General features: G+C 41.7%; 4 protein-coding genes and 2 long non-coding RNA genes across 7 annotated transcripts in view; all 6 read right to left on the bottom strand.

Moving 5' to 3' along the window:
- Nucleotides 1–28,246: 28,246 nt before the first annotated feature.
- LOC134196528 (uncharacterized) lies at nt 28,247–29,434 on the bottom strand. Its single transcript, XR_009972537.1, has 3 exons — nt 29,355–29,434; nt 29,035–29,292; nt 28,247–28,980 (listed from the first exon to the last, which is right to left on the bottom strand). It is a non-coding gene; the product is annotated as an uncharacterized LOC134196528 (long non-coding RNA).
- Nucleotides 29,435–29,454: 20 nt separating this feature from the next.
- LOC134196529 (uncharacterized) lies at nt 29,455–30,444 on the bottom strand. Its single transcript, XR_009972538.1, has 4 exons — nt 30,249–30,444; nt 29,704–30,121; nt 29,590–29,647; nt 29,455–29,535 (listed from the first exon to the last, which is right to left on the bottom strand). It is a non-coding gene; the product is annotated as an uncharacterized LOC134196529 (long non-coding RNA).
- Nucleotides 30,445–31,038: 594 nt separating this feature from the next.
- Nucleotides 31,039–38,583, bottom strand: LOC134196480 (complement C3-like). 2 transcript variants are annotated; one of them, XM_062665622.1, is made up of 29 exons: nt 38,444–38,583; nt 38,181–38,390; nt 37,902–38,054; nt 37,778–37,849; nt 37,629–37,719; nt 37,526–37,570; nt 37,247–37,450; nt 37,069–37,189; nt 36,771–36,999; nt 36,502–36,714; nt 36,394–36,445; nt 35,337–35,384; nt 35,108–35,272; nt 34,918–35,049; nt 34,658–34,852; nt 34,363–34,595; nt 34,190–34,282; nt 33,925–34,126; nt 33,663–33,865; nt 33,433–33,597; nt 33,315–33,374; nt 33,121–33,254; nt 32,497–32,611; nt 32,361–32,441; nt 32,194–32,299; nt 32,026–32,130; nt 31,884–31,952; nt 31,747–31,817; nt 31,039–31,686 (listed from the first exon to the last, which is right to left on the bottom strand). In XM_062665622.1, the coding sequence occupies exons 2-29, from the start codon at nt 38,247–38,249 to the stop codon at nt 31,285–31,287; spliced, it is 3,828 nt and encodes a 1,275-aa protein (XP_062521606.1). In that variant the 5' UTR covers nt 38,250–38,390; nt 38,444–38,583; the 3' UTR covers nt 31,039–31,284. The 2 variants fall into 2 exon arrangements, 1 of the variants encoding a protein (XP_062521606.1); XR_009972531.1 differs by lacking the exons at nt 31,039–31,686; nt 31,747–31,817; nt 31,884–31,952; nt 32,026–32,130 and having other exon boundaries at nt 32,230–32,299; nt 32,361–32,432; nt 32,490–32,611.
- Nucleotides 38,584–48,293: 9,710 nt separating this feature from the next.
- Nucleotides 48,294–53,752, bottom strand: LOC134196879 (uncharacterized). Its single transcript, XM_062666098.1, has 5 exons — nt 53,243–53,752; nt 52,647–52,951; nt 51,912–52,572; nt 50,546–50,610; nt 48,294–48,453 (listed from the first exon to the last, which is right to left on the bottom strand). Exons 1-5 carry the CDS (start codon nt 53,750–53,752, stop codon nt 48,294–48,296), a joined length of 1,701 nt encoding a protein of 566 aa, XP_062522082.1.
- Nucleotides 53,753–57,354: 3,602 nt separating this feature from the next.
- On the bottom strand, nt 57,355–60,572 carry LOC134196881 (transmembrane protease serine 6-like). The gene is made up of 5 exons (XM_062666099.1): nt 60,443–60,572; nt 60,160–60,375; nt 59,063–59,269; nt 58,807–58,998; nt 57,355–58,374 (listed from the first exon to the last, which is right to left on the bottom strand). The coding sequence occupies exons 1-5, from the start codon at nt 60,570–60,572 to the stop codon at nt 57,494–57,496; spliced, it is 1,626 nt and encodes a 541-aa protein (XP_062522083.1). The 3' UTR covers nt 57,355–57,493.
- Nucleotides 60,573–67,711: 7,139 nt separating this feature from the next.
- LOC134196882 (complement C3-like) overlaps nt 67,712–71,180 on the bottom strand; it is a 3,642-nt gene continuing 173 nt past the window's right edge. Inside the window, exons 2-13 of the mRNA XM_062666100.1 lie at nt 71,101–71,180; nt 70,977–71,048; nt 70,828–70,918; nt 70,450–70,650; nt 70,272–70,392; nt 69,974–70,202; nt 69,705–69,917; nt 69,597–69,648; nt 68,358–68,405; nt 68,127–68,294; nt 67,934–68,065; nt 67,712–67,866 (exon numbers count right to left, since the gene is read on the bottom strand). The exon at nt 71,101–71,180 is cut by the window's right edge and continues 73 nt beyond it. Of these exons, the coding sequence (XP_062522084.1) occupies nt 67,712–67,866; nt 67,934–68,065; nt 68,127–68,294; nt 68,358–68,405; nt 69,597–69,648; nt 69,705–69,917; nt 69,974–70,202; nt 70,272–70,392; nt 70,450–70,650; nt 70,828–70,918; nt 70,977–71,048; nt 71,101–71,180 (1,562 nt within the window). The remainder of the gene's footprint in view (nt 67,867–67,933; nt 68,066–68,126; nt 68,295–68,357; nt 68,406–69,596; nt 69,649–69,704; nt 69,918–69,973; nt 70,203–70,271; nt 70,393–70,449; nt 70,651–70,827; nt 70,919–70,976; nt 71,049–71,100) is intronic.

The following is a 71,180-nucleotide window of genomic DNA, read 5'->3' on the forward strand; positions in this document are numbered from 1 at the left end:
TGTCCATCCTGGACTCTGCTAAGACTACTTGTCTAACTTTATCACTACTCTCTCAAACGACTACGCGGTCTTACGTCTGTTGCCGAGGTTTTGGGAGACAGCTTGTTACGTCTAGGCGACATCTAACAAAGTTCGATGGGTAAACAGTAAAGCAAGAGCAGTCACGGTCCGCTGAATGCAAATGAGGGACTTCCACATGCGTATGCGTTGATTTCACCGGCTAGAAAAATTAATTCTGACATGAGTGATTTGTTGAAATTCCTGATAATATAAAGAATACCAACGAACATTTAACTTTAAGAGATCATTATGAGCAACATGATTCATGGTCCATGTGGTGGCACTAAAATGTTCTCGGTGCATGAGAAATGGTCGCTGCACCAAAGGATATACCCGAAGCAATATCTTCGACATACACAGTGACAAGGTACGGCTTGTCTCTCTATCATCATCGACGACACGCAGATCGAGGAAACATGGGAGTAAAAGATTCAAAGACAAGAAGTTCTTCTCGACAGTAGATGGGTGGTTCCCTTTTCTCCGTATCTTCGTCACACGTTTGGTTGCCACATCAACGTTGAACTGTGTAGCAGTATCAAAGCTATCGCAAATCAATAATTTGTATGATTAACCTTTTACCCGGGCAATGTAGCTGAGTATCTTATTGTTGCCTGCTGCTACTAGCATTTTTTAGTTTGAATTATTGATCGGTGTATGTGTTGATAGCTATAGTATTCCTGAGATTATAGCCATATATGGCGACCTTTGCGGTCTACTGTACGGTCGCGCCGTTCCTTTCGGTACAATTCCCATACCAGTAAAGAGCCTAGCAATGCAATAGCCGAGTCAGATAACCGCCGCGTAGACAACGCCAGTACGCATGCGTACGACAACCAATTAAACCCTGCCGCGGATTCAAAAGGGGCAAGTGTGAGTTCATGCCCCAACACGGAGCATGCAAGTCTTCCCGCAGCTGCAGCAAATGTGAAGAGGGGCGGCGGTCACTACATGCGACCGTCCTCAGATCAAGTGACTTGGGATTACTGCCGCCACCTGTAGTTAAGAATAAACTAAATATTGCACTATTTCGGAAGGAACTAGAACATCACCCAAACCAAGTTTGGTCTGAGAAATTAGTAATAAGTTTAGAATTGGGTTTCAAAATTGGTTATCATGGTCAATGTGTTAATGTAATGAGCACCAATTTGCAAAATTTCACGCCGGATGCACATAGATCCGGCCATCGAATCGGATGCGACTGCGTCGATGCGGCGACGAGAATGGGAGTCGTGTGCGAAACGGACACCTCGACTGATCACCGCCGTCGATATAAATCGACCGGCACGAACGCGGAGCTCAGATCACTTGGCCGTAAATCGCCTAGCGCTGAAGAAGGTCATGTAGTGCGACCGAAACGCGTCCGCTGTATACTGGTGCGTAGGCGAGCGATCTTTTCTCTTTTCTTGTGAGACCGTGATACGTCTGAACACGATCCCGCTGCACTCCATCTGCACTCTATCTGTCTTCTCATCTATTAATGTCGAACGACGCCGTCCAAATGGAGCAAAGGAGATCGGGACGTCAGCTCCCGCAGCGCCCTCTCTCATACGGTAACAACAACAACAAAAACAAGCCACCGAAGGGCGAACAGGCGCAACTAAGACTACCAAAGTCCACATCGGCCGCGGAACTCGGGGCGAGGGCCGTCCGGAAGGAGTGCCAGTCCTCCCGACCAAGGCCGGCGACTCTGCGCGGGGTGGCTGGCGGCGGCAGCGACACATCGTTGTAGAAAGAGACGAAGAGGAGAACGACGACTCCATCTTGGATCAAGATGACGACGGCGCGACACACGTGGCGACCCGATCGTCACCTCCGCTCCCGCCACCACTCCGTCCGTCAACGTTTCCGTCTTTTCCGCCCCTTCCTCAACTCCCCGAACCACCCGCACAGACGCAAGAGCAAATGGAGACAAACGAGGGCGGACGGGAACAAAGAACCGCCGAAAACGACCAGGGCGCCGGACCTCCCGACAAATGGACAACAACGATCCGGACGCGCTGATCGCACGGTTATTGTCCCGAAGACACATTGAGGCCAATTTTGAGGCGATAGCATCGGTGGACGCCATGCTTGCGAAACGGCGTCATATCAGGTACACTATTGAAAACCTAACCCATCACAGGGATTTCTTACAGAAAGCCAAGAATGAGAACGTGACGCCTGGGTACGCGAGACTATGGATAGATGCAGTGAGCAACTGGCTAAACAATGTTTGAAAGATTAAACCCATACATTTGATCAATAATTAATCTTTGCAGTAATTTATTGAACTTCAATAGCAGCAGTACAAGTGCACATTGTTACAGGACAATCACCAATAATACAAGGAAGATTCTATAATAATATCTGTGACGTAGCCGAGTTAGAGAGAAAAGTCACATATTTGTATGCATTGTTTAGCTTTTTTATTGCTTTGCATTTATCGTAGGATCCTAGTGTCAAAGTGTCCGACTGGGCTTTCATTAAGTCAGTGGTTACGACCTACGTTTTCCCAGATAATTGAAAAAAACATAGTTGAGAAACGACGGGCTAAAAAGGTGGTTTGTTCACAATTATATGATTGTATGACTCAAAAATCTTCTTTACTTTGTTAGATGCATGGTCTTGTTGCACTGTGCATAAATAAGATAGCATGTGGGACATCTAGAAGCAGTTCAAGCCAAAAGCTCGTTCCAGGAAACGGTCGTCGACTTGATCGACGCACACTACCAAAAAACCAGACGCTTGCGACGTACTTTGGCTACCAAATCATATTGTACCTTTGGTGAAGCAAGCATCACACAGATTGCCACACAGCTGGAAATCTTCAGCACCTATTATACTTCAAAGGACTCTATTTGTAAGAAAACTAACTCTTCAGGACATTCTTAGCTTTCTAAGGACACTCTCAGACAGCCAAAGGTCATTTCTAAAAGAAGTTTGTGCCATAGCTCGGCTGATCCTCGCCATGCCAGCAACCAATGCAACAAGTGAAAGGGCGTTTTCCACCATGAGAAGACTGAAAACATATTTACGAAGTAGATGTGGACAGGCAAGGTTGATCCACCTCATGTTGCTGAGCATTTATCGCGATAGTTTAGACAGACTTGAACTTTCTGAAATCGCAAGAGCCTTTGTGAAAGGCAATGAACATCGTTTACGTGTTTTTGGTGATTTCATTTAGCTGTTCAAGATTGGTTTAATAGAAAGCAGACGGTATTGTAAATTCTGCCTTTAAGTCACGTGATTTAGTCAGACTGTATTGTAAATGTTGCCTTTTAAGTCACGTCACTTTGGCCACGCCTTTTAGCGCGCGCTATGCCGGACCAATGCAATTTTGCTTCCGCTGGGCCTATACACAATGTACATCTTGCGAGCAATAACTGCTACCTACCGTCGTCTACCGAGGCTCTGTAAGATAATTTTTGTTTCAATATCATTTTCAAAAATTGATATCACTAATCGCGCACCCCATCTTGGGGCTCTGGATCCGATGGGGTCAAACGTATCAATTAGACCTCGGACCAGATGCAAACCCTCACTATGTTCATATAGAACGACCATCTCGACGTCAGAACGATTTTTGCCAGACTTAGAGGTGTTGGCTTTTGGCCACACTATGGCGCGCATAATCCGGGTTGTCGCAACCCTCTAGAAAGGGCTCTGCTGTAGACGTAAGTACATGCACACGCTAAACAAGTGTAACTTTCCAGGAATTCTATGCGATAAATGAAAATGACTAGACGTTTCAACACCCACTATGCCTGGACTTCGTAGTACGAATATGGAATACCGTAACCACGCGACTATCCATTTGCACTCAAAACAATACCCTAGAAAAGACTAGAGAACGAGATGTCCTAGAAAACGGTTGGACGCCCAAAGATGCTAGACTACTTACAAATACAGAAAACACTGACAAATGATTTCATATTACCCCACCACTAGACACCCAAACTAAAACTACAAGGCCCCAGTTAGCCCTTTCGATCAACAACAACACTATCAATGCTAAAACTTTTAAGGTCAGACGATGTCTAGCCTAATAAAGCAGCCTAATACGCAAAGAACTATCGTACCATGGACGTCGCCATTTCAACAGTTTCGTAAACCCGGATTATCGTAACCTCCCGGATGTGTATATCAGAGGCTCTAGTGACATGTCTATAGACAGTAGTTTACGGCAATTTAACAACATTTACTCTCACATTTCAGTCACATTTACTTAATAGTATAGTAATGAGTGATTGCTTTTCTCACTGCTAGTAGATATCTACAGTACATGGTGTCTACATTAACTAAACAATTTAGCAGCAACAAGATAATTTGTATAATCTAGAAACGATGCTATACAAATATTTAATGTAATTGTTTTGTCGAACATCCTGCTTTATAACTAGCAAAGAAGTTGATCATCGACGTATAGTATAGCCTGGGAAAATTTTGGAGGTTCAAAAATTAATATAAATTTGTTCAAAATTTGTATTAATTTAAAATTAATATTAACTTGTTAAACTCGCACGCTACTGTCTATAATAAAGTACATGGCCTCACACAGAACATATCAATATAGCGTCATCTAGCCAGGACAGGTAGACATAGTCCGTTCCTACTCATTGTTACTACTACTCATAGTAAAATATTACGCTAGTTGTGATCTGGTTGACTACATGCCGCATGCATGATATTAAAATAATTGTTTTCCAACTTCAGCTGCTTTCAAGTCAGGGACGTAGCGTGGCATGGGTTAGACCGGGCTATAGCCCATCATTTGTAGGCGTCGTCTTAAAATTGTGGACTGTAAATACGTATAATGGACTGGAAATACGCGTTAATCTAATATCAAAATATTTACGTGTGAGTAACACGTCCATGTAAAATGAATTGGAATCTAGTGAATTTGCATGTATAAATAGAATTAATTGATCAAACCTAACAGTGACCACCGGCGTAGCGTGGTTCTCAAGTTTTTTGGGGAAATAAATAAACTGCATACTACCCCATTTTACTTTGCAAAGCCACGCCCAATTTTCCACTTTATTTTTCTTGCTCACAGTTTTGTGGACATGTAAGTGTACTATAGAGTATCGATTTCAGGTTACAAATAGATCAACTGCGGGACTGCGTGCCGTCTGTGTGCGTAAAGGAGTGGAAACACCGTGCCCAAAAAGATTTTCAAGACTAGCTGCGATCATCAAATTAGATGGCATCTCGATGACAATAGAATCTAAAATACTATTTCAGTGCGAAACGGCGTTAACCAATTTTAGCATTTTGCGTAGAAGCATAGGTCTCTAGCTAGTTAACCTGAGCACAAAGTGGAGAAAGTACGGAGTGCATGCAAGTCGTTTACATTAGGTACTGTAGCGGAGTCGCTGGAGATTTCATTCTCCAGTCAATCGGGTTGTCAATCTTAAGAATAATAGGCTTCTGCCTTTTTGATGCGGTCTTCTTTGACTCTGCCATTACCGGATATCGTAGCAAACGTCTTGGAAGTGATGGGCATGCGCACTTCACGTGTCCATAACTTCTCGACACAGGGCCGGATCCCGAGGGAGTTCAGGGGGTTTCAACCCCTCTTTTCCAATAGGCGTGGTTCAATAATTTCATATAATTTCATTAGAAAGAGAAAATTAGTAATGCTATAAATAACTGCTAACGGTGAACCCCCTCTTTCAAAAAATGCCTGGATCCGGCGCTGTGATTTCACAAATTCACCAACTTCCGGAAAATGAACAATGGGTAACGTCTAGCAACATAGTGCAAATGGTTGCCTCTAATACAGCGATTTCCCAGGATTCCAAATTGACCCACACCTTAGTCAACGACTGGGAATTAGTTACCAGCTAGGTGCGTTGGAAGAGACAGCGACGATAAAGAACAGGGTTTTGACCACATAAGCTTGCATGTAGAATTGCCCTATGTGCAGCAGCAAGTGGGAGTCAGTGACAGTGGTCTTTTTGCCATCACATTTGCAGTGCATCTAGCACATGGAGAAGACGTAGCACCCGTGAAATTTGAGCAGCAACAAATGAGAGGACATCTTGCTAGATGTACGTTTTAGAAGAAAGTCATTGACACCATTTCCACTAGAGACTAACATATCTACTAAACAGCGTCCATCTAGACGCAGAAGTACTACAATTGAGTTATGCAAAATGTGCCTAATGCCTGCGACATATGACAACTCGAGTGTCTGCCCACACCACAGCAACGTTTTGGAGCCAGATAATTCAGAAGAGGAACGACATGGTAGTAGTAGCGGTACAAATTCCTTTTTATAAGAAACAGTCACTAGCACTGATAATTGTTTTTAATATTTGTATTTGTAACAGGAACTAAATTAATTCTATTTTCTATTACAATGTGTTGATAACATTGAACTTCCTATCTAGCTTCAAGGCTGTTGGAAGCGGGGCGGCTCAGGCCGTCCCACTTTTTGGAGAATGGTATTTCGCCAAATCGCTTATTGACATTCACTTCCGGTTAAGGGTATGGATGATTAAATAGGTAATTTATTGCAACTTTGTCATTCTACATTCAGATATCAAACAAGGTTATACAGTGTATTAGAGCTCTCGATTAGGATACACGGCCGGGGGTTAGCCTCGGAGTCCTAAACTAGTTGAAGGTTTAAAATAGACCCGGATGTTCGCCTTCGTGTACGTGACACGCTGATATTGCATTCGACTGCATCAGTGGAATCGTCTATTATTCTTGACAGGTATTTTATTGAGTTCCCCACCGCTCTACAGTCTGTAAAAGTCTAGGCGAGTGCGACCATCAGATGTCTTCGTGGTGTTGACACTCCAGACAACTGCCACTGCCGGTTGGCGACAAGGCGCATCAGCCTTTGAACTTTCACTTTCCCCAGCGTGGGTTTGGAAAGGAATCAGCGGTGAAGCGTTCCTTTCAGAGGCAACGGTTTCAAAAATGGGCATGTCTGCAATACGATGAAGACCGAGACCTTGCCTTCTGTTTCACATGTGTTGTTGCCTATAAGAACAATCATCTACATTCTGTTCGTTGCCTGGAGAAAACGTTTATTTCAACTGGATTTTCAAACTGGAAAGATGCTGTTTCCAGTTTGCCAAGAATGAAGGCAGCCAGTGTCATAAAGATTCTGTGCTGAAGACGGTCGCACTTCCTGCTACGAGATGCTGGTGAAATGCTGTCATCACAGCTCTCAAGGGACAGGTTGCAACGACGAAAGTGCCTGCTGAAGCTTCTATCAAATGCTCGCTTCCTTGCAAGACAAGGCCTTGCTTTTTGTGGTGACAAGGACGAGTCAGATACTAATTTCATAAGACTGATTCATCTACGTTCTGAAGACATTGCAATGCTTGTAGACTGGATAAAGCAAAAAGCAGACAAATATACTTGTGGTGACATGCAGAACGAGATGGTGAAAGTGATGGCTTTGCGTGTTCTGCGAGAGATTGCTGCATCAATCCAGAGTGCACCGTTCTTCTTCACAGTAATGGTTGATGAAACAACAAATGTTTCTAACAAGGAGCAGGTTGTAGTGTGTCTTATGTGGGTTAGTGAAACGTTCAAATTTTATAAAGAGTTGTTGGATTATATGATGTAACATCGACTAGAGCTGAGACCATCTACACTGCTATCAGTGATGTGCTTTTGCGGATGAATCTTTCTGTTTCAAAGGTGCGTGGCCAGTGCTATGATGGGGCTGCTACCATGTCTGGTGTGAAATCTGGTGTGGTGGCACGTTTGTGTGTAGCTGAGCCCAGAGCTGTTTATACCCACTGTTATTGTCATTCGTTAAACTTGGCCTGTTCTGATACTATCAAGAGGTGCAAACTAATGCAGGATGCGTTAGATACCACACATGAGACCACAAAACATTTCGGTACTTAAAAAGACTGAGCGAATTCTTGACGAAGTGAGACATCTGGCAGCGAAACTCCAGACTCGTGACCAGGATATCTTTGTTGCGTAGGAATGGTTCACTCAGTACGTAACTGAAAGAATGAAGGCAACAAAGCAGGATATACACAACCTCTTTGACATCTGGTATCAAGACATTCTGCGACTCGCAGACAGGATTGGATCTGTTGAATTTGTTCCAAAAAACGAACTTACAGCAAAACCGGAGCAATACACCTACTACAGTATTTCTCGCCCAATTATCCGGTAGGGGCAACCAATTATCCGACTCAGTCAATCAATTATCCGGTTGGGGCAACCAATTATCCGACTCGGCCAATCAATTATCCGTTGGGGCAACCAATTATCCGATGTTGCTCTGGCAAGCTGTACACTTTCGCGAATGAAACTCTCACCTTGCATCGCTGGTTAGTTGTTCAGTGCTTTGGGTCTCAGTCAACTCTCTCTGATGCAGATTGATAGCATCGTGGGAAACGCTATGACAATTAAGCTACTACACATGTGAATATGAGGATCCAGCTGCAGCGCGCCGTAACTGAACAGCTCTGCTGTCTTTCTTTTCGCATCAGTCTCATTGACTTGAGAGAAAAGACCACTGCACCACAGACACTCTCAGCTTCGCGCCCTCATCCAATTCTGAGTGAAAGAAATTCACAATCGCCTAGCGATCGACCTGGAGAGTTTAGAGCTACCTAGACTGTAGACGTAACATGTACTTTATCAACGTGTGTTTGAGTAGCGTGGTTGTTAATTCTGCTGAGTTCTACAGTACATATTCTCTCTAATTTTGCTTGCATGTGCAGCTTTACGATGAGTACATGTTAGTTAGAAAGCGCGTTGAGGCCTAGAGCACCTGCTAAGTCCTTTAGTGCGTCAGAACACAAATCTAGCAGACGTTGCCGTCTTGCTGTGACAAGAGTCTGACCCTCGCTGCAACAACTGCAACTGCGCCTTGTCTCTGTGTGGTCATCCGCGCTGGTGGGCGATAATTAATTACCAGACAATTGCTGATGGTTTTTCCTCCGCGATTAATTAATAGCAAAAACAAGAATTACCCTGTTTACTGGTGCAGCAGCACGGCGACAACATCCGCCAGTACGCGCTATTATTCCTCTACCAGCGCTTCCATATATCTACACTGCTCATAATTAAAACCACGAGTCGGATAATTGGTTGCCCCAATCGGATAATTGATTGGCTGTGTCGGATAATTGGTTGCCCCAACCGGATAATTGGGCGGGAAATACTGTAGTATAGTCGGAGCCCGATTGAGCACTACAAACGATCCGTTGCGATACTCCTCCTAGACTTCCTGCATGCTTCTTCAGATGCGCGAACGATCTAATGGTGAGCAAGATAATGTCCGAGCATTGCCGTGTCTAGTTCTTACCTTTCTGGTTCGTTCCGACGTTGACCGGGGGTCATCCCATGAATGGAAAGCCGATCTTCCATTCCCGAAGTCTCTAGGAGATGAAGTGAGAAGGCAGCAGTCAGAATGGCAAAGCAGATACCAGGAAATTCAAGAAGCAAGGAAAAGAGAGCAAGAGTGCAAGAAGGCCATACCCAACAAATACTTAACCTTCTCCTGGCCTTGGGAGCCTGTCACTCTCGGTTGTACCCGAATGTTCATCGTCTGCTATTGGTAACGTGTACACTGCCTATCATAAGTGCACAAGCAGAGAGGTCATTTTTCTACTGAGGAGACTGAAGACTTAAGCAAGGTCTACCTAGCAGAGGAGCGTCTTGCAGACCTATCAATTATCGCCATGCATTACAAAGACCGGGTACCAGCAGACAAAGTTTGTGCAAAATCATCCAAGGAGATTGTTCATACAGTCTTTGGTTGAAAGAGACACAGTTGCACCGTAGTTTACTTACCATTCATTTAGCAGTAGTCTATGCATGATGCAGTTAGATTATGTTAGACAGTTTTGATGATTTAGGGAGTTTATAACATGACACACTGCTAGAGATATGTTGCCATAGTTGTTGCTATTTACTTTAGCTAAGCTGTAAGAAGCCTGGGCCATTTGCACCTCTAAAGATACAAATGTGTTGACTGAAGTAGGCGTGGTCTATCAAAATTTGCAACCCCCTCTTTTCAAAAGTCCTGGATCCGCGCCTGCATATCGTGTTCAGCGGTATCGCATATTGATGTGTTGGCCGGCATACGAAATAACGATACTACGGTGCGTTCTAAAACTAAAGATAGCTGAGGTACTTCTGGGTAGGTATGGACGCACCTATACACTCATGAATTTGACACTATTGGAAAACCCATCACGTGTTGGTTCCGCCTACCGTAGCAGCACACGTCTGCACGCAATAATATCATTTAATTGTAATGAGCTCCTATGGGCGTTTCTAGACGTGGCATAGCTGCCCCCAAATGCCAAAACAAGATACTAATGAGGAAAAAACTAACATGCACTTGCAAATGTAGACTAGGTATCGAGTCTACCAAAAATTTCAATTCAAATTACGTGCTCAGGAATAAACAAGAGGTTTTATTTATGCGTACTTGGCGTAGGAAGCAGGGGTAGGGGTAGGGGGCCTGAAGCCCCTCGCTCAGTGTAGAAATTAAAATTTTCTGTACCGGTGCCTTTTCCAAATCTGTTTACGGTCAGGGACTCACATGATGACATCCACGGTATACATGCAGCCCCCCGCTCGTAAACATCTTCCTTGGGCTGATACAGGAGCCCCTTTGCCGAGAGCACCCGGATAATTATCTACCCGAATAATTTCTCGCACACCAGACCATGTCATGCGGTGGCTGCATTCACCTGGGTAGGTCATCACCTCTCCCTCACTGAGTCAGCTCTCCCGGTTGTCAGAAAACACTGACAAATGGTTTCCTAGTACCACACCACTAGACTGGGGACCCCAGACTAAACTACAACGCCCCGGTTAGCCCCTTCGATCAACAACAACACTATCAATGCTAAAAATTTTAAGTTCAGACGATGTCTAGCCTGATAAAACAGCCTAATACGCGAAGCACTATCGTACCACGGACGTCGCCATTTCAACAGTTTCGTAAACCCGGATTATCGTAACTTCCCGGATGTGTACATCAAAGGCTCTCGTGACATGTGTAGTATATGCATTAGTTTACGGCAATTTAACAACATTTACCTTTAAATTTCAGTCACATTTGCTTGATAGTAATGAGTGATTGGTTTTCTCACTGCTAGTAGATATCTACGGTAAATGGTGTCTACATAATTAATTAAACTATTTAGCAGCAACAAGATAATTTGCGTAATCTAGAAACGATGCTATACAAATATTTAATGTAATTGTTTTGTCGAACATGCTGCTTTATTCAAAATTTGTATTAATTTGTTAAAATTAATATTAACTTGTTAAACTCGCACGCTACTGCCTATACTAAAGTATACGACCTCACCCAGAACATATCAATATAGCGTCATTTAGGACAGCTGAACATAGTCCGTTCCTAATCATTGTTACTACTACTCATAGTAAAATATTACGCTAGTTGTGATCTGGTTGACAACATGCCGCATGCACGATATCAAAATAATTGTTTTCCGACTACAGCTGTTTTCAAGTCAGGAGTGTAGCGTGGCATGAGTTAGACCGGGCTATAGCCCATCATTTGTAGACGTGGTCTTAAAAATTGTGGACTGTAAATACGTATAATGGACTGGAAATGCGCGTTAATCTAATATCAAAATATTTACGTGTGAGTAACATGTCCATGTAAAATGAATTGGAATCTAGTAAATTTGCATGTATAAATAGAATTAATTGATCAAACTTACCAGTGACCACCGGCGTAGCGTCGTCCTCAAGTTTAGGGTGCGAATAAATTAAACTGCATACCACGTCCATTTTACTTTGCAAAGCCACGCCCAATTTCCAATTTCTATTTTTCTTGCTCACAGTTTTGTGGACATGTAAGTGTACTATAGAGCATCGATTTTAGGTTACAAATAAATCAACTGCGGGACTGCGTGCCGTTTGTGTGCGTAAAGGAGTGGAAACACCGTGCCCAAAAAAGGTTTCAAGGCTAGCTGCGATCATCAAATTAGATGGCATCTCGATGACAATAAAATCTAGAATACTAATTCAGTGCAAAACGGCGTTAACCAATTTTAGCATTTCGCGTAGGAGCAATAGGTCTCTAGCTAGTTAACCTGAGCACAAAGTGAAGAAAGTACGGAGTGCATGCAAGTCGTTTACATTAGGTACTGTAGCGGAGTCGCTGGAGATTTTCATTCTCCAGTCAATCGGGTTGTCAACCTTAAAAATTAATATAGGCTTCTGCCTTTTTGATGCGGTCTTGTTTGACTCTGCCATTGCTGGATATCGTAGCAAACGTCTTAGAAGTGATAGGCATGCACACTTCACGTGTTCATGACTTCTCTGGTCATATCATACTAAATTGATGATGTGTATTATCAAAGATATCTATAGTCAACGTTGTCGTCAACATACTGCTCTAAGATTAAGTGGACTGTTTAGTAACTTATAGTTCTGCTTGAACCGGAGTGACACGCCCAAATGTTTGGGGGCAATAGCCTCCCCAACCTCCCTGACGCTACGTTGGTGCAGTGACGCTTATAACAACTGCGTTTAATTTCTGTATGATATATGAAGTACGTATATATTGCGTGTAGCCAGACCCCTTCCCGCCGCGTCATACTTCCGGGCAAAATCGGTGGAAAGGGGTCTGGCTTCGCGACACTACACGAGTGTACGATCTACCTTTCTAGGTTTCCTATGGTTTTATTCTGGTCAACGCCAAGTGGATTCTGGCAATCGTAGTTAGCAGGTTACCGAGAAGGCCCGATTTCGAGCTAGAATCCTAAAACAAGATCAAAACCTGGCCAGTCATGACACTAGAGCAACGACCGAAGGGAATCAAACGGTGCACGTTCTACAACAGGCCTAGAGAATCTGTCACAGACAGAAAATGTAAGAAGGAGACAGTATACTTTCGACTTTCACCAACGAATGTTTAGAATCTTTTTTGACGGTTTGTTACTAGGCAGAAGAAGTCTTTAACGGAAAAGCTTCTGAAACCAGAAATCTGTTTGTCACTCATTTGTTTGAGTTTTTCTCGTACTTGAAATCTTTTTTTCTTTGCAGTCTCATGCAATCTATGACGTTGGAGATAAGGTGTAGTTAACTTAACTTAATTAATTAATGAATCAATTAACCATATACGCTTCTGCTATTTGAAGCATCATTCATCATACGTTAATTAATAGCAAGACAAGAACTAAAGAAGATATGATAAGAATTGAGGTAACCGCTGGAAAGGACAAAAGAAGAAATTGCAGTCGCCTCAGAAGTCATGCATGGCTGAACAAATGTAGCTATCTAGATGGCTTGTATACAGTCAGGCAACAAGTGGTTGTGGCTGTGCAAGTTTTGTGGACCATTTTTATCTTCGACGGCACCCGTGAAAGGTATTGTTTCGCTATTTCAAAGTCTTAAAACGCATAACGCTAATCCCAGTACTAAAGTAGCAATAGGCAACCGCAGGAGACTATGCTCACAGCAATCCTGAAAGAACATTGAACACCAAATTATATATCGCATCAATCTAAACCATGCCTAGGAATAAAGCTAATGGCTACGCCCAATTTTAAATGCGGACCCCTTCCTAAAAATTTCTTGATCCGCTCCTAGCTACGCTTACAACTATTTGTATAGTGACAGATAAGGTGCACAAAATCTAAAGAAGTTTCATCATGCTTGGATAGCTCTTGGAACAACTTGCCAGGGTATTGATCGGACAGACACTTACGTACATAATAGTAGACGTACAGAAAGTGTAATAGTGATATGCAATGTGCTCCACTGAAACACCGGTTACTTACGATGCGAAAACACCTAAAGAGAAGCTCAATGAGCGTATGTACAGAAATGAGCCAGCTGTCAAGAACTATTGATCATTTGTCCATCTTTACGAGTGGGATGTTCCAAATCAAAAATTTCTGGAGGTATCAACCAAAAGATGTACTGTACTATTTGTCGCTAGATATTGACTACAAGTAAGCTATCATTTGCCATGGATTCAGCAAGAAGTATCCATTTTCTTTACACATTGGAATCGCCTTGAATACATCGAGATTTGAAAAGCGATAATCTTCTGGTAAGCAAAGACAGGATTGTTAACCCAACCGACTATACAATCACAAACTGGAAGTCGTTCCAGCCTTACTAAGTTAGACTTGAAGTATATTTAGGCTACTCGCTAATCACGTGACATTTGCAGAGTCACTTTTCTTAGGGGGTAATAACTAAAACAATGAGACAATGGAAGGATGGAGTTTATAGTTCCACTGCGTTGTGTTAATCGTGTCGAGATTACGGTCAGTACCATAAACAGAATAGACGCATACGGTATCGTATGATTGGCGTGCTCTATGGCTTTAGCCAGTGCGAGGGGACGGGGTTATAGCTCGAGACAAAACTGAGGGCTTTAACCCCGATCTGAGCTTGTGCCGGTAACAGCCATATAGCACGCTAATCGTACGATAAATTATTTATACCATGGCCACGTGACGTTCAGAAGTATAAGTGAGAGTGAGTTAGCAACCGAAAGTGCTCATTGCACACTTGCCATGCAATACACCACCTCAATACGCGCTCGTGACTGGTCGCACGTCACATGACCGTGGTATACTAAACTCTAAATTATATTCTTCAATAAAAGAACTAGACAGACAGCAAACGTCGATCTATCATTACGTAATAGAATGCGTGACCGTATCAAAACAAGGAAAGTAAAATCATTGCGTAACAATACACATAAAGGGTTTCTCCACTATTCAATATCCTTTACGAGTTTCAAGCTGTCGAAATCGGCAGTTGATCCAACTGCTCTTGCTGAAGGTCGTATAAAAAGGCTTCTAGAGAAAGGTTCTTCGCAACGTTACCAGCACAGTAAGTTTTCTTTAACAATATATGTTTTACGGTAAACGTACAAAAGCCTATCTGCATGGTTATGCCCCCAGTGCTCTTTAGCTATAATTTTGTACAGTCTACTCCAGAGAGAGAGAGAGAGAGAGAGAGAGAGAGAGAGAGAGAGAGAGAGAGAGAGAGAGAGAGAGAGAGAGAGAGAGAGAGAGGAGTGGAAAAAGAAAAGATCTAGTACAGTAGCGACTTCACTTTCGAAGATGCGACCACAGTGAACACTCGAAAATCAAATAAAGGTTATAGACTAACAGAATTATCGACTTTCAATTATTATGAAGATTTCAGTTTTGACGATTCTTCTTTCAGTAGTCAAATAATCCCCGTGAATCGATTTCCACAACACGCATCTTTTGCTTGTTTAATCATCGAAATCGTGTTTGTATACCTTGTAACTTAAGCTAGCGATATTTTTCTCCGCCTATTTCGTCACGTGTACAATCGAGCTGAGGTTTGCCTCAAAACGGGTCGTCTGAATTGCATACGTTGTGTTGACTGCGGTTTCTGAATGTATGAAGCCAAATACAAACGAAGACGGAGGAGGTCGCACTCGATTTCCGCTCGTCGAGACGTGTGAGTAAAGAGTGAAAATGATCATGGCCATTGTCATATTCTTCGCATCCGTCTCCTGAAGCCATGTATAGGTATATATGAAAGCCGAAACCAAATAGTCGTCATGGACAAAATATGTAAAGTCCCCGTTAGGTAGCTGCATGAAACGTTCAATTACTTAGGTCAGGTATCTCTTTGTTGGACCGAATGGGCACCTAATTTGTAGCTCAGAACATGGTTGCTGTTTTCTAATTTTATATGGTTGGCAGTACGTAGAGGACATTTATTATAAGAAAAATATTTGTGACACGAGTAGACGCGAGTTTAGACAGCGAACTGCGTGTGAGCAAACTGATATGCCTTCTATACGACGGGCTGAGTATGCGCAAACAAAATAGTATCAGGAAAAATAAATAGAAGCAAATATGAACAAGGTAGTGCCCACAAACGAACTGGGAGCTGTTACTCAGTTTGTTATTCTATACTTTGACTGCTCAGTTAATGCACACCTAGGCCACGGTGCATGCTTTCATTGTTATGTCATGTGTATATAGTTGGTCCCCGCCTTAACTGGTCCAGGGACCGGTTGTGGCTGCCCCGATTGATCTCCTGTACCAGTTTTGGTTGCCATGCATATTTGGTCCAGTATTACCGTAAGTGGTACCAGACCCTAACCCTAACCCGTAACCTTATAACCCTAACTCCTAACTTTAACCTTATAAGCCTAACCCTATCCCTACTCAGCGGCTCAGTTATTGCGAGACGGGTACAGAAAATTTTTTAGTGTTTTATTGTATGAGATAGTAAAACTGCGTATACTCTCTAAATTGTTTTTGTTAGACAAACCGCTGTTGACTACACACAAAAATCGAGCATCCAAAAACAAATATTCTAAACGAAGTAGGAAAATGGACGTCAAAACCATTATCTATATTTAGATTTCTTTGAATTGAAGATAATGGATACGACTTTCGTGATTGGCTTTCTCTTTCAATTTTGGATGTGGATGAATGCTCAAGAGTTAAGACACGTGACTACCAAGAGATCCAATCGATTGGATGTCAAATTATCTGAAGAGAAAGTGAGTGATCTGACGCCGTCTAGCGACGCTGGAAAATCAAATCCATTTAACAGCAAACAAGTGGCTATAAACAAATGGGGTCGATACAGTAATTGGAAGTGCAATGGGCCGCAGCTTGAACACTACGGAGTGGCCGCATTTACAGGATTTTACAAAGGACGACAAAAGAGTTATTTATTGCTGTTCGGAGGGGTTTTCAATTTGCAGTCAGGCGGCGTGTCGATTCGCAATGAGACATGGACATATAGCCCGGATATAAACTCTTGGCGACTCTTAGACGATTTAGATAAACACCCAACTCGTCTTGAAATGCCACTTTTAGTGACAATTTGTAGTCAAAACGTTATCATGATTAACAGCATAAAATGGCCATATATGAAAAGCGGTTGGTTGTTTTTGGGATCGGTGTTCAAATGGAAGAAGGTCACTGTTCGAGGCCAAATGTCGACGTGGTTTCAAAACAGACTCGTCAGTATCAAAGACAATAACAGTTCTTGCTCTTGCCAAGAAGCTATTTTTCACTTTCCTTGCTCTTATTCTAACGTTGACATTTCACTCGTTGATAAACTTGTATGCATTGAGGAAGCAAATATTTACAGCTGGCGCCAAATAAAAATAAAAACCTCAGCTTCTGTAGTTACAAATACTTGTATGCCTGTCGTAACGTCGTCTTCCAAGGAAACGGTATTTACCGTAATTGAGAATTGCCTTTGGCATTTCTCCGTTTACAATCTGACGTGGGTGTCAACGACAATTTGTACACAACAGAAAGACTCGTTTCGTGTCACAGAGTTTTTCTTCGCTGCTGCAGTCTTTATGGAAACGACCATGAGTTACGTACTTTTCAGCTCAAGCGACAAAAGAGTGCTCATCTTCAACCTTTTGTCAGGGACTGCGGCTTCGGAGTCGGTGGTTGGTAACGTTCCGTTGTCAGGGTACAGTTACCTGTCCAGGCCTCCTCGCGCAATAGACATCGCAGTATCAATTGACCGTTCAATCCTTGTCTACACGCCTGGACGTACAAATTATTGCGGCTTACGCAAATGGATACTTGAAAATCCCGCAAATTCAAGTGTATGGGTGTGGAAGCAAGTCATTACAACGGATAAAAGCAGAGCACCACCTCCTGCCGGATTTGCCTTTGACATAAATTACGCGATTTATAACAACAAGCTTTACGTCTTGCAGAACTTAGATGACTATCATATGCCGTACTTGTCGTCAAATGAAAACACTGATCACATTTGGTCTCTCGACTTGCTTTCAATGAGATGGGAAGTATTAGTAAAGTCCGATGAGAAAATATCGGATTACACTAACAAACTGGCCAACACGTGGTTTTACGAAAATTTATGGTGCGTGTCTGACGACGTCATGAATCTGTGGCAGTACAACACAAACATTACTTACTCTTGGAGCAAAATGATAGCACATAACTCTCCACGACCTGTCCGAACAAGCTACAGTTTTGTTGCAGCGAATCATACTCACTTAATTGTGTTCGGGGGAAGAACAAACCAAAAGAGTACAATATTTAACGATCTGTGGCTTTTTTCAAGCAGAGAGCAAAATTGGAAAAATTTAGAATCATCTAACACACCATCGCCACGATACGATCACGCATCAGTAGTCGCTGACTCCGTCATGTACGTATACGGTGGAAGTAACAACACGAGCATACACAAACCACAAACATGCTTTGAAGAATTATGGAAATATCACATTAGCACCAACAAATGGATGCTCGTTGATGCAGTAAATTCAAGTCCTAATCTAACTGTAATTAAATCTTGTAAAGCATACGCTGCAAGCAGCAAAGGACAGATATGGATCAGCGTCGGTTGCATCAATGACATGAATGAATGCAGACCTGAATATCCATATATTCAAATCTGGACTTACATCATTCATTTAAATATGTGGCAACGTGTGGGCATTTACCAATGGGGAGTAGATATTGCTGCATGGAGTCTAGAGCGAGAAGTTTTACCGATTTTGTTTTGGAACGAGCATCTCATAATGTTGGGAAAATCGGAATTGGCACTGTTCTACATGAAAGTCGGTTGTCCGGCCGGATTTGCGTCCGTCGACATCTCCAAACAAGCGTGTAACATTTGTGATGTAGGATTGTACGCCGAAGAAGGCGCCACGACGTGCCGTCCCTGTCCTGGCAACACGACAACAAAAAGTCGAGGGTCGATTGGTATCTCCGAGTGCTTCAAGTGTCAGGAGAGTTATTGTCATTACGGCCGTTGTTACGTTACCACGTTCAACTCGACTCCTGCTTCAAATTGTCAATGCGACATTGGTTATACGGGATCTCGTTGTCAATATCCCACTTACTATTACGTGGGATTTGGCATCGCATTGGTATTACTAGTAACTGTCACAGGAATGATGGCAATCGTTTATATATGGAGAAAAAGAAAGAAGAGTGAAAGAGCATTGAGGAGAGAGATCGAGAAGCTGAACGGAGTGTGGCAGATCAGTAAAGACGAGATCGAATTATTAGAAGAAATAGGAAAAGGCGCGTCTGGAAGTGTGTGGTTAGCTCGATATCGTGACATCACGGTGGCAATAAAAATGACGCTAGCACCCGATGATGTTAAGATGTGCTTGGACTTTACCCGCGAAATCAACTTCATGCAGACAATGCGACATCGTAACATCGTGCTCTTTCTTGGAGCAGGGAAAGCAGGTGTAAACGCACAACCGTTTTTAGTGGTCGAGTACATGAGCAAAGGAACTCTTCGTCAAGTACTGGACGATACAGAAATTGAACTAACGTCAACACGCAAAATACAGTTTGCTAGCGATGTTGCTCATGGAATGAGGTTCTTACACAACTTGGATCCACCTAGAATTCATAGGGATCTGAAGAGTGAAAATCTCCTAGTCAGCGAGAGCTGGATCGTAAAGGTGGCAGATTTTGGACTTGGTAGGTTCGCTTGCTTTCACGAACAAAATCGACGATCACGAGTAAAGAGGAGTCGTTCAAATATACATGACGATGATAAAAGGAGACCTCTTTTATCTGCATCGAACGAAATGTCGTTGGATGGTATTGGTACGGCAAGATGGTGCGCTCCTGAGTTATCACGACGCCAGAAATACGACGGATCAGTAGATGTCTACAGGTTAGTATATCTGAAAACAATTTTTTTTTGAAAATATACATATAAATTGTTACTGTTTTGATTAGTTATGGTATTGTTCTTTGGGAGATATGGACTCGTGCATTTCCCTTCCATAAATACAGGTTTCCTTCCGCCGTTGCGTCGGCCGTTGAAAGAGGCGAGCGACCTGAAATGCCAGCGAATTGTCCGAAGCAGTTTGGAGACCTTATGCGCAGTTGCTGGCACGAGAACCCACGTTTGAGGCCATCGTTTAATCAAGTTGTACGATCTCTCGAGAATATCTCCGAAACATTGTTTTCACAAACGAATGTGCAGTAGAAAGAATCCGAAGACTCAAACAATCGAACGAATTACGATTTAGCAGTGAACTCATAAAATCTAGAAAATGCTTTACAGACAGATGCATGGTACGTAACACGGGTGGGGTAGTAGTATGATAAAACGGGAAAGGTCTGTGTTTGGTAAATGTATTAATTTATGTACTGTCTTTTAATTCGTAAACAAATTGAATGCTAAAATTGCTGCAAAACGATTTTGACACAACTGCTATGTGGCTACACGAGAATATATATCACGTAATGAAAATGATAATGTGCAATGCTACACTTGTAAAAGTACTGTACTGATATTATCACACAAGTGCCAATAGAGCCAATATTTGCATAACATTAGGCAAACGAAATTGGAATCAACAACTCATACTGCACATGTCACGTCTCTAAATAGGGAGTTTGGGAGGGGCTGCGACACTATACATACATACATGCATACATATATACATGTATATCTATATCTATATCTATATCTATCTATCTATCTATCTATCTATCTATCTATCTATCTATATATATATATATATATATATATATATATATATATATATATGTGTGTGTGTGTGTGTGTGTGTGTGTGTGTGTGTGTGTGTGTGTGTGTGTGTGTGTGTGTGTGTGTGTGTGTGTGTGTGTGTGTGTGTGCACGTTCAGGAATGCAATTGCGGTGTCAGAGATAAGCACAAAGCGTTGTCAGTGTCGATCAAAAGTACAAAAGATGAAGTCTGCAAGCTGATCAAGTCTATTGAAGATTGGGTCAACACCAGGCCAACCCGTTCAGTGAACGAGAATATAACGCTAAAGTACATTTGGCGTCTGGTGTTACGGATACTGAAGTTCTGGAGCAAGGTTTGTTGAGCGCCTATGATGTTGGAGACGCAGCTATTTTCAAATCCTTTTACGAGGAACGATTGGAGAAGTCAGAAAGTACCGTTTCACCTAGTCTAATTGGAAAGGCTAATAATAAGTTGCAAACGTTTGCTAGTCTAGGCTTTCCTCAGTTCCGTTCAAAGTAGGCAGACCAAGCGTTGTTTTCACGTCTTTATGTCATATAATGACGCAAATGAGAGCAATTGACATGCTTAAACTGCCGAGTTACTGACTTGGGCCAATTTCTTGGTCTCTATACAACCGCTTCTAGCTAATCGAACAATTGCTACTGTAAAAGCGAAGCTGTTGACTCATAAGGAAGGAGATACACATCTTGTAGAATATGTATCAGAGGTATCAGCTTGGATTATTGACGATATGGCGTTACTTCAAGAACTCTCTGGTCTACCCAGCTGTAGCACTTTCGTTCATCTGCCCAACCTCGTGTTTTATCAAACAACGCTTGCTTTCAAGTCTGCATGGAAGCAATCGCGTGATTTTTTGTAGATCACATCGCCTGATGGGCTCTAAGACAACAGATACATACCGTGTGAAGTCTCAGATATTTCATGTCAGACTGATCGAAAGAACGCACGGTACAGAAATCGCAGTAAGAACAGATATAAGGCATGCAACTTCCACTATTTAGCGAAAATCTGACGGCATCTAGAATAAACATCAAGTTTACGTTTTCCAAATTTTGAAGCAAGTATGTTGAAGAGCTATATAAAATGATGTTTACTTTTGACTTAACTTTATGTCTATAGCTAGCGATTGGTGGTCCGTCTGGAGAATAATTCTACTTCATAGATAAATCTCATAAACTTTCTGACCTCACAGACAACCGCTAAGCACTCCTTTTTGATGGTAGAAAATTTTCTCTCGGTCACTAAGTTTCTTACTTGCGTATCCTACCGGAAATGGTTTTCCTTCGTGGTTCTGCATCAATATCGTTCTCACCCCTACATCTGACGCGTCCACTCGAAGCAAGAAACGCTTAGCATGTTTAGGCAACTTGAGTATGGGTCGGCCAGATAGTGCCGTCTTCAACGCCAAATATTCCCTCTCCTGGGCTTCCTTCCATTCCAGTTTGTTTAGCAATCCCTTCTTTGTCAAGTCGGTCAGAGTAACTGCTATGGCCGCATATTAGTTGGGTAAATATTGGCAATAAAACCCTGTCAGTCCTAGAAATTTGCGCAATTCTTTCTTCGTGCCGAGCCTATCAGCTTTCCTAATTTTTAGAACGTTTTTCTCTCTCGGGGTGAATGAGGCCGCGCTCAATCTCATGGCCGATAAACGACAGCGTACGCGCTCCAACGACACCATTAGAGGGCCTAACTGTCAGATGAATTTGGGCGATCCTCCTCAGAGCTCCTCTGAGAGTGGTAACGTGTTTTCCCCACGTAGGTGTGTGAAGGACGATGTCATTCATGTAGTATTTTGCATACTCCAGTCTCTCCGGTAACTTTCTCAATCCTCTCACCAAAGTAGGTGCGGAGTTCACCAATCCGAGCGGCATTCTAAAGAATTCACAGGTACCGTTATTTACCACAAACGCGGTTTAGCTTATATCTTCCGTCTTCACGGGAAACTGTTGGTAGGCTTTAGACAAGTCTATCTTTGTAAAGTATCGGTCTCGGACAAGATCTTGAACTACATCCACCAAAGGTGTCATGGGATCCGGGTCGCATATGGTCAAACAATTGAGTTTTCTATAATGCACACAAAGCCGGTTTGTTCCGTCCGGTTTTCGAACTAAAACCACTGGTGATGGGCATGACGACTTCAATGCCCGAATGATATTCATTTTCACCATGTCTCTAATATCGTTTTCTAGTTCAGGCTTCATATGAAAGGTATCACGTACGGCTTAGACTTCACCGGATGATTAGACGTTAGTTGAATTCGATATACGGCCAAGTCGGTCGAGTCTGGAAGATCGGTGAAAACGTTTCTAAACAAATGGATTAATGCTTGAGCTTCTCTTCCTTCTTCGTACGTCAACTCTTCACTTATTTTTACGTTCCCTGCGGTCTCTTTGGGTCGACAGGTTCATAGCTCGAACAGGCTGTCCCCATCTACGAGTCGTCTGATCTCATTCATCAGCTTCCAATATTGTCGCACTTGCTATCTCTAGGAGCGATCCTCCCGTACTTCTTTCAAACATCTTGCCGTCGGTGTCACTCCTCGAGCGGTACCTTTTTAGTAAATTCGCATAGTAAATCTTTTTCTATCTCCGTACTTCTACTTCATAATTATTGATTGCGACGATCTTGGTTACTCGAAATGGACCCCGTAAATGCATTAACAGCTTGTTATTGTCTATTGGTAATAGCACTAGCACTTCGTACGCCACGGAAAACCGTCTCTCCTTTGATCTTTTGTCGAAGTATCGTTTTTATCGTCTTTGAGATCTCTCTAATTCCTCGCGAGCCACTTTCATGACCTCCTCTAGTGTGTCTATAAGTTCGAACACATATTGATAGCTAGTCCTCGCCTCTGTCTCACCCTCCTCCTCTGTCCATATTGATCTTAGAATCCTCATCGGTCCTCTCACGGTCCTCGTTCGAGGGGAACAAATCCCGTAGAATGTTGAGGGACTTCACGGTACGCAAATAAGAGGGCATTGATATAGCGGTCCCACTTACGTGGTTTCTCGCTACATAGTCTCTTTAGCATAGATTTTAGCGTGGCGTTGAGTCGTTTCACTAACCCGTTACGTTTAGGGTGATATGGGCTAGTATTTAGCTGTCGGATGCTGAGTAGACGTGATACTTCTTTCATGCGCTCTGAAGTGAACTGAGGTCCCCTATCGGGGAGTAACTCTTCTGGAACCCAAACGTGGCTTTAAATATTAGGAGGGCCACCGCCACGTCTTCTGAGATAATTTTCTTTAGCGTGACCTTCAAAATCTGCTTGACATACAAACAATCACTTGACATATCTGCTCTTCCGTATCTGCTTCGGGGTGCTTACAGTCGATCCCACACGCCGTTTCTAAGTTCGAACGTCACTCTTTGGCATTCCTTCGTTTGCGTTCTGGTTTCGCCTCGGTACCTCCACAGTGACATGTCTTCCGATTGCAAATGCAATAGTCGCGTTCGGTCGACATCCATCCATTCCTTCTGAGTGCTCGTCACTAACAAGTTGCTCCGGTCGGTCCTTTTTGAAGCTGCCCTGGTTAACGCACCGGCCTCCCACTGATTCACTCTCGGGTCGTTGAGATCTTTAGCATCGGGAACATTTTTGATAATGAGATCGTATATCGCGTCGCGCGGGCACAGAGCCTCCACGTCTCATGTGAGGTATGGGGTATTGAACCATAATTTGCCAATGGGATTTTCCTGACAGTACAATCCTCTAACTTCATCAATCTAACTTTTTCATGTACTGATCTGGTTTGACGAGCTCTTGCTTCACCCGTATGCCATGCCATTGCATCCCGTGTCTCTCAAGGTTTGTACAACTCTGTCATCCACTTTACTTTCTTCTACTGGCATCTCTCCATCGATCTGAAATGCTCGGCTGCTGCAGGCGTTCTTCATATACGATATGTACGGTACCTCGGTGCCGTCAGCGAGGACTAGAAACCCGTGTTTGGCGCTGCATCGCGTCCCAAATAAAAATCCGCTCGTTTTAGTGCAGGCGTCATTCGGTAATCGACCGGTTGAGTTTCTGTTCTCCGACTCGAGCTCATCTTGTGATCTTGCGCCGCCCCCGCTCGATAAGGAGTCTTCTGGCTTCTCTCCCACATAGAAGTACCTACGGGACTCCAAAAATTCTTGGCTTCGTGTCCATGTGTTCTGGCATTTGAAACACCGTCTCGTCCTCCGAAGCCTGCAGTCTACTGCCCTGCGACTGGGCTTGTTACTAATTTAACAACGGAATAAAGGTTTTCCTTGTTGTAATGCTCTCTCTCTCTCACTGAAGCCGCACAGGTATCATCAATTTTCGTAGTTAGTTGTTGATGTATCAAAGCATTTGACACCGTGCCAAATTTCCATTGGTGCGCTGTCAGGTAGCGATCAGCCGCCTTCGCGAGGTCCTCTGGCTCGCTATCTCTCTTCTTTTAGATGTACCGCTGGGTCCTTTGGACACACTTCCAAAACTGTTCTTCTAAGAACATCTTTACAACTTCCTCGGCTGACTCGGGGTCACACTTGAAACATTATCCATTTCTTCAAATAGTTCTTCAAGCGATGGATAAAAACTGATCCGGCTTTTCTGCTGGCTTTAGTCTGGTCTTTCTAAACTTGAGCCGGTATCCGTCTTCTGTTAGATCGCATCTCTTTAAGAGAGCTTCCTTCAATTGCTTGTAGTCCACGGTTGCCTCTTCCGATAACCAGGAGTCTAGGGCCTTCCCGGACAACAACACTCAAAGCGCCAGCCCAACGTTCTTCCTCTCACCCATTCGTTTGTCTGTCCGGTGTGTGTGTGTGTGTGTGTGTGTGTGTGTGTGTGTGTGTGTGTGTGTGTGTGTGTGTGTGTGTGTGTGTGTGTGTGTGTGTGTGTGTGTGTGTGTGTGTGTGTGTGTGTGTGTGTTGATCTATGTGTCTGTCTGTCTGTCTGTCTGTCTGTCTGTCTGTCTGTCTGTCTGTCGATCTGTCTGTAATTTTAATGCCTCCACATTTGTGTAGTATTGGAGAAAAAGACTTCTACAATTCTACAAAGATGCAATGCCAAAGTTATCCTCAGAAACTTTCAAAACTGTTACCTAATCATGGTGATTTAGATAGATTATTTGACTTTGACATTCAAGGCCAAGTTAATCTCTGACTTTTTGTTTGCAAGGACTGGTTTGCTTTCCCAAATTCCTAGCATATGTACAAGTAGAGTATCTATGAGAATAAAGTGTCTGTCTGTCTGTCTGTCTGTCTGTCTGTCTGTCAATCTGCCGGTCTGTCTATTTGTTGTGCGTGTGTGTGTGTGTGTGTGTGTGTGTGTGTGTGTGTGTGAAATTTTCTTCGTCAAATTGCTGTTGGTGCACTTAAGTCTGTGGGTAAATGTATCCAGACAAGAGATGTTCCTGCGCCAGTATGCCTATCTGTGGGAAGGACAGCAACTGCAGAGCAAGTGCTACAACAAGGTCGTAATTCCTTGTTTCCTGCTGACAACGAGGAATTCTTCCTTGGCAATGCCAAAGGCCAGAAGATATCTGGTCTAATTGAAGGTATTCCTTGGGCACTTGAGGAATACCTTCACAAGCTCGGTATTGCCCCATCAAAGTGCAAGTTCTATGTTGTGAAGGTTCAATTTATTAATCAGCTACATGGTAGGAGTTTGTTTTATCTGTTAATTAATCATTGGAACCTAGGTTATGAAGGGCAAGACTGAAGAAGGAAGTGATCTTGGTATGATGTAGTTACCCGTGTTGAATACTATCTATCAACATGTATGATTACTACATAGGTCGAAATCAGCACCTGCACTCAGCAGAAATCACAACTACTAAGGCAGCCGACACAGCTACCGCAGTTCAAAGTGAAAGAGGCAAGTTTTCAATATGATAATGTGAAACTTTTTAATTAGAGTAGCATAAGGATGCTATGCACTGTAAAGAGTAGTCTTCCAAGTTCATTGCAAATGTGAGCAAATATGACAGTCTCAATGTTTGATGATGCAGGAATTTTACAGGATTGCAACGAGGTACATACTGATCAGTTGTCTTTGGTTCTATAGCCCCAGAAATAGCAAATTTAATGTTGCTGAAGCTGTCCGAATGTATTGGAAGAGGTGGCTTTGGAACTACCCCCCTTGCAACATATCCATGGACGTACACCTGTTGCAGTAAAAAAAATCAATATTACAGGTGAAGAGGAGAAGGCAACTGCATTACGGGAGATTACAGCACTATTGTAAGCTCAGTCAATTGTGTCTAGACTTTTTACACACTTTTTACATTGTGAGAACAAATTTTGTCACACAGGCATCTCCGTCATCCCGACATCGTGATGCTAATGGGATACCATGTAAGTGAGCACAACGTTCTGCTTATTATGAACTATATCCAGTCTGGGAGTCTGCATGATATACTCCATGTAAAAGTGCACTGGACATGTATTTTCTTGTAAACTTAACTTACTGTTTTGTCTAACATCTGCATTTAGAAAACACCACTACTTGTCGATGGCAAGTTAAGCATCATCGAGCAATGCTGCTACGGATTGCAGTTCATGCATTCATAGAAATCTCCATTTGTCCATAGAGATTTAAAGCCTGCAAACATTCTGGTCACAGAATTTTAATTTTGTGTTTAATAATTAGAAATATAAAGTCGAAACAATGCGATTTTGTATAGGTTGACCTTCCATCTTTGCATACCTATCTGTGTGACATGGGCCTGACACAGGTACGGGACGGCAGTTCTCAGCTCTGTAAGGCGACAACAGCAGGAACACCTATGTATATTGCCTAAGAGTTATTTACAAGAGAGTTTTGGGCCCCCACTGATGTGTGGGCCTTTGGAATCATCTTGGTAGAAATTATGACAGAAAAATACAGCTGGGGGAAAATGCTCAACATGATGGATATGTTTGCCACTTTACAACAAAAGAAACTGCCATCATCCATGTACATGTTGGATGCGCCTTTACAAGATGTGGCAAAAAAACCTGCCTACAGTATGAACAAAAGAGGCCCTCAATGACTGAGGTAATAAAACTCCTCTACAAGGCTCAGGATGCAATTAAAAAGCTTACAAATAATATATAATGTACTGATGTACAATCGTCATGAATATTCTATGTCAATTCTGTAGACTAGACTAATGTATGAGATTGTGCATCTTTCTATTGATTTTTATGCATCAGTTCACAAAATCGACAACCACACTGATTCTTGTATAAATTACAATCATATCATAAGACCAGACAATGTCTAAGTGTCACACACACACACACACACACACACACGCGCACACACACGCACACACGCACGCACACACACATGCAGGCACGCACACTATACTTCAATTGCCTGCAATAAGTTCAAGTACAGTTCCTTAGCTGCAAATGCAGAGGAAGGCTTTTGCCACTCATGTTCTTCCATCACATGCTCTGCCAAAGCAGAAAATTCCGGTAAGACAGGATCAGGCTTCCTTGTAACATAGGCCTCTGCAGCCTCCAGGGCTTCAATGGAAACAGTAAACATGTGTCTATTTACTCCTACATTAATAAACATTAAAATAAGTTTACAAGTACACATTCAGTCACATTACTAGCAATGACAACTTACCTTCAGCTTCAGGTGCAAAGTACAAAATGTCAAGAATCCCAACTGGTGCTTCAGCACACTGCGATGGTCTTGTTCGATGAGCATTCCATTCTTGTGCTATCCCATCAAGTTCTCTTTGAAGTACTGACATAAATCAGTATCTCAGGCAATCAAGCTGCATGGTGTTGGTCTGTGGTCTGCTGATACCGGCCAATTGCCATTTTGTCAGCCAATGACCGATGGCATTGGCCATTTCAAATCAATGATAAATTGGTTATATTGATCACTGTTTTAAATAACAGTTACTGTTTGCCATTTTGCAAAAAGCAACAAATAGACAAACAAACAGGCAGACAGGAGGATATACCGTTACAATGATACAAGACTCGTTTTCTCACAAAGCTTATAAAGTCTAAAGGAGATGTCTTGTACTATCCCTGTTAGTAGTCATGTGCAATGGCAAATCAAACAAGGGATAGAATGCAGTTAATCTATCATTCAGAGACCACTACCAAACAAAAAAACCTTTACAATCACATCTACAAAACACACACACACACACACACACACACACACACACACACACACACACACAAAACAAGCAAAAAGACACAGATACAAAGTAAACAAACATACATACATAAGTACATTACACAATCTCACATACATACATTCCTACCTGCAACTTCAGAGGAAGATTGGGTCTATAGAAAGGTGGAGTCAGATCACAATCAACCTTGATTGGGTTGTCTGTAAACACTGCAGATCTGTCCGACTTTGCAAACTTGATTCCACTAGTGTTTTCTACCACCTCAACAAATATGCACAACCGCTTCCCGTGAGGAAATTCTAAATAACCGCTATTGGGAAAGCTCAATTTCTTCACTCCTTTATCCTGGAATACACATCTAATACACATATGCACAGTAACCAAACGCACCAGTTTTACCGATGAAGAAAGAACGAATTTCGCCTCTTTAAACACAGTAGCGTTAATAGAAGTCTCATTGTATATCTCCAAGTCGATATCCAACGTACCCTGAACCCTCTTGCCATAAGTGTACCTGTAGATAACAATAAGATCAGCAAAACGTTGAAAAATCAATAAAATGAGTAGATCAACTTGCAGCCACTTCAACAGTAATGGTAGGGTTTGTGACTTTGACGTAGTCGGGAGGTTTGATATTCACGTCAAACCGAGGCAGCACTACAACGAAGGTTGCAGATACAATTGAGGTATGATAACAAATAGATATTATTGCAGCTTACCGTAGTTCTTCACCTCAAAATACGTCTCGGATATAACGCTACCCTGCTCAGTAAACGTCTAGCTATAGGTGTGATATGATTAGTTAGCAACGCCTACTTACATCACAGGTACGCTTGGCAATAATTGGCCAGTCACCTTGCACAGGAGAAGGCCCCAGCTTGAAATCTTTACGTTTGATCGCTAAACAACTCCATAGCGTTAACACAAGATAAAGCCACAGGCAAACGGAATTACCTCCGTCAGAAGAACATGATGGTATGGGCAATCGATCAACAATAATGTTTTGTGGGTTCTAAAAACTCAAAAAAAGTTAGGACTAAGAAAAAGTAAACTGCATTTTAAGATTACCCTGATATCTAAATTGACATTACAAACGCACTAAAAGAGAAAAAATATGATTATTTTCTCAATCTTGCTCTTATCAAAGTCAAGTGTTATTCACTTCTTTGTCGCCTCCGCAGCACGGACGAAAATTGCATCCAAGAACGGCAACTCGAATGTGAACTGGAAAGAGACAAACAGTAACCCTCGAAGAAAACGACATCTCACGTTGCCTTACCTTCATCGTATTCCACGTAGACGGGTTTGTCTGTTTGTACGAACACAAGCGAAGGGCTTGCTTTGACTGCGACTCTTGTGACCTTACTGAACGAGGTGGATCCACTTCCCACTGCTCTTATACTCACGTAACGCTCGGCATTAGGGTCATCTAGTTTGGCAAACTTCTGACAAGGTAGGGTAAGACTGAAAGCCACGGGTGAGTTACCTGGAAGAAATAACAGTCAATCAACACACCAAAATCACATCCGTAAATTGGTCAATAGGTCGACGGATTACGTGCTGCATTGCAATATCACAAAAGGTCTAATGCACACAAATTTACTTTCGCGGACATTGATTGAATTTGTTTGCGTAATGACTTGTCCGGAATCGTTTACTACTTGCAGGTATGCTGAAATACTGCCACCATTCAAGTTGAATGCCAAGACCAACACTGTCTCTGGTTGACAGCACTGCAGATGTCGCGGTACAGCAACCAAATACTTAGGGCTACAGCACAAACAGATAGTTTAGATACAAGTACAACGCTATACTTAAAGATCGCGGACGAAAGGTGGTAGTGAGCACCGGTGCATGCATGCATGGTGCCATGGTACCATAGCTTGGCTTCTTGAAAAACGACGATTCGTTTGTTTTGCTAAAAAAAAGTAACGTATGCTTGTTAGTCTTTCTCAGTTTGACGACTGTTTGACCATATTAAGGTTTTTGCTATGAATATGACATCTCGGCTTTTCCGTCATAATGCGCAGAATTGCTACGTCACCCATTGTTGGTGTCCCAAAAAACTGTTGATTGGCTCAAAAAATTCCCGGGAGCGATTCACTGCAATGAGCTATTGTTACGTTATCTATTTCTCGCGTCCGAAAAAGTCTGCTGATTGGCTCGACAAACTCCCCAAGCGTGACACACGCCTACAAACATAAAAGCATAGGTACATAACGACATACTGACAAACAAACCGGAAGTAAATTCAGCCCGCTTAGAGTGAGCTTCTCGCGAAGCAGTCCACCACTTAATGTAGTGTCATTCCTTTACGCTCGTAGCTTAATAATTATTGTTGACAAAATTATAGTATTGATGCTCTTTAGATTCCCAACTATTAATCTAAGGTATTTGCTAGGACACTATATCACCTTCTTTTACTTCTAATTTGTCACCTCTGGAACCCTTGTTGTTTCAAGATGATAGCCAGAGGATGCATATGCAAAGACAGAATAACACGAATACGTCATCTACACTACAACGTCACAAACAGTTGCAACACCAGCTGTCTCTACTGTGTTCCAATAACACAAACGAAGAAGTCATAATGTCATATTGGCACACGATATCTGGCCGTAAACAAAACAGAAACGACACCTTCGCATACTAATTCGAACAAATGTCTCTGGATTGGCATATAGAGCCATCGCGCAATTTCTTGACGTACTTTTTAAAGACCGCCAAGTGGTTGCACGCTTTGAATTCATCCTTGCACTTTCCCATTCTTTTCTTTTTGCAATTGCGCATCTTTTTCTTGGTTTTCTGCTTCTTACACGGTTTTACAACGCATTTTTGCTTCACCTTCTTCTTGCAATCGAAAGCACTGCACGTATCTTTCGGGCATGGCTCAATGGCTGTGTTGTGATCGAGAACATATTTGGTTCCATCTCTGCCTTGAATGTGATAGCAGTTGCCAGTAACAAGTTTGATGTCAGTGGTGCAAATCGAAGGTAACCACAACCTAAGATTTGATCCGTTCTTCTGCCTATGTGCGCCTGGTTTGATCTCCTATATGTGAACTACTTCAGGAATAATACGATAACTCATTAATTAAAAATGACATCCTACGTCAACAACAGTCACATCGAGTTTGTGCCACCCATTTTCATAGGTGTTGTCATTGATTCGCACATTGTACACTATAATACAAGGATCACACGTTTAACAAACTTTTAAATTCTAACAGTAATTCTAATTAAGCTGACCATAGTCATGATAAACGCAAGCATTGCAGAGCCTATTGTGAATCTCCTTTTCTAATTTTGGACAACGTCCTAAAATTGAAGTTATTTTGGAGAGAAGGTAGTAATGAAAGTGGCGAAACTACCATTATACTTAGTACAGTACCTGCTCCACATACACACGCAGGCTGCCCTTTGTTCGAACTGTCACAAATCAAACCCACCTCCGGACTTCCTCCTCCAAGCGTGTAAAACCTAGTGCATTGCACGTCTACAGAAGAGCGTACAGTCAACATGAATCGCAAGCTTACACTTATTGGCCTCAGCAACCCACCTGGCTCGTAGTAATCGAACACACGCACACTGACGGGTAGAGAATGGACAATCTCAAACTTGCGGTAAGTTTTGAAAACGACGCACGTTCGTTTGGTGTCACACAGCTACAATTGAAAACGCAATTATTACTCTAATGTAACTGTGCGTGTAAATGTCAATATTCACTTTGTCAAAGTAAAACACGACCTTCCTCCCTGAGACCTCGTATTTTAATAACCCAAGTAAGCTACCGCCATCCTGTAATATCTAAAGATTATACTAACATTTCTAAAAATATAAAAAAATTAAACGGACTTCTTACGGTACTGAGGCAGCGCCAATCCGAGAAACCGGTCTCGAGGCTTTCACACGCTTCGTATCCAGTCGGCAATTCAAGTTCTACTACAGCCATTGTGGTGCATCCAGAGCCCAAATATCTAGAAGATTAAAACACATGATGAGAACATTTCAATAGTCCTGTATTTCTGATGGAGTGCATGCAAACTCTTTTGCAGTAAACCTTACACAGATTGATAGAAAATTAGTAGGTAACTTTGCTTTTATTAACACGTATTGTGTAAAACGTGTGAATTTATTGCATTTAATGACATTACTTCATATCTTACAAGTCGTTCATTAGATTTTCAGACCGAATTGATGCTAACAGTTATTAAACCTAAAACAATATCACACCAAAAGATTCGTAAAGCATTCCTACTCAGAGTTTTTGCATTATCATCGAGACAGTGCGTTTTTCAATAGTTTCTTAAGTTCCGAGCAAGAATCTGTTATAGAGGAATCCTAATTTTGGAGAACAAACATTGACAAATAGGTTTCTTTAAGTTAAAAAATCATTAAAATAAAAATAAATCTAAAAACACGTTTTCTGTACAACATTTTATTGGCTTTGATTGCGTATGTGTTTGAGGTTTGTTATAAGGCTGACCTAACACAGAAAGCAATTTGAGCTCCGACTGGTGGCTCAGATAAGGAGATCATTGTCATCTCAGTAGCATTAACAGCAATGTCAAACGCGCATTGTTCGACGGAAGTCCCGGGAACGTTGTAGTCGTAATGAACCTGTCGAATACAAAGGGTTGCACAAAAATGTCACTGTCTCAGAGTTCTCTTTTCAATTACCACAGCCCGTCCTAGCCCGCTTCCGCAAGTATCTACTCTAATGAGTTCATTGACGGGAACCTGTAAAAGCAACATTTAAATCTAATTTTTAAAATAATTAAATATTAAGAAAACAAACCGGAACGCGGTACATAACGTCTGCAGTTTGTGGAGTAATTCGAAATGCCTTGATAAGGGAATAATTCGTTAGACGAACACTTACACATAAATTGGGAGCATGAAGAACAGTGACACGGCATCTGGCTGCGAATTGAGCCAAGGCTGTCAAAGCAACCACAGTGTCCTATACAAACACAAACGAGTCTATGGCAAAATATAGCTATCCATGCATATTCGTGAATTCTCTACTTGTGTTGAGACAAAGGCTCCTCGTGAGTTTCTAGCAGTATTGAGCCACTTGGCTGTAGTTCGAGCGCATTTGCAGTCACCCACGCAAAGACATGCTTGTAAAACGTAAGCCGTCATTTCTACCGAAATAGCAGATGGTTTTCTATACCAATAGGCATTCCCCAATCGGCTGTCTGCTTCCCAGTGCATAGAACCGTCAGTGTCTACGAAGATAACACCAACATCAAATGCCACAAAATAGAAGACCATACGAATTTTGTACCAATCACTGCTTTGTCAAACAGATTTTTCTTCAATTTTTCGATGATTGTGTAATCGCATACTCCCTGTGGTTTGCACACCGCGCAGCCGCAAACACAAGCTTTGATCAAAGCTTTGTACACAATCGCCTGCGCGTATGGTCGGTTAACTCGACTTGCAGCCACCTCCTTCTGCATGTAACTCACTGCTGGACAAACTAGATTCTAAAAACATGATTATGTCAATCTTTAAAGAATTTCTACTACATGCTGATTTGTGACGCCTACTACAAGAGTTGGCTTCTCTTCGTTGCGACAGCACTCCAATAGACTCATTGTTGTGTAAGCAGTCATCGACACACCAGCCTCTTGAACTCCACCCTACATGTCAATTAAAATAGGGTATGCATTCAGCCTATTGTCTGTTAGCTTGTTAGTGTGTGTGTGTGTTATTAGCTTACTATCATCTCTCTATGAATTACGTTCTGCCTTTCAACAAACGTGCCGTTTTTACGTCTCGTTCCGAGAAAGTTGATGAGACTGCTGATGACCGCGTCGTCGACTATAACAAATTCTCTTGCACAACACATTGTGCGAAGTACGAACGAACTGAGCCACGTCGATGGTGTGTGATTCAGCCACACAGCAAATGCTCCGGAATCTATCACGCGAAACTTTAACTGATAATTATAACCTAACATAGAAAAACGATGCTAGAAATTAAAGTTTAGTTTGGCATTTAATAACGTTAACTACCATTTTGAAGTAGCGGAAGGTGTTTTCTTACAGCTCCTGGATTGGTAGCATTTAGGAATGTGACGATAGCGCAGTTAGGACCAAATGTTAACATGCTATACTCTCCACCTCCACCGGGTAATCTCAGCATACTCTCTACGCTGTCGATTTTGTCAACCTTTCCTTCCATATTCTCGCCCACGGTAAAATATTTTCCTACAAAGAAATTTTGTTGAAAAAATATACAAAATTGCTAGACTGATTAAAACATTGCTGCATACCGCTGACTCCTATCCAGGCCGTGACCGATCCTTCAATGTAGTTTTCAGGAAGTCGTACTGGAAAGAAATTGGTTTGACTCTTGCTGTAAGGACGTCCTCCGCATCGACACAACCCCATACAGTAGTGACTTTCTAACCAAAATATATGTTTTTACAATCAGCGATAGAAAATTTCATTATTTGACTTTACCGTTTTTGCCAGGACACCGTTCACATGTTCCTCGTGCGCGAAACGCCGAAGCGAAATTACCAATTTGCTCAGTGCAACAGCTTTCCTTTGTAAATAGCCCGTCGAGAGGCTCACTGCATTCTCCATTTAAGAGTACGTATTTAAAGCACTGGCCAATTCTCAGATCTGCAAGTAGAATCTATTGAGGTTACAACTAGAATTTTGACAACTCTTTGGTATCGCTGTCTACCCGGAAGTGGAAGAAGAGTGCAGCTCTTTGATTCGTCCATGTTGACTCCTGGTAATTAATGACAGATTGCAAACTTTATTAAAATTACAGACTCATTCTATACGCCTTTGCATAGAGATTGAATAAAAACTTTATAGCATTTATACAATCTACGCAAAAAATTGATGCCGTGCAACTAAGTAGTTTGGGATAAATCAAATGCAAATTGGCTATCATTGAAAGACAGCTAACCCAAGGAACACTACTCTAAAGTGAAAAACAGAAAATGTAGATATCATTTATGAAAACTCTGTTTTGTAAAACCAATACAAAATAATGGTACAACAACAGAAATGGTCTAATTTTAGACACATTTTTGTTATATCGATAAACGAAGAAAATGCCTCTTAAAATACTTCGATGACTGTTAGTCGGCCCGTATATAAAGTACTGTTCTAAAAATTTTACTTGTCTGCTACGACTAAAAACTGTAACTTGAAGAAAAATGCAACAGGTAGCACTGGCAGTGACGGCAGTATTACTATTAGTACGTCTACTGCCATACAACGACTACGGCCGCTACCACCACAGGTACCACCACCATCGGTACCACCACCATCGGTACCACCACCATCGGTACCACCACTAACATTGCCACCACTAACGGTATCACCACTAACGGTACCACCACTAACCGTACCACCACCACCACCGGTACAACCACCACACCCTCAACAACAACAACCAGAACAACAACAACACAAACCATCACCTCCACCGACGACAACAAAGGTAAACACCATCACCAACACCAACACAATGACAACTACCATCAAAAAGCACAACAAGACAAAAAGCAACTACAAATACCGCTACTACAACAAAAAACAAAAAACAAAACAACACAACTAAAACAATATGAAACAATAGCCAAACATGCGTAACTAAGAAAGCCTAAAACAACAATAAGTAACCCAAAGAACAAGTAAACCATAATAATAAACTACAAATTGTTACCATTTTTATTCAAACAATGTCCAGAAAATGAATTCTTACAAATGCGGTAAAACATACTTACCAAGAGGATCCAACTCTACAGCAACATCCGACTCTCTAGTAACTCCCTCCGGCTGCAAGATTCAAACTAATTGACCGCAATGCAGTAACATAAATTGGTTGTCATTACCACAACAGTGATGTTCTGAACTATCTGATCACTAATAAGGTCCGTACTCATCCTGACCGTTAGCAACGTTGTTCCAACTACCAATGGAATAACAGGAATAAGAACGGTTTTCGAGTCATGAGCTTCAATGCGAAAACGTATCCAGTCCGTCTCTTCACCCGTTCCCGCAGTAGTGCAAAGATCATCACGTACATCAACGACTTTTATCCCTGCCTGTACAAAAACACTATTAAATCAAAAAGCTTATGTTCATATCGCTCGTTTCTTACATTAGTCGAATGTTGGTGGTAATTGAACGCAGTGCAAGCCACGGACACTTGTTCTTGCCGCTTTAGCGAAAACGGCAGATGACACTCAACAAGAACGCTCTGAAAGACGTTAATCGAGATCGGCTCTGACACGCAAAATCCCGATTCACAGCACTGCGCCAATCCGTAGACATACCATTCTGTATTCGAGTCAGGAACTCGAACAGTCATGTCAATTGTTTTCAAATTCCTGAAACATTTAGGGTCAGTTATTTAACTAAAACGTAAAGAGTTAATCAAATTTCGAAATGCGGAAAACCTGTTGGTAAGGACTATGTCTTGTAACCAAACGTGTGGAAAATACGTTCTCCTTTTTAAGAAGCTCGGGTCCTGCTTGTCAAAGTTATCAACGCCGCTTTGAGAACTCGATCTCGCTCTGTCTGTCATTAAATAATTCTCACTAAACGGTGACATCAAGTTATAATCATATCAAATACCTCCCATACAACATTGGTAGATATAAGTGGCAACGTGCTCCGTTTTGTACTCTGCCTCGTTTCTTCTATCCATCTCTGACAAAAGGTCATCAAAGCTGCTGAATTTTCCTTTAACAAGCTCTCTGTACTCGTCGAAACAGTACCCGGCAACATTGCTGAAAAGTCTTTTTGCTCGCATTTTTATCTCATTACACAATCTTTCCACTGTAACAATATACAAGAACAAAAAGTGATAAACAAAAGTTTGCACAGTGACGATTTAGTGTCATCATGTAATACCAAGTTCAGATCCTCGCTTCTTTCTTCCGGTACCGCAGCTGTCATCTTTACATCCATTGTAAGCAACATGACTGTATAAGACTTGCAATTAGGTACAACTTACCAGAATTAATACAAGAAATACGGCATGAAGATGTACAGCAGCTACAGCGAGGATTAATGGAGGCGTCAGACATTCCAGCCAAACCAACAACCTGAAAACACACAATATGTCAAACTAGACTTGACATACGACAGTCGTCAGTATCTCACATCAAACATTCCATCTGAACTTGCAACAGTGTAACCACAAGAATAGGAACAATTATCCAAAGCAGCAAACATCTGTAAACAACATTTTAAGGCGCATCAAATGAATACGTACTTTATATCTAACCTTGTCGCGTGACAGTCTGTTTTCATTATTGAGAATATACAATCCTCTGTCTACAGCCAACAATGCGACGTCAGAATTTGGGCAAGCAACGCTGACACCAATTGTAGCTTCATTGCCCGGTTGAACAAGCGTAGTTTTCAGTTCCAATGATATCTAAAAATCTAGCAGTTAGCTGTGCCTAAAGTACACATTTGTAATCTTTACTAAAGTTTCAGTAATGGGTTTCAACCAAAGTGTATATGTTAGCCGACATGGCCGCCAATAAACAATGGAAATCACCTCGTTGGCGCATTTTTCAGCTGTTTTTAGACAAACGACGTCAGACACGAGCTCGTTGCAAGTATCCATATAATAGGCAAGGACGCAGAAACGATTGGCTAACTGAGGAGTGATCTGAACTTGAAATAACGTTAGTGGACCCGTTTTACTCCTTATAGACTGAGATGATTGAATGCTTCCTCTTGCAATGACAACAGTCGTAATAGTTAACTAATGGAAATTCAATGCTATCATGAAAAACATCAATAAACACGCAGCTATACCTGTCTGTTGTCTGAATTTGCTTTGATTAACTCAAAATCTGCTCTGCTTCCCACCTAAGCAATTATGAGATTATTATAATTGAAGTAATTGTCGAAACCATAAATAAAATATTAACATATAACGAGAGAAATTGTTAGATACTATTAAAAGAGGAATAGCAAACTCTTAGTTTGTCTCCAATCCTTGCTCTGACAGTAATATGCCCTCCACACGATGAGCAAAACTGTTTGAAAACACACACTTTCCCTAAAGCTTGACCACTTACACCAATCTGGCATATAAAAGTATCAAAAATTGCGTGTCTGGTTATCGATAAAGAAACAACTAACCTTAATTTCCATGTCACCGCTAATGCTTCCCACGTCGATAAAAATATCAGCGATGCCTCTGTCTTCTTCTTTTATGCTATGAAGATAGTCTCGACCATTTGCATCAGTTGCAGTAATCTGAGCTTGAGGAACTGTTCGACCGTTGGGATATCTTGCTTGCACCTAAACACGTCAAACTAACCAAGTTTCTAAATATTCATAATGGCAATATTTTAAAAACTAAACCAGTTTACTAGAAGTAATAATAAAAAATAGCAAGGATAGAAGAGTGGTGATGCAGTAGAGAAAAATTGTAGGCATAACGTACGGTCACAACAATAGCAAACTAAACAAGGGATAGCATGCAGTTACTCTATTACTCAGAGAAATATACCAAACAATAAGACCTTTACAATCACATCTACAAAACACAAAATGGACAAATGGAAAAATGTTAGGCCCTCCACGTCTTTCGACGTCGACATTGAGGTCATTTGCGGAGATAGCTCTCCTGCCTCTAGAGACAAGGCCTCCATGCGATACGTGGAGTCTTGGGGCCAGCACTACAATCCACCTGGAGCTTGGCCAGAGTCATCCAGGAGCACTGACAATGGCGCAGCTCTGGGACTGGACACCAAGGCCCACACGTACCCGTCTGCAGCATGATGTTACTGCCAAGTCAGCGGTCTTGTCCTCCCCAGTCAATGACCTGGGACTCATTTATACTTCTGAGTCGAGAGAGGCAAGTGTGGGTAAGTTTCTTGCTCAAGGAAACTGCGACAGCGTCGCCTCCACCAGGATCGAGCCTTCAACCTCATCACGGAATACAAGATCCCGGATGTTATCTCCAACGCTCTACCATCTGCTCCACCGCGCCCCACAACACACACACACACACACACACACACACACACACACACACACACACACACACACACACACACGCACGCACGCACGCACACGCACGCACGCACGCACACGCACACAAAACAAACTCACACACGCAGATACAAAGTAAATAAACATACATACATAAATAAATTACACAATCTCACATACCTACATTCTTACCTGCAACTTCAGAGGAAGATTGGGTCTATAGAAAGGTGGAGTCAGATCACAATCAACCTTGATTGGGTTGTCTGTAAACACTGCAGATCTGTCCGACTTTGCAAACTTGATTCCACTAGCTTTTTCTACCACCTCAACAAATATGCACAACCGCTTCCCGTGAGGAAATTCTAAATAACCGCTATTGGGAAAGCTCAATTTCTTCACTCCCTTATCCTGGAACGCACATCTACTACACATATGCACAGTAACCAAACGCATCAATTTTACCGATGAAGAAAGAACGAATTTCGCCTTTTTAAACACAGTAGCGTTAATAGAAGTCTCATTGCATATCCCCAAGTCGATATCCAACGTACCCTGAACTCCCTTGCCGTAAGTATACCTATAGATAACAATATGATCAGCAAAACATTGAAAAATCAATAGAATGTGTAGATCAACTTTGCAGCCACTTCGACAGTAATGGTAGGGCTTGTGACTCTGACGTAGCCGGGAGGTTTGATATTTACGTCAAACCGAGGCAGCACTACAACGTAGATTACAGACACAAATTCAGTTATCATAACAAATAGATATTATTGCAGCTTACCGTAGTTCCTCACCTCAAAATACGTCTCGGATATGACGCTACCCTGCTCAGTAAACGTCTAGCTATAGGTGTGATATGATTAGTTAGCAACGCCTACTTACATCACAGGTACGCTTGGCAATAATTGTCCAGTCACCTTGCACAGGAGAAGGCCCCAGCTTGAAATCTTTACGTTTGATCGCTAAACAACTCCATAGCGTTAACAGAAGATAAATACACCGTCAAGTAAAATTACCTCCGTCAGAAGAACATGATGGTATGGGCAATCGATCAACAATAATGTTTTGTGGGTTCTGAAAACTCAAAAACACGTTAAGACTAAGAAAAAGTAAATGGCATTTTAAATTTACCCTGATATCTAAATTGACATCACAAACGCACTAAAAGAGAATCAAACATGATAATTTTTCTCAATCTTGTTCTTATCAAAGTCAAGTGTTATTCACTTCTTTGTCGCCTCCGCAGCACGGACGAAAATTGCATCCAAGAACGGCAACTCGAATGTGGACTGGAAAGAGACCAACAGTAACCCTCGAAGACAACCACATCTCACGTTGCCTTACCTTTGTCGTACTCCACGTAGACGGGTTTGTCTGTTTGCACGAACACGAGCGAAGGGCTTGCTTTGACTGCGACTCTTGTGACCTTACTGAACGAGGTGGATCCACTTCCCACTGCTCTTATACTCACGTAACGCTCAGCATTAGGGTCATCTAGTTTGGCCAACTTCTGACAAGGTAGGGTGAGATTGAAAGCCACGGGTGAGTTACCTGGAAGAAATAACAGTCAATCAACACACCAAAATCACATCCGTAAATTGGTCAATAGAACTACAGATTACGTGCTGCATTGCAATATCACAAAAGGTCTAATACACACAAATTTACTTTCACGGACATTGATTGAATTTGTTTGCGTAATGACTTGTCCGGAATCGTTTACTACTTGCAGGTATGCTGAAATACTGCCACCATTCAAGTTGAATGTCGAGACCAACACTGTCTCTGGTTGACAGCACTGCAGATGTCGCGGTACAGCAACCAAGTACTTAGGGCTACAGCACAAACAGATAGTTTACATACAATTGCGACGCTATACTTTATTTTCTTGTAACGAAATTCGGACGCCACTTAGGCCTACAGTAAGGTAGAAGGCAATTACCTGCTGTGAACTGAGGAAAACAGACTCAGAGAGGAACATACAAAGAAAAGAAAGGGCAAGTATTTACTATACCCCATACTAAACCTCCCTCTTGAATGAAACGCAGCAGGTGAGTGATTTTGTAGGAGGTGCCTATCGAAAAGGGTTGGACCGTAAATGTAGCAACACCTGTATGCTAGACAACACCTAGATTGTTTTCGCTTCTGCTGACAACGTCAAGTTGTAACTAAATTTTGACATGTTTCTAAAACATTTTATGTTTAAAAATTTACTGAAATTGATTTATATCTTATTTTTAATGATATTTGGCGAGCAAAGGTTGTAATAGAAGACCACGCCTACTACTGAACGCCTACTTGATCACAACTGCATTCACATCCAGACTTCGTAATCGGCATTCTCAATTGCCTTTTATGAAGAAATCAGAAAATAAAACGTTTAACTAAGTGGTAATATCAGAGCAAGCTGATTCTGTTGCGTGAAGGCAGTCCCACCTTTGCTTCAGCTTCACATAGATATCCACTGACCTCTAGTCACGTCGGATTCAGGTGACCGATGATCATCGAAAGCAATTTAGAGTTCATTAACACCGTCATGCCGTACACGCCACACGAACCATACGTCTATCTTTCCTGAATTCAGCTCATATCTTGTTCTTTAAGTTTCTTCTAATGTCGAAAAAGGTGATCGAGAGACCATGCAGAAGCATTCGTGAGGGTGGGGTCAACCGAAGCGGAGGGAAATGGTTGGATGACACGCCTTCTAATGCTACACAAAATATCAATTTACAGGTGTAAAATGAGTGTTATGCAGATAAACCTCCATTGCAGTAGCGAATACAAGAGATTTCGCGCAGCAACTTGTGCGACTTTTTCTACGGTTTAGTTTTGAAAAGTGAAGCACAGCTTGTATACGATACCTTCAAGACTTCTATCTCTTTGTGCGACTTCTTTAGAAATTTTCAGTATCTAGCTGACACTAAATCATGTGGGGCCCTACTAACGACTGAGAAAACCTTGTGATTTCTGATCTGAACGATTAATAAGTAACGATTTTTAACAAAGAATTGCACTCTACGATGTCGCTTTCAGGCAGAATCTAAATTTGTTGTTTAGCGGAAAGTTTAGAGTTGCTATTTTGTAAATGTTGCCAAGCACATAGCATTGTAAGATCTGCAATAATTAAAATTTTACAGAAGTTGTCAGAATTACCTTGTACACATATAATACCAAGTTCAAGAATTCAGAAAGACAATCGCTAATCACTAGACTGCCTCCATTTTAGGTACTCTTCTTGGCATGCTCAGTTAAACAAATTCAAATGTTATTCACATATTCTTGAATTTGAATCTAAAACTGTAAATTATATAAGTAATGCTACTTCAAAATTACATTACATGAGTAATGCTTCTTCAATATTCACAACAACAGAACCAAATTATGAAATCCCTACTTTAGGTACTTCTTTCTTATAGTTTGCTGTAAGTCTGAACTAAAACAGCAACGCGGGTACTGAATCGATCGATCTTTTAATATGTGTCAAAGATCGATCTTCGATATTTCGAATTTGGTAGGTGGAGGATTAGAATGCGGTCTGAGCGTGGCGTGTCAGCTTTTCCATCATTCGTTCGGTAAGACTACTGTCTACATCTCGAAAGAATTTGAAGGTCACTATTGAACAGTTCTACGTCGTTTAGTCACTCGTTCACATTGACCATCCAGCTCGTTCAAAATGTCTGCACCATTCTTTGCGATGTGTGATGCTAGGGTTATGTGTCACACTTTTGGATAAGTCTTTCTATGACAGCTAAACGGTATCGCGGATTGTGCATATCTTGACCCACGTTTTTAGCTCGCAATGAGGCATCGACCACTTCGCGAATTTTTGCAATTTTGGACTTGACACTGCGCAGGACCGTCGACGACTGCGCGGAGTGCCGAATATCACCCATTTGACTTGAATTCGTCGTGCCATTTCCAGGGCTCTAGCTTTGGAGATGAGTTGCACGAGTTTTGCTTTGCGCAGGCGAGAGACTCTCTCGAACCCGATGTCTTTGGCTTGCTTTTTCGCAAATCCTTCATCCTTGTTCTAACAACGGGTTTGGAGGAATAACCGTCAGATCGCATTGAGTCGCCTAGACATAATCGGACAATTCACTTAGTACACAATAAAGTAGATTATTTGTCTCACAGGGCGCAGCTTCCTCTCTAGACAGTAGGCGCACAATTCTGTAGTTATATGCTAGAGACGCTATTTGTCTACTATGGCGCAAATTTCTCTAAGGACAGTGCGCGCACGATTTAGCGGTTATTTACTGCAGAATTAAGAGTAACCCCTTATGTATAGAGCGCTTTATTAATTGCTAGGATCCATGGCCCGTCCTTCGTACGGGCAAGATACAAAGGTCTGTGGACACGTCACGTGCAATTTTTTGTTGCGAGGTCCCGGATGTACTGAATGAATTCGAATCTTGCTTTTCGCGCTTGTTTCGATAGAAATCGACACACTCCCCGTGTAGCGCTTGCTGCAGAAAACGTGTAGGTTGGATTCGGTGCAAATGCAATCGGAATTTGAAGAGAAACGAAAGCGCTAGAAGAGTAAGTTTTGTCGGCAAGAGATATTCGATCGCTCGAAGCTTTGCGAAGGACGACGATGCATCCAGTCTACACAGGACTGGTGTGGGCGTGTGTTCAAATGAACTGGAATGTGTAGCGTTAGCGTCATCGAGGAATTTTACGCGAAGGTCGACCCCTTGAGAGGGGACCCGGTGCACAATAACGCAACTGTCAGTTCTCTACCAAAGATATACTAAACTCAGTACAGTTTGACTGGAAGTGCCGGGCACGAGTCTTCCTCTTCTTCGCTGTCGACAGCTACCGGACATTTGCTTATATTCATCACATGTTAGACTCAATCCATTAGATTCAGAACATGTGTAAATATGAGGTACTTTCTGGGCGGTCCTCATCCCTCTCTATTCCTACGACAACAAAACTGTCTTCTTCGATCTCACTTTGCTTCTCTCGTCTACAAAAAAAGAGGCCTTCTCTGTCGAAATCACAAGCGTCATTGTTGCCAGTACCGTCTCCCGCTCAAACTTTACGATTGGTGATGTCGTCTGGATATTGAGGTGAAGTGTTGTTTATGCCAATTGTTTTGTCTGCAGTGGGAAGGTGAAGTTCTTTCATAGCAGCTACTATACACTGGGTCCCCGGACGGTAGTAGATAGTGTCCTGTGGAGTTGGTAAAATAACTTTTCGTACGTATGGAGAGCATGTGACATTGCAATGCAACTTTAGCAGAGTGATGTCTTGATTAAAAGAGACTGTGGATTAGAACTCTGATGTATGAAAATTTGTACAATTGTGTGTGTTTTCTCGCTAAATTCTCTTACAACTGCTGCGTGTCTCCGACAACAACTAAGAGTTCCTCAATGTTCTGACTAAGTCGGCAGTGAGATGACACCCTGTGGTCAAAAGCATGCATTCGCTAATAACCGCGCCTCCGCAGTGAAAACCGGGATTGCCTCGTTCAAGCCTGTAGATGGCAATGATCCAAGGCCACTCACACGCCATTGTCTTGGTTTCATTTAGGAGCAACAGCTCTACTACAAGTTTTGCGAAAGTCTAGAAAGGATAACAAAGACAAAAATAATAACAACCACAATTCTTTCACATCATTTACAGGACGTAATTCCCACTATAGGGACAACACAAACACACACACACACACACACACACACACACACACACACACACACACACACACACACACAAACACACACACACACACACACACACACACACACACACACACACACACAGTCACAACTACAGTTTATAACCCTAGAACAATCAATTAAGGTTCTGCTTCTATTACTTTAAGCACATTGCAATGTAGTTTCTAATCTTATTTTGTATTTTTTTATATTTTATAACTTTTTAAATGCCCTCTTGCAAGTATTTGTATTAGCAGAAACAACTTTAGCAAAGTAAAAGTCTAATAATTATTATCGCTTTCAGCATATGGCACCGTATTCGCTAGTGAATTTGGCCGCTTTTGACTATAATTGCCATTAATTATTAGCTACATTTAAATTTAGTTTTATAATTAATAACAGTAAGTATAATTAATCGCTATTGTTTTCTATTATTTTACACTACTTTAAGGTTCCTATTATTAATATAGAAATATGGAGTCGTCAATATTATTTTTATTTGCTATACAGTAGAGCAAGCTTATAAGTAAATGCGAGAAATGGCAATTTTTAGAGCATTTAATTAGTTGTAAAATTCGATTTTTTGCTGTACGCATAAAATAACGTGAAAAGGGTAGCTTTTAAAAGAAATTGTACAGTCATGAAATATACTGTATTAAGATGAAATATTAGCGAGGAGTTTATTTTGGCGGATTGGCGGATTTTTAGCGACTACTAATATATAATCCGCTATTAATTTGGCCTCCAAGATATGTTGACGTCATCAGGCACGTGATCATAAAGATGGTAAGTCATCTGTTTGTCGCCTGTTGTGCCTATGCAGTAGTTGGAGGCCATGCAGTAAGTTAGGGAAATGTGAGCCATGAACACAGCTGTCAATTACAAACACATCAAGACCACTTATTGTAAGACATACATCAGTTAGCAAACGACGATATCCATCCGCCAAAATAGAATCCGTCAATATGTTTTGTCAGTCAATTCCTAGCAAACTGCCAAGACAAATTCCCGCCAATGTTTCATCTTATACGGTAGTTAGAAAAATGCAAATAATAATACAGTAAATAATATATATTTAGCTATAGAATCATGATATGCACCTAAATTCGCAAAATGCTACTTTGAGTAATTCTATGCCAATTTACTGGTGGTTTATAATCTATTTTGTTGTATTACACTATTAGCAATAACGTACAATTTTGCCATTTAACAAAACGCTTTAATTAAAGATATTGAAATGCAATAGACGAAACAGGTATTGTACAAGTGCAAAGATCATGCACCAGCAGCTATCAAACCTACGTATACGTATTTCAGACCATCTTACTTTTACATGAATGTCCATGGTTGTCCCAATACGAGTTGTTTGACTCATCAGTTGTACAAGTAATGCAAAATATTTTCATAGTGGCAGAGTCTATTATTACACGCAAAAGTCGCAATTCCTCACTTTCCAACGACGTCACGTTCATAAGATATCCATTCTCTGGAGTTTTAGGAAACGAGCAAACGGGCAAATTTGCTAGACAAAGACGTTGCTAGAATTATTCCTAAACAATATGATAGCATGATTATATTCCTACCTTTGCATTGGTGCACGTTTGTAGCAGGTTTCCAGATGAGGTCTTTTGAGCAAATACGATACGTTACACCTTCCAATCCATACCCTTTAGACCAAGCGTAATTTACTCTTGACTCGGGTAGAAAAATGGAGGTGTCGTTGTCGTCTTCATCATAAAATTTTGTACCATCAGGGCAAGGAGCCGTAGGCGGCGGCTTACAATGGTTATCTTAATTTCAAATATTTTCAAATATAATAACGTTATAAATTTGACCATTAAATTGCTGTGGTGCAAATCACCATTGCACATGCTGCATAAATAATTCATGTAATTGGACAATTTTAAAAATCAGTCTTTTAGGGTTACATATAAATAGTAAATAACAACAATATCTTATCTATTGATCAAGTAACTTATATAGACGTTTATTGCTGTAGCAAAAACTTTCTTTAAGTGGCCTGCTAATTAGTTAATGCAGTTAATTTGCTCTATTACAAAGACATAGAACGTTTGACAATCAAAAACCAAATTCAATTATAAAAGTTGACAATTATAGTTGTTGTCGTTGTTGTCGTTGTTGTTGTTGTTGTTGTTGTTGTTGTGTGTGTGTGTGTGTGTGTGTGTGTTGTGTTGCGTGTGTGTGTTGCGTGTGTGTGTGTGTGTGTGTGTGTGTGTGTGTGTGTGTGTGTGTGTGTGTGTGTGTGTGTGTGTGTGTGTGTGTGTGTGTGTGTGTCAGTCAGTATGCGTACACACGTAGGCGTGTGTCATCAAACTAATACAAAATAAATCATCTACTCTCATGCAAAAAGTACATCTCCGTTGACTACATTTGACCATCTTCTCTCACAAGGAGGTCTGTTCAAGCAATTAAACATCGATATTATTAGTTGATATTGGATTACAAGCGAGAAAACGACCGTAACATTTCTCATCTTAACTCTTCACTAATATATTTGTTTGCGTAAGCACAACCTCAACGACAGATTTAACATTTTCGAAAACTACTGGTTATGTTTGGGCGGTAAAATTGTTTGTTAAAATTGTAAAGTTTATTTAATGCTGGTGTTTAGCCTGTAGTGAATTCCCGCTATTCACGAACATCCATATGCAGTCCAATTTGTTTCGGATACTTTTGTGGAAAGTTAGGAGCCTAAATCTGCTCTGACTTTCCCCTTTCATGTTTCATATAAAACAGATTTCCACAATTTAAAATTAAAATATTTAATTAATTACAGCCTATCATTACCAGCATTGTTGCAATTACCAATAGCTTCAAAAGATGCGTTTATCAAAGGATTCTGCCTACAACGATCTGTAATAACATTTACCGTCATTGAACTCCCTGATGATACAACATCTGTTGGACTGTTGCCGCCTCTGAACATAACAATGAGTGGAGGTTTCTTCGAATGACCATTATATATGTAAACTTTGTCTCTAGCTAGATCCAAGCAGAAATTGTGAGAGCGCAAATCTGACTCGCTTGTTGCCAACAACAGATAACACCCACTTGCAGTTCATGAATGAAGACCCCTGCTTGTCAGAAAATCGAGATGGCTCGTCTTCAGAAACATTTGTTTTCCGCATTTCTCTAGAGCTGCACGACAATCAGTTATGTACATATGTACTTATTTACATAGATGTTTCTGACCAACCAAATAATTGTATGCAAATTGCATGCGTTCGCTCCTCTCACAAGATAACGATAACAAAAGCCAACGCGATTCCTACCTAGCCTCGCCCCAGACGCAGTGTGAATTGCAGCCCGGATGCGCTTCCATCACCACTCTACCTGGTTTCGCTTCTGTTGTGCACAATTCTGCAAACACATTGCATAGAACGAGTACATTAGTAGAAAATGACGCACAGCCTGTGCAAGCTGTAGGACGCAGCAAAGTAACAAGTTTCAGGCGTTACATCAGCACCAAGCCGATTCCTTTAATTCAGGAAGTGTCACTTTGTTTTGGTATCTCTACTTGAGTCACTGCCCACATTAGTGGTGTGAAGCAGGAAAGTGAACCACGAGAATCAAGGCGGGTCAAGATTTAATATAAGTAACACAAAGCCATTAAATACGCTCATCATCATAGCATGTATGTGCTCGCTACTTCGATTGAGGTTGCAATCTGTAAGTAGCTATTTTCGTAAACAAAATTTTAGTTTACTCCTGTCTACGAATTTCAAATCCCGTATACGGTACCGCTAACTCCCCGTATGTGGTACTTGCACAACAGATGTCCCGTATGCGATACCCCAAAGGAGGTATGTGGACCGGACTAGCCTCGTCCCCGGAATCTCTCGCGCTAGTCTTGCCCGGTGCCCGTAGGAAAATTTTAGGACGAGAATTGTCATACGGGCACTGGACAAGACTAGCGCGAGAGAATCTGTGGACGAGGTTAGACAGGACAACAACACGTGTTGAACTGATTTTTGGAGTTTTCAAGCGGATCATGGATACATGTAACATTTAGGTACTTAACCCTACAATATAAAATTAACTAATAACCTTAACTAAATTAGACGGCATTGGTCTAAGCAGTATACGATATTTGGGGTAGAGCTTCTAGAGCATGCGCAATCTCGAGAGTAACAAGCACCTTTCGCCGATATCTTTGTACACAAAGTCCACGTTTCCGAGTCTGCTTCTGAACCGTAGAATCTTGCCGTTGACTAGGCTTTGTAAGTAAGTTCATTACTTACCATTTTGTGCATCTTCAGACTTGTGAGAGACTTTGCCTTCGTAGAGACGCGTAGGAAGGCATTTCTTGAGTACGGCTTCTCGAGGGTAAAGCTGGATTTACAATATGCAAACGCTTGAGCGTCGCGTCGCGTGCGTCCAGTCACGTTGTCTTGCGTGGGAGTGGCACGTACGCGTCACACGCGTCGTACCATTCACAATACGATTTCAGCGCGCCGTAGACGTCGCTGCCTGAATTATTGAACTGACCACTCGCGCTTCGATTTTCTACTAGCAGAACTCTACCGGAACCCCCAGCTTGCTCAAAATCACTTTCGAGGCGTTCTCCCATGCACGCAGGTCTTTGTACGTCTTGCAGTTGATCATCGACAAGCAAGGACAGCTCCCTACACAATCTATAGACCACTCAACGTCGAGTACAGCGCCCAAATCAATAATCATTGCCCACGGAAGCCACACGTGCATCTAGAGTTGGCTGTGATTGGTCGAAATGAAGGTGCTACTTCCGACGCGACGTGTACAGCTTCCGATTCGACGCTCAAATAGAACTTGGTTCTATTTGGACGCGTCGCGTCCGTCGAACGTCGCGTCGCGTAGACCATTTACAATTTGAATTTGTACTACGCGACGTGACGCGACGCGACGCTCAAGCGTTTGCATATTGTAAATCCAGCTTAAGACACTGCGGTTCAAGTTCAAGTTGCCTGATTCACACTCTGAACAGATACACGTGGAGTGGAAAGACAGACTACTCATTGTCTAGCGATGGATTAGTTTTATTAGGTAAACCATTCGGGGTAACAGAACATGACGCACTGTCACTGTCTGTGTGGCTGAAGACTAGGACTAATTTTTCCCCAATCTAGCTTTCTTGAACTGTGGAACTGTGAGACTATGTATCTTGTCGAACTAGAGTCAGTAAAAATTCGTCTAGTTTATTCAACTCTTTATGAAAGGCGGTGAGCTCATGAGCTTACATCACTTAATGTACCTTGACCTGATTCTTTGTTTGCTATACAGAGTAATTGTCATGGCTGCTTTCAGTCGAACTCCACACTGTATCAAGCACATTTCTCGACACAAGACCTGTGTAAAACTTCATTTTGTCATTTGGCAGTACGTGTGTTGAGTGAGAAGTCCTTTCCTTGCAACTCGGACTCTGCAGATGGAAGGTCTTGCTCGAGAAATCTAGTCTTGTTTTGAAGTTCTACTATTTCATTTACTTGCTGTTTAATTATCCGACGTAAACCATCAGCTTCAACGCCACAGTGACATTTTCGACAATCAACATCTCACTTTTGAGATCACTACTTTACACATGTCTTGATCAACTGTGGATAAGGTAGAACAACCTCTGCTTTCTGATTTAGACATTCCAGCTATGGAACAGTGCGTATGTTTTGTGTTAGTTCTGGGACTTATAGACTGGCAGTGCTAGAGCGGGGCCCCGTTCCTCGGACACCATCATATTCCGGACGCGAGTTCTCAGTTATCCATTTTTGAACGCAGTCCCTACACATCATAAATGTAGGTATTCAAGTTGTAATTGAGCACACCAAAAGAGAGCATTGTACCTCTTCTCTGCTTAGAATGAGATTGAAAACTGTGCGGAGCCTTGCATACGCCGTTCATCGAACAAACGCATCGTTCACCGGACAGTAGCGTCTAAATTGCACACACGCATCCTTCAGCCTAGTTACTTATATATCGCTAAATCAACAACTATACCTACAAATCGTGTTGCTACCCTGCATGTCAGCCAAGATCTGTATGAGTTGCAGTCAGTCAGACGCCCGTGGTAACGGCCCCAATCGTCGGAAACCCATTTTCTTGCCTTCCTACTGTAGTGTCTATTCCTTATACGACACGTACGCACTGATTCAGACACGGAAGATCTATTCTCACAAAACACTGAACGCAGACTACCCGGACTAACACAGACTTACTAAAGATGTATTGTCTCACAACATGTACGTAGCTAATCTAATTAGTATACTATATCACACTCCTCCTCCTTTAGAATTGTCGATATCGTGCAAATGGTTTCCTGTTTTCCCAGAGGGTATCGTCTCTCTTCTTGTCCTTTGATCTTGTCATTTATGCTTGTTGTTGTCATTGTCTTGGTTCACTGTGGGTAGAGAGATCTCTCCGGTAGGTTCCCACGTGTACTCTGGAAAACTTCTGCCATAACGCTCTCTCAATTGGTCAATATGGACATACCTTGTCCCTCCATCAACACTTACAAGATAGGTTGCAGGACCTAAACGTTGGATAATGACCCCACATAGCCATTTCCCTCTGCTATCTTGTCTTGGATTTGCAACACTGACTGTCATCCCCGGCTCTAGCTGTCAAACCCGGCCAGATGCAGTGTCATATTGTTGACTCTGAGCCTCTCTCAACTCACTGTCAGCTTCAGGACGTAATAGTGGTAGTCTTGTTCTCGGACTTCGCTTCAACATCAATTCGGCTGGTATCTTGCCGGTTGTGCTGTTTGGTGTTGTCCTGTAGTGCAATAAAAAGATTGATACCTGGTGACTCACGGACTTACCAGTTGGCTTTGTTTTTAGAGACTCCTTAAACTCTTGCACCATTCTCTCAACCTGTCCGTTTGCGGCTGGGTAATAAGGAGGAGTTAATTGGTGCTTTATTTCATTCGCTGACATAAAGTTCTTGAATTCGTGTGAAGAAAATTGTGGACCATTGTCCGTCACCACTCGTAGGGGTAGTCCATTGTAACTAACAGTACGTCTCATGGCATCCATCGTTTGTGCTGTGGTTGCAAGAGTACCTACCTCATGTACTTCAGGCCATTTACTGAATGGATCCACCATAAGCAGGTACTGTTTCCCTGCGACTTCACAAAAGTCGGCGTGTACTCTCCCCCATGGCTTCTGAGGATAAATCCAAGGGTGTGGAGGATCAACCTGAGCCGGTTTGTTTCGCAGACTTTGACAAGCTTCACACTGTTTCACTGCTTCCTCGATCTCTTTATCAAGGCTTGGCCACCATACATAGCTGCGGCCAATGATTTCATTCGACTCATTCCCAAGTGTCCTTCGTGTAACTCAGACAGAATCAACGATCTCAACTTGTTTGGAATGAAGACGCGGTTCGCCCATAGTAAGCAACCGTTTTCAATCGAAAGCTCACTCGCTCGTCTCCTGTATTGTTCTATGACTGGTTGGCCATTTGGTCCCCAACCACATTTCGTATATTGATAAACTCTCCTTAGAATCCGATCTCTCTGCGTTTCTTTTGCAATATCTGCTGCAGTGACCGGTAATGCCTCACAGTAATCCACATTAAACGTCTGCTCATTTGGGTCAATGACTTCTACTGGAATGGGTAATCTGGATAGCAAATCAGCTTCCTTATTCTCAACGCCTGGCTTATACTGGATCTCATAATCATATGCACTCAAAATAAGAGCTCAGCGCTGTAAACATGCTGCTGCCAAGGTTGGGACTCCAACATGTGGTCCTAAGATCCGTAGTAATGGACGATGGTCAGTCACTAAAGTGAACTGTCTTCCAACTAAATATTTGTGAAACTGTCTCACCCCAAAGATAAGAGCCAATGCCTCTTTCTCCAACTGTGCATATTTTCATTCTGCTTGAGACAGAGTTCTAGACGCGAAAGCTATCGGTCTTTCTGTTCCATCTGCCATGACATGTGATAGGCAAACTCCAACTCCTGCTGGTGATGCATCGCAGCATAGAATGACAGCTTTCTTTAAGTCGTAGTGTACCAAGAAATCAGACTGCAACAGCTTCTGTTTCGCTTCCAAAAATGCTTTCATCTGTCTTGTTCCCCGAGACCATTGTCTCTGTTTCTGCAACAACTCATACAATGGTTCCAATACTGAACTTAGATTAGGCAGGAACTTCCTATAGTAACTGAGAAGACCCAAAAATGCCTTCAATTCAGTAACACTGGTCGGTGGTGGTGCATCTCGAATTGCCGCCACCTTGCTCTCTGACGATTGGATGCCTCTGCTGCTGATAACATGGCCTAAATATTCAACTTGTGACTTGTTGAATTCACATTTCTCTCGTTTGAGCTTTAGACCCGCTTTGTCCAATTTCTGTAAAACTGCCATGAGTATCTCATCATGATTTGATTCGTTCTCTCCTACGACTAAGATATCATCCACGTAGCATACTGTTCCGACAGCTCCTGCCAAGATCCTATCCATTTCTCTCTGCCAGATGCTGGGTGCTGTGCTGATTCCAAAACGGCATTCGAGTGTAAGCAAACAGTCCCTTACTGGTATTCACGGTCAGATATTCTTGGCTGTCTAGCTCCAATTGCAACTGTTGGTAAGCATGTTTCATATCCAGCCTTGAAAATATAGCTCCTCCTGCTAATGTGGCAAAAAGATTTTCCGGATTAGGCATAGGGTATGGATTGCTCTCTAAATAAGGATTAATTGTCACCTTGTAATCTCCACACAGACGCACAGTCCCATCTGCCTTCCGGACCACTACTATGGGCGCAGCCCACTAACTGCTTTCACAGGTCTCAGTATGCCCTCGTTTTGCAACCGTGACAGCTCACTGTCCACTTTCTCTTGTAAAGCGTACGGTACAGGACGGAGTCTATAGAACTTCGGTTGAGCTCCCTCCTTCAGTGTAATCCTGACTTGACTTCCCTCCGAGGTACCGACTCCTGGACCAAATAGTGCAGGAAACCGCTCAACTAGACTAAGACGTTTCTCTCCCTGGACTTGAAACAATGAGCTCCAATCCATGTGAATCACTTGCAACCAGCTCCTTCCAAGAATAGACGATATTCGGGGGTGCGGAGCTTCTAGAGCATGCGCAACCTCGAGGGTATCACGCACCTTTCGCCGATCTCGCTGTACACAAAGTCCACGTTTCCGGGTCTGCTTCTGGACCGTGGATCATCTTGCCGTTGACTAGGCTTTGTAAGTAAGTTCACTACTTACCATTTCGTGCATCTTGTGAGAGACCTAGGCCGGATTTACAATACGCAAACGCTTGAGCGTCGCGTCCTGTGCGTCGCGTCCTGTGCGTCGCGTCGCGTCACGTCGCGTAGTACAAATTCAAATTGTAAATGGTCGACGCGACGCGACGTTCGACGGACGCGACGCTCGCGACGCCACGCGTCGAAATAGAACCAAGTTCTATTTGAGCGTCGAACCGGAAGCTGTTCACGTCGCGTCGGAAGTAGCACCTTGATCTCGACCAATCACAACCAACTATAAATGCACGTGTGGCTTTCGTGAGCAATGATTATTGATTTCGGCGCTGTACTCGACGTTGAGCGGTCTATAGATTGTGTAGGGAGATGTCCTTGCTTGTGGATGATCAACTGCAAGTTGTACAAAGACCTGCGTGCAAAGGAGAACGCGTAGAAATTGATTTTGAGCAAGTTGGGGGTTCCGGCAGAGTTGTGCTAGTAGAAAATCGAAGAGCGAGTGGTCAGTTCAATAATTCAGGCAGCGACGTCTACGGCGCGCTGAAATCGTATTGTGAATGGTACGACGCGTGTGACGCGATACGTGCCACTCCTACGCAAGACAACGTGACAGGACGCACGCGACGCGACGCTCAAGCGTTCTCATATTGTAAATCCAGCTTTAGTCTGCGTAGAGACGCGTAGGAAGCCATTTCTTGAGTACGGCTTCTCGAGGGTAAGAGACTGCTGTTCAAGCTGAAGACGCCTGATTCACACTCTGAACAGATATACGTAGAGGGGAAAGACAGATTACTCATTGCCTAGCAATGGATTAGTTTTAGAGAGTGAAATCATACCACCTGGGAACCCATTTGGTGTAACCAGACATGTAGGACGTTCCGCCTTTTTTTCTAGGCAGTCTAGCTTGCTTCTGTATATATGTGATTGGCCAAGTCGAAGACGTTACTATGATAACTTGCACTTGATGGGTACTAACGCAGATCAGAGTACAGTACATGTACACTACAGTCTGTTTATTAGCACTAGCTGCCAGTCCCAGCAACAGTTATGTCTAAAGTAACACAACACACACGCACTAGCTATTTCATAGCTGTAATGTCTAAATCAGAAAGCAGAGGCTGTTCTACCTCAATTGTAGGTGCAGTTGATCAAGACGTGTATATATAGTCTAGCTAGTGATCCTAGAGAAGATGTTGATTGTCGAAAATGTCACTGAGGCTGAAGCTGATGGTTTACATCAGATAATTGAACAGCAAGCAAATGAAATAGTGGAACTTGAAAACAAGATTAGAGTTCTCGAGTAAGACCTTGGCAAGTTGCATCAGCTAAGTCTGAGTTGCAAGGAATCGCTCAACATACTGCCAAATGATAAAATCAAGTTTTACACCGGTTTTGTGTTGATAAATGTGCTTGATACAGTGTGGAGTTGAATTGAACCAGCAGGCAAGACTATTACTCTGTATAGCAACCAAAAATCAGACCAAGGTACATCAAGTGATGTAAGCTCATGAGCTCACCGCCTTCCATGAAGGGTTGAATAGGCTAGACGAATCTTTGCTGACTCTAGTTCGATAAGATACATAGTTCCACAGTTCAGGAACGCTAGATGGGGAAAAAGTAGTCCTATTGATATAATTCAGCCACACAGTGCGTCACGTTCGGTTACCCCGAATGGGTTTCCCTACCGCAAAATCTTCACCTGATAAAACTTCCATCGCTAGGCAATGAGTAATCTGTCTTTCTGTTTGGGAGAAAATTCAGCAGTTTCCGCTAATGATCGTTGCTGAGTTTAATAAATGTCAAACAAATTGTGGGCCGTACGATATTTCTTTCCAACTCTCTCTCATGACATTATTACCTGCAGACTGCTGCTGCAAAAGAAAAAACGACTGTCCGACGAAAGGGGCGTTACCTCGACTCAATGAGCGTGCGCTATCTCTCCTAGAGAGTACCAAACGGAGACAGTGATAGTGTTGTTGTGTTAGCTAGTCACTCATAAAACTATCTCAGGTGCGACGTTGCAGAATTGCCGTTGCGTTTTTATGGGGGAGGTCGTGTCGGGTGAATGATGGTGGTGTCCGATGAACGGGGTCGCGGAGAAGGATCACGTTTACCGTCCTAGCATAACCATTTCAAGCCTTCGGAAGTCCCGCGTCTGGAATCACAGTCTTTACTAATCCTTCTTACTGTGGGTTTAACAAAGCTCAGTCTTACTTCGTTTACTTCTTGCACAGCTGTCTTATGATTGATGGTGTCCGGTAATAGTGGCGTCGCTCCAATTGTAAAACAGACTACAGAGTACGTATGCTGTATACGTACTCTGATCCGAGTCAGTGTACTTATCGAGTGCAAGTTATCACAGTAAGAACTTTGACTAGGCCAATCACATCTAAACAGAAGCTGCCCAGAAACAACGCGGAACGCCTACATGTTTGGTTACCTCAAATGGGTTCCCAGGTGGCATGATTTCACTCGCCAAAACTAATCCATCGCTAGGGAACGAGTAGTCTGTGCTTGCATTCCACGTGCATATGTTCAGAGTGTGAATCAGGCGACTTCAGCTTGAACAGCAGTCTGTATCTAAAGTTATCCTAGAGAAGCCGTACTCCAGAAATGCCTTCCTACGCGTCTCTACGCGCCGGCAAAGTCTCTCACAAGATGCACGAAATGGTAAGTAGTGAACTTACTTACAAAGCCTAGTCAACGGCAAGATGATCTACGGTTCAGAAGCAGACCCGGAAACGTGAACTTTATGAGATCGGCGAAAGATGCGTGTTGCCCTCGAGATTGAGCATGCTCTAGAAGCTCCGCCCCAAATCGTCTATTAGGTTGGTATCAACGACATTTTGACGTATTTTAAGCAACTCTTTGCACCATTAACTGCTAAAGAAACTCACAAACCTGCATAAGCAAACTGCAGACTAATTCTACGTCTACATTACTCACAAAAGTGTCCAACATTATGTCGGTCATTGTAGCAACCGATGCACTAGAATCAGAACAGTTTGATCGGAAGTTCAGCGCACAAGTCTTCCTCTTTTTCGCCGTCGGGGGCTAACGGACATCCGTATTGGTCCAACACATTTCTGACCCAATCCATCAGATTCAGCAAGTGTGTAGCTATGACGTACTTTCCGGGCTGACCACATCCTACTCCCCAACTGACTATTCCTACGACAACGTAACTGTCATAGTCTTCCTTATTGCGTTTACAAAAGAGAGGACCTCCTGAATCACCATTGCAAGCGTCGTTGTTGCCAGTACCGTCTCCCACACAAATTGTATAATTTGTGACATCGTCTCGGAATTGTGGCGAAGTGCTGGCTATGCAAGTGTCTTTGTCTGCAATGGGAAGATGAATTTCTTTCATGTTAGTCGATTTGGCGCTTGCATTGTCTCCCAATTCTCTTCTTTCCATGGCTCCCCATCCTGCTACTATACACTGGGTCCCCGGACGGTAGTAGATATTGTCCTGTGGAGTTGGCAAACAAGCTTTTCGTACGTATGGTGAGCACGTGACATTGCAATTCAAAATTAGCAAAGCAACGTTTCGATTGAAATTTCCTACGTTAAATTTTTCATGTATAAACACTCTTTTAATAGTGTATGATTTCTCGCTAAATTCTTTTACAAGACGTTGCGTGTCTCCCACAACGACAACCAATTCCTCTGTATTGCGACCAATGAAACAACTAGCTGCGGTCAAAATCATACATTCGCTAATCACCGCGCCTCCGCAGTGAAAAACGGGATTGCCTCGTTCCAGCCTGTAAATGGCAACCATCCAAGGCCACGCACCTGTTTCCGAAAGACACACGCCATTGTGTTGCTTTCTACATTTGAGAGCAACAGTACTGCCACAAGTTTTGCAAAAGCCTAGAAAGCAAAAGCAAAAATACAAATAATTTGATCAAATCAATTAAAAATTTTCCTGCTTCTGTTGTTATTACGCTAAGCATTTGATATTTGATGCTTTTGATATGCAAATGCATTTTTAGCTGAAACTTATAAAATTAAATTTTGTAATTAATAGCTAATTGATACCATGATGCGATTATTCTCTAATTCAAAATTCTGTTAGTACTATGTAATTTGATTTAGACAAAAATACTGTCTGAGCTTAATCTATTTTAATTATTGGTGGTATATAACTCAATTTTGTAGTATTGTGGGTTTTTTCAATAACATAGAATTGTCATTTTGCAGAAATCTTTTAAATTAGAATCACAATAAGCGAAACAATTTTTTACAAACACAGAAGCAAGAGCAGTTATCAAACCTACGTATCTGTAATAAAGAACATCTTACTTTCACAGGAACCTTCTTGTCTGTCCCAAAACGTGTTGTTCATCTCATCAGTTGTGCAAGTCCGCATGTGTCCACGATACGTCAATCCAGTATTACATGCAAAAGAAGCAGTTCCTCCCTTTCCTAACGACGTCACCTTTACAACTTGTCCATTCTTTGGCGGTCTAGGAAATGAACAAACGGGCAACATGGCTAAACAAATACGTTGTTAGAATCGTATTATTAATTAAACAAAATTATTATTTTTATTGCATACCTTTGCATTCGTGCAGTTTAGTAACAGGTTCCCAGGTAAGATTTCTGGAGCAAATGCGATATGGTATACCATCCAAACCATACCCTCTTGGACAAGTATAATTTACTCTTGACCCGGGTAGAAACATCGAGTTCGAGGTGTTGTTATATTCGTATATTGTCATACCACCAGGCAAAGGAGGCGGCGGCGGCGGTTCACAATGGTCATCTTAAATAGAAATTTTGTCAAATACAATATTTATGTTAATTTTAAAAATATATATAATTTAATATCCATGTTGAAAATTCTTAGGCACATTATGTTGTTGCAAAGTTATGTTGCTAAATTATTAAAATTATTACGTAATTAACTGACATAAATTTTCTATTTTTAAAATCTTAAGCATTCTTAGCTAAAATAACAAATTTACAGGGTACCTAAATTTAATAAAACTAATAAATACATTCATTTGTTTTAGCAATCGCTAGTTTCTTGTAAGAAATTAGCAAACTTTCTTTCTGCATGAAGCGGTTATTTCTAATATTTTCTAATATCTAACATCTTCTAACATCTTTGTGAACCAAAGTATTGTAAATGTTTATATACATTAATCCGAAATTATCATTTTAACACTTAAATTAAAGAGCACTGTATGTGAGTAAATTCAAGTGCTTGTTAAAAAATTAGCGTTTCTTTAATCCAATATTCAGAGCTGAACGACAACAAAGTCAACAAACTGCTATGCAGTTGTTATGGAAAGATTGAAATGATACATTAAGTCATAGTGTGTCAAATCAGATTTTCGCCTTTCTCGATCGTCGAACGTCTGGCCACGTGAGACTACGCCAGATTATGGTCTCAATCGTTCAAGTGAGATCTGTTTTCTTGATAAAGCGAAGGTGCGTGCTCAACCACCTTTGAAAGAAGTTGTTCGCTTGCAAGTCGCCTTTTGCTATTATGTGGTCGCTTTGTGATCTGCTTGGGCTACATTTATCTAGCTAATAGAACATTAAAACTATTTTTAAGAATAATAAGTTGTACAATTGTTAATCTATATGTTGCGGGTGTCCCAATGTATGCATTACAAACATTTCAAAAAATTTCTTAGAATTAATTACCTTCGCATGGCGATACATCTGAAGGTATATTCCACTTGCCATTGCAGTTGCATAACGCTAACAATGAGTTGAGTGAATAAATGTGCTCGGAAGTTCGTAATGAAACGGAAATCTTGTATCCCTTCATGCAAAACAATAGTGCTTCCTTTCCAATAGGTATGTACAGTGATTTATCGTAAACTTCCATATAATGCGGAACTTCACAAAATCTCACAGCTGCAACACAATTCTAATGTTAGCCAAACAGCACAGCACCAAAAATATAACTACATAAACAAAATACCTTTGCATGTTGTGTTAGATGGCGGTGACCACCCTATGTCAGTACACAGCCGTTTTTCTTCTCCGTCTAATTTGAAACCATCACAACACGAGTACTTTGCGGTTTTACCAAAATTTCGGAAATCTACCATTCCATTTATCGGAGGACTTGGACTGGGACAAGTGAAAGCTAAACAGTAAATAATTGAAATATCCATATTGGTATGTAAGCACAAATTTAACAAACTCTACTAAAACATTGTTTTGCAAATTACCTTGAGGAAACGAGGTAACACTTAGTGAGAATCCCTTTCCTTTCTTTACTGAATCCGAAGAAAACATGATAGTAAATCCAAAACTGTTCCTTATTTTTATTTTCTTATCTTTTCCTGTTTTGCTTCCGTAAAACGTGTGTACGCCGCGATTGGATCTAGGACGTACAATTGATTCCTGAATTACTAGTTTGTCTTTTGGTCCTGCGGTGCTTATCGATTTGATCGTAATGTCTGCTGACACTAATAGACCCGATCCTCTCACGAACATCCACAGACATTTCAAATTATGGTGATAGGGTCGAGGAAAGTTAGGAGATCGAATTTGTTTTGAACTTTTCTTTGCACGAGGTAAATAAAACAGTTTACCAGAATCTAGAAATTATGTTTTTAACATACATTTACTATAAATACAAATGTATTTATTAGAGAAATTACCTATAATGTCTAGAGACGCTATAATACTAGAATCCTGACCACAATTGTCTGTATCCATAATAACCGTCATAGTGTCACCGGATGACACAAGAGATACTGGCTTGTCGTTTTCCTTGTAAGTCACAATAAGTGGAGACGTGTCTAACCAGCCATCGTAGAAACGCAAAGTATCTCCAGGTCCAAGACAAAATTGTTTAAAAGTAAGTTTAAGCCGACGTTTCTGAAACAGTGAGGGTATCACCCATTGGCAGGTCAAGCATGACAACTTCCCTCTAGAAGGTGATCGAAATGACAGCTTTTTAGGATAAACTATTGTTCCTCCGCACTGCTGCGATCTAGCTATAACATAAAATTTGTGTTAACTTAGGAAGCAAGAGTAGGAGGCGTGGCAATTACATAAGAGGAAGAAAAATAGAACTGAAAGAAATCTAGTTCTCGGATGCAAAAATCAACAGACAAAAGGCTTACTCGTGCAGTGACACGAAGTACAGTTGTCGGTATGGCAAGTCAAATCACGTGTTAATACGCACTGCATAACTAGAACCGTGATGAAAGCCGATAGAGCCGTCATTTTTCAAAAAAATGAAGACCGCGCTTGTTCAGGTTGTGTATTTTCTCCAGCAAGCAGCTTTCCTGTGATTGCTTCAATATCGTAGATAACAAAGAGAATTGTACTATCAATGGAATGCGTACAATGAGTGAGTAGTCTACGTTTCTAGGACGTGCGATCTCTGTCAAAACGCCCACGACGCAAAGATGAGACGTCGTTGTTGCACAACGCAAACAGAGGTCGATTGCACAATGCAAACAGGAAGTTGAAGTGAGAGAGGATGAGGGCGGGGCAAGATTCCAACGCAACTGAAAGAAGTGAGAGATGATGAGGGCGGGCAAGATTCTACTAACACAAAGAAGACAGACAAATCCTATCCTCGTCTAAAAATTTAGCGGTGACGCAGATACAAAACTAGTTCTTGGTTTCACGCTGAGAGCTACAAGACGCATACATGCATCGATCACCAGACAACCAGATCGATTCGAAGCTGTTCATTACCGCATTTTCGAGCTGCTAAATCGATGGAGGTCAGAAGTTGTAAACAGCCGCTGTTGCTAGGATCAATATTTACAGTTTACCCTATAGATAATTTTCAAATCCCGTATACGGTACTGCTAACTACCATATGCGGTATTTGCAAAATTTAGATGTCCCGTATACGATACCACTAAGCGCATTGCGGACACAACTTTGAAGCTGGTTGCAAGGCTGGTTCGATGTCAACATTATGGCAAACTTCCTTGAGTAAATCAGTTGTTATGTCTCTCACTTCATTATACCTTAGAGTAGTAGTAGTAGTAGTAGTAGTAGTAGTATTAGTATTACTCAGCAAAAGCATCCACCGGTCATGCCCATACTACAAAAGCCACTACAACGGCACTCAACACAACACTATATCAATCCATTCAATTAAACAAACCCACTTAAGTCAACGTCACAATCTACTTAGTGAGGCAAGCCTCACTGTTGATTAAATCCATGTCATGACATTTTAGAGGCCTGTGCTTGGCTGATCTACTTCCGCGAATGCACAAAACATAAGATCTTATTAGAGAAAAGCTGATCCGACATCTCAGAAGTTCCATCGCTGAACTATATTTCTTTTCAGTTTAGTTGGCAATTAAACTGGCAAGATGTTTGTAGAAGGTGGAAGTTTCAGAGCCCATGCCACCGGTAGAGGAAAAAACCAACGGAGTGAAGCTGGCATGTTCCACTTCCAGTACTCGATGCGCATATTCACGTTTTTTTTCCACATTCATAGTAGTAGTAGTAGTAGTAGTAGTAGTAGTAGTAGTTCTTTAACAACACTTCCATGAACATCACTTCAGAAGGTCACAAATACCTAGGTTCCGCTATTGGTACAGAAACTTTCCGCAAAACTTTCCTACAGCAAAAGATTGTTGAATGGACAAACGAAATCGCTGATTTGGCTCGCATAGCTCGCTCACAACCCCACGCCGCATATGCTGCATTTACCCACGGCATTGTGGGTCGCTGGACGTATGCACTGAGAACCAACCGTGATGATGGCACACTTTTGTGTTCACTAGAATCTGCCATTCAAGAAAACCTTATTCCTGCTCTTCTCAATCGAGCACAACTCAATCCAACTGAAAGACAACTTATCGCTTTGCCAGCTCGATTCGGTGGTCTAGGTATTATCAATCCTGAGAATCTAGCATATGAATATTCCCATTCACAAACCATCACGACGCCTTTAGTCAAGAAGATTCTTCAACAAGACTTTGCTCTTGAAGATACCTCTCATCTCCAAGAAAAACTCAAATTAACCACGCGACAACACAAACAACAGCAACTGATGTCATCTGCTGCCACTGTTGAAAATCAACTTCCTCAGCACTTAAAGCGAGCGATTTTACTCTCAAAAGAAAAGGGAGCTTCCTCTTGGTTGACAGTCATCCCGGTTGAAGAGCATGGCTACTACTTGCACAAATCGGCATTTCGTGACTCCATTTGCCTACGCTATGGCTGGAAACCTGCATACCTTCCTGACAAGTGCCCTTGTGGCGGCAGCTTCAACGTGGATCATGCATTAACTTGCCCCACAGGCGGGTTTCCGTCATTGAGACATAACGAAATACGTGACATTGTTGGAGGTCTTCTTGGAAAAGTTTGTAATGACGTTAAACTTGAACCGGTTTTGCAATCCCTGAATGGTGAAAGCTTTGTTGGACGAAGTACCACAACAGACAATGAAGCTCGACTAGACATACGAGCAAACGGCTTTTGGGGCAAAACTTTTCAAACTACCTTTTTTGATGTACGTATTTTCAATGCAAATGCTCCATCCTACAGGGACATTGCTATTAATTCTTGTTATAAACGCCAAGAACAAGAAAAGAAGAGAAAGTACGAGCACAGGATACAACAAGTGGAACTTTCGTCTTTTACACCTATTGTCTATTCTTGCACTGGCGGTTGCAGTTCTCTTACCAATACTTTTGTCAAGAGACTTGCTTCCTTGCTGGCAAATAAAACAGGCACCACATACAATCTTACCATCAACTGGTTACGTTGCCGAATTGGGTTCGCTCTACTACGATCTTCAATCATGTGCCTACGAGGTTCTCGATCCAAGCCACCTTGTCATGAACTTGGTCAAGACTTGAACATTAGCTTGGCTACTGCTGAAAGCGGCATGGTCAGTTAAAAGTTCTTCCAGAGTAGTACTTTCTGTTTTAAATTAGTATAGTAACTGCTACATTAGTTAGATAATTGACATATGTACGTTGTACAATTTGTTCAAATACAACACGGTTCCCAGTAGTAGTAGCAGTAGTTCTATCAATTGGATAAGACATCGTATTGGCTTACTACGCGCATCCACCATGTGCCTCAGAGGCTGCAGAACAAGAAGAACACCTATCAACAAAGACATACTCTTGGCTTTGGCTGAGAGTAGACTACATTGCAGTAGTTAAATTTTAGAATTAAATATGTGTTTAATGTAAGTGTTTTGCGTATGTTGCGTACAGTACCTTTGCTTAATTATTTATCTTGTGTGATAGAGTTGATTTTTAAATACACCAGTTTTCTCAGTAGTAGTACACTGCTAAAATTAAAGTGTCTCCAGAACACCCTACAGAATGCTCAAATCAGGCAACCATAGGAACACTAAATTGAGTGCACTATAGACACCCTGAAAAATGCTCAAATTCTACAACCTGTCTGGTGGTCACGCAGCACCATACTAGTGCAACTCCTTTAGTGTTAATGAAGCATTGTATTAGTGAGCTTGGGACATTATGTTGGTGTGTACATTGCAACACCCTATTATCAACTGTCCTATGTATCACCTGTCCAATAATTGCGTTAACCTAAAATTTCAATTAAACATAGTTAAAGTTCCACACGTCTGGCGCCTGTTCGTGAAACAACAGCCTGAGAGGCAGACCAGAACTTGTTCAAAACTCTCCATTGTATTACACAGCACTCAACTACCTGGAAGTATAAAAACCAAGTAGAAATATAGATTGACTCAAGGAGATATGACTTCATATATCATATATATAATGTAGGAGCAACAAAATGAAGTCATTTACTGATAGAGTCCAAGAAGAAGTATATCATCATCTTGACTACGCAGTACTTGCTGCAAGTTCTTCCATCACGTACCATCAACTATTATGATAGATTGCCTCGTTCTCTGACTATATAGGTCATACTCATATGATGTCACAAGTTGGTAAGAGTGAGTGACAATTAGTCCTGAAGTCTTGAAAAAGTGACCCAAGCATGATATCTAATAGAACAAAAACAAATCAAGACATGTTACCATGTAACTTGTACTAACAGACATACTTCATTTGCGCACTTGAAACTAGAGAAACAGATCGATGCAATGCTCTTGAATTACAGTAGAGATTTCAGAAACATGCATGAAGTACGGACCAATCAAGAATGTTATTGCATACAGAAGGTCTCCTTTCTTTAGCGGATGTGAGCATAGCTGCACATACAAATCCATTAGGTGACCCTGGTAAACTGAACTGGAGCATACACTAAGAAGTGTACAGTACTCCATAGTAATCCTTTCAATTTATCTTGATGTGGAGTACTCCAAGTAGCAACTGCTATGAACACATAAGAAAAGGAATAGAGAAACATCATTCATCTTTCAGGTTATCAGCCTCAACGGATGGAAGAAACCAATGATGTGCAAACAGCTGCAAAGAAACAAATGTCAGACAAACAGACAAACAGACAGACAGGTGCACGCACGCACGCACTCACTCACACCCCCCCACACACACAACACACACGCATACACACACGCACGCACACACAACACACGCATACACACACACACACACACACACACACACACACACACACACACACACACACACACACAACAAACACATGCATGCACGCACGCACGCACACACACACGTGCACGCATGCACACACATACACATGCATGCACACACACACACACACACACACACACACACACACACACACACACACACACACACACACACATACACACACTTGACCCCCCACACACACACACACACACAAATAAACAGGCACACAGACATACCGACAGAGTGTTCTATCAATTTTCAACTTTAGAGACACAACAAGCAAATCTTCAGAAGTAAATAAATCCTCATCAGTCCATTACTCTGTTCATCAATTCAGACCTAATGGATTAAAAACTGAATTGCCCTATCTCTAAATTTGCCTATCTCTACTTGACCATGTGAGACACAATGACAGACAGACAGACAGAGAGACAGACAGACTGGAGGCTCAGTAGTCAAAGTTGTTCCACTGGTTATGAAACATTTTGGATCACAGGCAGAAACGAGAATTTTTTGCAGAAACTGGCAGCCTTTTCATCAGATGAAGCAGGAAGACCTAATGCTGCAGAATTTTTAGACTTTTGGAGGAAAAGGTTCTCTGTACAATTACAGAAGTGTATTGCTCAAGTTATATCAAAGAAACTTAGCATGTTGTGCAGTGGGTCTGAGAGGCCTGACTGTCTCAGCACCCAATTTTTCCTCATTAGTCTTAGTTATATATAAGTTTTTTTTAGTTTGCTGTAATGTTACCTTTCAATTAACATTAGTCTAGTTGTATCACTGTAGTTCTTTGCAGAATTGTATTAGAGTTTCATGTAAGAAATAAAAGAAAGACAGACAGACCGATAGACAGACAGACAGACAGACAGACAGACAGACAGACAGACAGACAGACAGACAGACAGACAGACAACTGTTGGGGAAAGAAAGCTGAATACTATTTGAAGAAACTGTCACAGCTATCACGAGATGAAGACGAAAGCCAAATGCATCAACCTTCAAGAAATACTGGAGATCTGTGTTTTCTGCGTGTCTACAACAATCAAATGCTAGAGTGATTGGCAGAAAAATAGAGAAGATTGTTTCAAGAGACATCCACATAAACATAAATAGTTGTACGTACAACAAAGCCCTATTGGCTTGGGTAGTATTTAGTTGCTTTGCTTAGATGGTGTATAATAGTTCAATGTTTGAAAATATATGTATTGACATACATACATACATACATACATACAGACAGACAGACAGACAGACAGACAGACAAACCCAAACCCACACACACGTAGACAAGCAGGCAAACGAAATGACATACAAATATACAAACAGAAAATCCATTTCACAGCCAATGGCCGCTTAGAACCCCAGTCAATGACCAGGTACTCATTTATACTCCTGAGTCGAGAGAAGCAAATGTGTGTTAGTTAAAGAAATTATGCCATAGCTCGCCATCACTGTGACTTGAACTTGCGACTCTTCAAGGTCTCAGATGTAAACACTTAGTAAGATGACTCTCTAACCAACTGAGCTATCGCACCACCAGCCAGCCAGACAGGCAAACACACAGAGACCACACTTACACATGCAGACAAATACACAATCCAAAGAAACAAGTAGACAAATAGCTCAACAAAAATGGCATACAAACACACAGACAACAAGAAATCACAACCAAAAAAGTCCAAAACAACACATACCTATCACTTGTGCCTGGTTTCAAGATTGAGCAGCAGTGGACACATTTGCCTTGATTGAACTGACGTAGAAGCTACATCGGGTATTCTCAGCATACTCTCTACGCTCTCGATTTCGTCAACCTTTCCTTCCATATTTTCGCCCACGGTAAAATATTTTCCTACAAAAAATATTTTGTTGAAAAACTTATACTACTTAACTCGACGGATTAAAGTATTGCTGCATACCGCTGACGCCTATCCAGGCCGTGACCGATCCTTCAATGTAGTTTTCAGGAAGTCGTACTGGAAAGAAATTGGTTTGACTCTTACTGTAAGGACGTCCTCCGCATTGACACAACCCCGTACAGTAGTGACTTTCTAAACACACGTATTTTTGTTTTTACAATCAGCGATAGATAATTTCATCATCTGACTATACCGTTTTTGCCAGGACACCGTTCACACGTTCCTCTTTGGTGCGCGAAACGCCGAAGCAAAATTTCCAATTTGTTTAGTGCAACATTCTTCCTTGTAAATGGCCCGTCAAGAGGCTCACTGCATTCTCCATTGTAGAATACGTATTTAAAGCACTGGTCAATTCTCAGATCTGCAAGTAGAAACTATTGAGATTACAAATAGAATTTGACAACTCTTTGGTATCACTGTCTACCTGGAGGTGGAAGAATAGCGCAGCTCTTTGATTCGTCCATGTTGACTTCTAGTTATTAATGACATATTGCACACTTTATTAAAAAGACAGACTCATTCAATGCGCCTTTACATAGAGAGTGTATAAGAACTGTAATAGCATTTGTAAATTCCATGCAAGAAAAATGTATGCCGTGAAATTAAGTAGTTTGAAATAAATCAAATACAAAATGTCTATAATTGAAAGACAACTAACCCAAGGAACACTACGCTAAAGTAAAAAGCATAAAATGTAGATATCATTCATGAACCCTGTTTGGTAAAACCAATATAAAATACAGGTACAAGAATAGAAATAGTCTAATTTCCGACACATTTTTGTATATATTGGCAAACGAAGAGAATGCCTCTTTAAAATACTTCAATGACTGTTAATCGGCCGCTACATAAAGTATTGTTTCAGAAAGGTTTGATTGGCTGCTGAGACTAGAAACTGTAACCTGAAGAAAAATGCAGCAGGTAGCACAAGCAGTGACGGAAGTGTTACTAGTAGTACGAATACGATCATAAAACGACTACGGCCGGTACCACCGCCGGTACCACTGCCAGTACCATTCCGGTACCACCACCGGTACTACCACGAGTAACACCGCCAGTACCACTACCGGTACAGTACCACCATCGGTACCACCACAAGTACCATCTACGGTACCAGCACCACCAGTACCATTACAACAGGTACCACCACTAACGGTACCACCACTAACGGTACCACCACTAACGGTTCCACCACCAACAGTACAACCACCACCACCGGTACAACCACCACCGCCTCAACAAACACAGCCACAACTACAACAACAACAACCACAACACAACACACAACCTCCACCGACAACAAAAACGGTTAACACTATCACAAACACAAACACAATGACCACTACCATCAACAAACACAACAAGAACATCGACGACAATAACAACATCAACAAATCAAAAAGACAACCATCTAAATACAATAAAAAAAACAAGACAAAAAATAACTACAAATACCGCTACTACAACAAAACCGGAAACAAAAACAATACAACTAAAACAATATCAAACAATAGCCAAACAACATGCTCAACTAGAAAAGCCTATAACAACAATAAGTAACCCAAACCACAAGTAAACCAAAATAATGAACTACAAATTGTTACCATTTCTATTGAAACCATGTCAAAAAGAAATTCTCACAAACGCGGTAAAATATACTTACCAAATGGATCAAACTCTACAGCAACATCCGACTCTCTAGTAACTCCCTCCGGCTGTAGCATTCAAACTAATTGACCGCAATACAATAACATAAATTGGTTGTCATTACCACAACAGTGATGTTCTGAACTATCTGATCACTATTAAGGTACACACTCATCCTGACCGTTAGCAACGTTGTTCCAACTACCAATGGAATAACAGGAATAAGAACGGTTTTCGAGTCATGAGCTTCAATGCGAAAACGTACCCAGTCCGTCTCTTCACCCGTTCCCGCAGTAGTGCAAAGATCATCACGTACATCAACGACTTTTATCCCTGCCTGTACAAAAACACTATTAAATCAAAAAGCTTATGTTCATGTCGCTCGTTTCTTACATTAGTCGGATGTTGGTTGTAATTGAACGAAGTGCAAGCCACGGACACTTGTTCTTGCCGCTTTAGCGAAAACGGCAGATGACACTCAACAAAAACGCTCTGAAAAACGTTAATCGAGATCGGCGCTGACACGCAAAATCCCGATTCACAGCACTGCGCCAATCCGTAGACAGACCATTCTGTAATCGAGTCCGGAACTCGAACAGTCATGTCAAATGTTTTCAAATCCCTGAAACATTTAGGGTGAGGTATTTAACTAAAACGTAAAGAGCAAATTAAATTTAGAAAAGCGGCAAACCCGTTGGTAAGGACTTTGTCTTGTAACCAAACGTGTGGAAAATACGTTTGCCTTTTTAAGAAGCTCGGGTCCTGCTTGTCAAAGTTAAGAACGCCGCTTTGAGAACCCAATCTCGCTCTGTCTGTCATTAAATAATTCTCACTAAACGGTGACATCAAGTTATAATCATATCAAATACCTGTACAACATTGGTAGATATAAGTGGCTACGTGCTCCGTTTTGTGCTCTGCCTCGTTCCTTCGATCCGTCTCTGACAAAAGGTCATCAAAGCTGCTGAATTTTCCTTTAACAAGCTCTCTGTACTCGTCGAAACAGTACTTGGCAGCTTTGCTGGAAAGTTTCCCTGCTCTTATTTTTATCTCAGCACACAATCTTTCCACTGTAACAATATACAAGAACAAAAAGTGATAAACAAATTTGGCACAGTGACGATTTAGTGTCATCATGCAATACCAAGTTCAGATCTTCGTTTCTTTCGTTTGGTACCGCAGCTGTCATCTTTACATCCATTTTAAGCAAAATGACCGTATAAGACTTGCAATTAGGTATAACTTACCAGAATTCATACAAGAAGTACGGCATGAAGATGTACAGCAGCTATAGCGAGGATTAATGGAGGCGTCAGACATTCCAGCCAAACCAACAACCTGAAAACACACAATATGTCAAACTAGACTTGACATAGGACAGTCGTCAGTATCTCACATCAAACATTCCATCTGAACTTGCAACAGTGTAAACACAAGAATAGGAACAATTATCCAAAGCAGAAAATATCTGTAAACAACATTTTAAAGCGCATCCAATAAATACGTACTATATATTTAACCTTGTCTCGTGAAAGTCTGTTTTCACTGTTAAGAATATACAATCCTTTGTCTAGAGCCAACAAGGCGACGTCAGAATTTG

This window comes from Corticium candelabrum, chromosome 21, assembly GCF_963422355.1.
Source record: "Corticium candelabrum chromosome 21, ooCorCand1.1, whole genome shotgun sequence".
Lineage (NCBI taxonomy): Eukaryota > Metazoa > Porifera > Homoscleromorpha > Homosclerophorida > Plakinidae > Corticium > Corticium candelabrum.

Coding starts and splice junctions, on each gene's coding strand:
- LOC134196480 (XM_062665622.1), bottom strand. CDS start 38,249: ATGGATACTTGCAACGAGCTCGTGTCTGACGTCGTTTGTCTAAAAACA. Junction 38,055..38,180: donor CTGAAAAATGCGCCAACGAG/GTGATTTCCATT, acceptor CTAGATTTTTAG/ATATCATTGGAACTGAAAAC. Junction 34,283..34,362: donor TAATTCATAGAGAGATGATA/GTAAGCTAATAA, acceptor ATTGACATGTAG/GGTGGAGTTCAAGAGGCTGG.
- LOC134196879 (XM_062666098.1), bottom strand. CDS start 53,752: ATGGATAGGATCTTGGCAGGAGCTGTCGGAACAGTATGCTACGTGGAT. Junction 52,573..52,646: donor CGCGTCTTCATTCCAAACAA/GTTGAGATCGTT, acceptor CATTGGCCGCAG/CTATGTATGGTGGCCAAGCC. Junction 50,611..51,911: donor ATGACACTGCATCTGGCCGG/GTTTGACAGCTA, acceptor TGCTTGATACAG/TGTGGAGTTCGACTGAAAGC.
- LOC134196881 (XM_062666099.1), bottom strand. CDS start 60,572: ATGGTAGATTTCCGAAATTTTGGTAAAACCGCAAAGTACTCGTGTTGT. Junction 59,270..60,159: donor AGATGTATCGCCATGCGAAG/GTAATTAATTCT, acceptor TTTCTATTTAAG/ATGACCATTGTGAACCGCCG. Junction 58,375..58,806: donor ACAAGAAGGTTCCTGTGAAA/GTAAGATGTTCT, acceptor TTTGCTTTCTAG/GCTTTTGCAAAACTTGTGGC.